General features: G+C 48.5%; 1 long non-coding RNA gene across 4 annotated transcripts; it reads right to left on the bottom strand.

Annotated features, from left to right (window-relative positions):
* Nucleotides 1–2,186: 2,186 nt before the first annotated feature.
* LOC142046541 (uncharacterized) lies at nucleotides 2,187–27,037 on the bottom strand. 4 transcript variants are annotated; one of them, XR_012655465.1, is made up of 4 exons: nucleotides 26,882–27,037; nucleotides 24,621–24,785; nucleotides 17,871–17,972; nucleotides 16,062–17,379 (listed from the first exon to the last, which is right to left on the bottom strand). It is a non-coding gene; the product is annotated as an uncharacterized LOC142046541 (long non-coding RNA). The 4 variants fall into 4 exon arrangements; XR_012655464.1 differs by lacking the exons at nucleotides 16,062–17,379; nucleotides 17,871–17,972 and adding an exon at nucleotides 2,187–3,763; XR_012655463.1 differs by having other exon boundaries at nucleotides 16,062–17,972.
* Between the last annotated feature and the right edge of the window lie 34,015 nt (nucleotides 27,038–61,052).

The following is a 61,052-nucleotide window of genomic DNA, read 5'->3' as shown; positions in this document are numbered from 1 at the left end:
CCCGCCCCCATTCCCAAGGGGAAGATGGCTCTCTCTCTCTCCCCCGCCCCCATTCCCAAGGGGAAAATGGCTCTCTCCCCTCCCATTCCCAAGGAGAAGATGCTCTCTCTCTCCCCCCCCCACCCCCATTCCCATGGGGAAGGTGGCTCTCTCGCTTCCCCTGCCCCCATTCCCAAGGGGAAGGTGGCTCTCTCTCCCCTCCCGCCCCCATTCCCAAGGGGAAGGTGGCTCTCTCTCTTCCCCTGCCCCCATTCCCACGGGGAAGGTGGCTCTCTCCCCCCCCCGCCCCCATTCCCACGGGGAAGGTGGCTCTCTCTTCCCCTGCCCCCATTCCCACGGGGAAGGTGGCTCTCTCTCCCCCACACCCCCATTCCCAAGAGGAAGGTGGCTCTATTTCTCTCCCCTCCCATTCCCAAGGGGCAGATGGCTCTGTCTCCCCCACACCCCCATTCCCACGGGGAAGGCGGCTCTACTTCTCTCCCCTCCCGTTCCAATGGGGAAGGCCGCTCCTGGCAGCTCCCACACCCCGAATGGCGCCACCCCCTAAACCCCGCCAGAGTCAGGCGCGGCTGAGCCCCGCGCTGGAGCTGCTCCCCCGAACGCCCCTCCCCCCGCTGGGCTGACTACGTGCAGAGCCCCACGTGGCTGGAAACCCGCTCGCTTCGCCCCCCGCCCCTTCCCGAGAACAGCCGCGCTGCACGTTCGCGCCCGGCACGGCGGGGAGGGGCGGGTGGCCAATCAGAGCCCGGAGCGGGAAGTGGGGCGTCAAGGGGGAACAGAAGTAGGCAATCGGAGCCCGGAAGGAGGAAAAGGAAAGCAGGGATCAGCCAATCAGAGCTCAGGATCGGTGCGGTACCGCCCCCCGCCCCTTTTTCGTAGCGGCGCGCGGCCGGCTGCAGACTCCGAGTTGCTGAGGGCTGGAGAGGGCGGAGCGGTGCCCCACCCCCACCCCGAGCGCAGCATGCGCCGGGCTCCGCCCCAAGGGGCGGGGCGTACCTGGCGGGGATTCTGCGGGGTGCGGCCGTTTATTGTCGCCCCCCCCATACTTCAGGGGGTGACCTCCTCCCCCACAGCACCCCCCCAAGGAGGTTGGACCCCAACACTGCAGGGCGTGAGCCCAGCACCCCCCCCTCCGATGGGCACCTCACATGGCAGGGCGTGGCCCCTCTCCCACAGCACCCCCCCCAAAGGGCTTGGACCCCTGACACTGCGGAGAGTGGCCCCCTCCCCCCACAGCACCCCCTGATGGGCTTGGACACCTGACACTGCAGGACGTGACCCCCCTCCCCCCACAGCACCCTCCAAAAAGGCTTGTACCCCCGACACTGCAGGGCGTGAGCCCCTCCCCCACAGCACCCCCCCAATGGGCATGGCACCCCTTACACTGCAGAGCATGGGCTCCCCGCCCCCACAGCAGGCCCCCCAGAGGCATGGATCACCCCAACACTGCAGAGCATGGGTGCCCTCCCCCCACAACATTCCCTTGAGGGGCATGAACACCCTAGCGACACCGCAGGACTTGGTCTCCCCCATATACAATGCTCTAAGATACCTCCCTAAAGTACATGAGCCCCTTCCCTCCCACACACAATGCCCCCCCGCAACATTGCAGGGCATGAGCCCCCTCGCCTCCACACATGCCATGAAGGATGTGACGCCCCCCAACCTCCCCAGACACTGCAAGGCACAAGGCCCCTGCTTCCTCTCACAGCAGCCCCAGTGTTAGGAGCACGACACCCACTCCCTAAGTGACACTGCAGAGTGAAACTTCCCTTCCTCAGTGCCCCTCGGGAAACTTCCCTTCCTCAGTGCCCCTCGGTGAGGGGCACAAACTCTGTCAGGGCAGAGTGTCAGGTTGCAACACTGCTTGAAAACGTGAAAAACACTGGCACAATGTGTGGCCAACTGTTGAAATCTGGACAATCCAGCAGAATTCAGGAAGGGCAGCAACCCTTCTAGTCCGGCCTCAAACTAGCCCTGGGGGACACTGTTTGTTGTTACGCTATTAAAAGGGGAAAAGTTCAGTTAAATTGTAGGAGTGTTGGTGCGTTTTTTTTTTTCCTTTTAAAGAAAGAAATGACATTTAGTTGCAAACAATTAGCACTCAGTGAACTCACAAACAGGGCATCCCAAGACCACAAAGCGCCACCGTGCTTACCATCCTGTAGCATGTGCAAACATTTTTTTATTTAGGAGGACATTTTCTTCAGTTTTTACTTCTTTGCTTTAAACATGGCTACAACCCTGTAATGAACATCATCAGCTCAAGATAATAAACGAGTAAGAATTGTGCTGATCATATATATACTCCAATCCACCAAAATTCCTCGCTGGTGGTAGAAAGCTCTTCGAACAGGACATTGTTTTCTGTATTTCTCCATTCTCTCCCTCCCCAAAATCCTAGCCTTACTGGACAGCAAACAGCAAAATCATTGCTGCTTCTGGTTTGATTCATGCTTGCTTTGTTGTCAGACTGATTTTCAGATGAAGTTAAATTGCACACTAAACAAGCTGAATAAGTGCTGAATCTGAGCACACACACACACACACACACACACAAAGAATACTCATGGCATCCCTATAAAGCATGGATCAAAGGAACCAAGATAGGTGTGGTTAAAATATTTACAGCATTTATGAATATAGTGAACGCAATGTGTGGATGTGCAAGTTCAGTGCTAACGAAAGCTCCCACCTTGATAGTCTGTGTGTGAACTCCTCTGTCCACAGATCAGATATGGTAGAGGCAGCGAAATTCTCTGCCAGTGCTATTGAACCATAAACTAGAAGGACTCTATCAGATGGGAGTTGATTCTCCCATCACACTATAGCATCTCTGCTAAGATTGCCAGCAAGGGTGACAATTAGCGCCAAATGTGTTTTGTTATATGTGGACTTTAATCTACTAGAACTTGCACTGTGAATCACCAATTTCACAGGCTAGAAAGCTGCCATGTGGTGGTAACTTACTTCTGACGTTTATGTAGTAGCATTAACTTATTTTACACTATTTCAGAGGCATTCAGAAGCATCTCTATTTTTGCTTCCTGAGTTGTTCCTGGTTATAGCTTTTCCAACGGTTCCAAAGAACTTGCGAAATTAATAAAGATTTGGGTAACACTTTAAAAGAGATATAGACCAAAAAGCAATGGAGCGAGAAGTGCCACACATACCGGTAATAAAACACACGTCAACAGAATGGTATTTAATCACAGCCTAAGGTGACTTAAATTAATATTACATGTTAGTGTGCATTTAACAGTGTTGTGTGCTTGAATACAGGTGGCTAAACACAATCTGCCTGTTGTTCCGCATGACATTTTACTTTGGCATCTGTCTATGAACCTCTACAGATGCTTTATTTCTAGACATACCAGCTCACAACAAATTGCTTAACTAACATTTTGAATCCATTCATATAAATTTATTTCCTTTTTAGTAGCAGTGAATTTCAACCAAACCACTAGACCCAAACACCCCCCAAAATACAGAGAAATGTGCAAGCAGACTTTTGCTTCAGGTCTCTATAATGGTTCAAACCAAATCCAGATCTGAACGCCATCAAACTGGGAAAGTTCGGAACAGTGTTGCCAACTCTTGTGATTCTTTATCACAAGTCTTGTGGTATTTGATGTTTTCTTGCAGCTCCAGCTCCTGAAGGCATGTGATTTGGGGAGAAGCTCAATGTTCGTTGTTTTTTTAAAGTAAGTTTCTAGGCCTCACAGTTGTAGGGAAAAGCTTGAAAGTGTGAATTGAGTGAGACCTAAGGGTTCAAACACCAAAAGGTAAATGAAAAAAGCCTACTTTTAAAAAAATCTCATGATTTTTAAGCCAATCTCACATTTTGGGGGAACTTGACTCATGATAATCTAACACTTGGGGATGGCAGTACTAGAATCTGAACTCTGTGGTGTGGGCTAGACTTCCACTAATTCTGGATGCTTCTATTTTTAGGTGCTCAACTTGAGACACAAATGCCTGATTTTTCAGAAGTGTTAGGCACTGCAGCTCTTACTGATGTGAGTTGGAAATTCAAAATCGTGATCAAGCCAGGCACCCAAAATTGGTTGACACACTTTAAAAAAAATTAGACTTAATTGATTACACCCATCACGCCAGAGGCAGATACACATCCAAACAACATGTGCAGCCAGACAAACTGGCTGCCAAAATCAAAGAGCTCCTCAGCATGAAATGTACTGTACAAATGTGGACAACCACAAAGTTTTTCACCATTAGCTACATGCAATAACCTCTGCTGAACACACACATAATATATTGGCAAACAGCAAAAGATGGACATTTTTGGCTAAAGGTATAGATTTTAATATCCCCCTTCTATGGAAAGTGCCAGTGTGCCTTCAATGCTCATGCAGAGCACCTAGGAGCTAGATATTTCAGCCCTGGAGCACCCACCATCAGCCAGCTCCCCTCTACCCCCTGCCAGAGCTTCCTGCCCACCAGCTGCCCCACTGAACAACTCCTCCATCTCCCTCCCAGTGCCTCTCACCCACCAGGATCAGCTGAAGCCGCTGGGGGAAGGGGGAGGAGCGGGGATAAGGCATGTTTTGGGGAGGAGGCAGAAGTGGGCAGGAAGAGGTAGGGTGGGGCATAGCCTTGGGGAAAGTGGTGGAGTGAGGGCAGGGCCGGGTTGAGCACCCCTGGGGAAAGGAGGAAGCCGATATCTGTGATGCATCATGAGGGCCTTGAAAGTGAAGAAAAGTAGCCTACGTTTGATATGATAGAGACATAGGAGCCAGAGGATAGATGTTAGGAAAGCCATCTTTGCAGCTGTTTTCCGAATGGATATCAGTGGGGCAAGATTTCATTTGTCAGGGCCGCAGAAAAAGACACTGTAGTAATTGGTATATGAGATAAGAGCCCGTGTGGATGGATAGGAAAGGCTGTATCTTAAGAGACATTATGGTGAAAGAATCTTCAAGCCTTAGACAGTGAAGGAAGTGAGGACCTAGAGAGAGGTTTGAGTCAAAGATGACACCAAAGTTATGGGCCTGAGTCACAGGCAGGATGGTGGTGGCGTCCACAGTGATCAAAAAGAGGTGTGTGGGGGTGGGGGGATTAAGAAGTATCTTTTAGCCAGGTTGAACTTGAGCTGATGGCTAGACCCCCAGGAGGAGACGTCAGAGAGACAGGCTGAGATTTTAGTTTGCACAGAAGGAGACAGGTCTGGAGTGGAGATATAGATCTGTGAGTCATCAGCATACAGATGGTAGCTGATAGTAGATGGTACAATGCCTTGGGGTTTGGCTACACTTACAGCTGTACAGCGCTGGGAGTTACAGCTGTCTTCGTACAGCTGTGTAGGGACAGCGCTGCAGTGTGGCCACATTTGCAGCGCTGTTGGGAGTGGTGCATTATGGGCAGCTATCCCAGCGTTCAAGTGGCTGCAACGTGCTTTTCAAAAGAGGGTGTGGGGGGGAATGGGTGACCAGGAGCGGTGGGGAGACAGAGGAGTGAATTTTGGACCCTGACACTGTGTGTCAGCTCCCTGCCTTGCATGTCTAAGAGACTGAAGATACACAGCACCACTACCTTCAATCATTTTAAAAGTTAGAGCCCTTCCCCACCCCTCTTCATTCCCTAAATGCAATTATGCACTCCTAAAATAGCCCTCAGACCACATAAGCACGTCTGCAACACACGGACTCCCCCCCCCTCCGCCGTGTAGCTTCTCTCCTCAAGCAAACAGCTGTGAACATTCCAAAGCAATTCCCCTGTCTGCCTCCGCTCACTCGAGCAAACAGGAACTGTGTTTGCTTTTTTAGACAAGCAGCTCCAGGGAGCCCGGAGTTCAGCCACTCTTCCGGTTTGTTGTGAACAGGCATTCTGGGATACCTCCTAATAACCTGGAGGCCAATTATAGCGTTTTTGGTGGCCACACTTGACAAGCAGTGCTGCATCACCAGCGCTGCAATCGTTATACCCCAAGCAGACCAGGTGTACAGCCAGCGCCGCAGCCAGGGAGTTGCAGTGCTGGATGTGCCTTGCAGGTGTGGACAGTTACTAAGTTGCAGCACTGTAAACCCACCACCAGCGCTGCAACTCTCCAGTGTAGCCAAGCCCTTGGTCTAAAATGTCACCCTAGATCTGCCTCTGTATAGAATATCTGCACGCCAGCTGTATTTGGGCAGAGGCAGAAATTGCTTCTTAAGTGAAATCCTGGCCCCACTGAAGTCCATGGATGTTTTGCCATTAACTTAAATGGGGCCAGAATGTCACCCCTTGTGTGATCCATGGAATCTAGGCTGTGTTGACACAAAACAGCTATACCATGACAGACCTAACATCCATACTCCACATATTAAAGATTTCCCAACTATGGCTTCAATTTAGCAAGGTTCTTAAGCACATACCTAACTTTAACTGAGTAATTCCATTGTGGAAGATTAGTCAGGTGTCAATGGGACTACTTCCTTAAGTACCTTGCTGAATTAAGGCCCCTGCGAAAGGACCCAAAATAGATTGTAACAACTCCTTATTTTCTGGGTAACAGTGCTTCCACCAGGCAATTGCCAGAGGGCAGGACGGTTTCTTTTAATACAGCAGGGAATGGGGAGAGTTATATGTAAGAATGATCTCCCAGTACACGCCCCTGGACTACCTGTATCTTAGTGAAGGATCACAGCATCTTGCTTGCTTCTTTCTGTTACACAGCGTGCATGTGACACACAGAGGTGTTTCAGTAAGGCCTCCAGGAAAAGATGGGTTTACTGTGTGCTGCTTCTGTGACAATGTGTGGTCAAGTTGTCTGAGCACACGACTAGGTGTCAAGAACAACTGAGTTCCCATCCAAGGTCTATGTGACTGTCTCAGGTTTCAGAGTAGCAGGCGTGTTAGTCTGTATCCGCAAAAAGAACAGGAGTACTTGTGGCACCTTGGAGACTGACAAATTTATTTGAGCATAAGCTTTCGTGGGCTACAGCCCACTTCATCGGACGCATGCAGTAGAAAATACAGTAGGAAGACGCATGCAGTATATATATCTTCCTACTGTATTTTCTACTGCATGCGTCCGATGAAGTGGGCTGTAGCCCACGAAAGCTTATGCTCAAATAAATTTGTCAGTCTCCAAGGTGCCACAAGTACTCTTGTTCTTTTTATGACTGTCTCACTGCTCTGAGCAAATAACACAGTCTTTCTTCCCATAACACTCAGTGGTCATGGGCAGCCACGCTCTAAGACACCAATGTGGACATCTCAGAATTCACGAGCAGCCTATAATAACAAATTGTCATGTCGTTTAATGCTGCTCTACAATAAACAAAGCATTGTGCAGTGAACGAGATGGGATTTTGGTAAAGAAGCATATGCCAGTTAAAAGCTTCCCAGGGTTTATTATAAAAAGAAAGTAATTAAACTATTTCTAATCTAAAAAAATCCCTTAAATATGTTCTTTTGACTCCTTTTTTATGCCTTTTTTTAATTTGTTTTTTAGTTAACATGGTTGTTTCAGTGGGACTTCTACAGTCATGTGTGTCAAATCTGGTGGCTTGAATCTGTAGCAAGGCAAAGACTCACCACCAGCACAACGCTTCCTGCTGGTCATCTTGGAATTAGCTCTTTCCAGCTTCAGAGCGCCTCCTCCTGGCTGGTGTCTCACCTGCCTCAGGCCCCATGTTCCTCTCAGACCCCGGTGCCCTTCTCCCCTGAGGTTCTGCCCAGCAGTATCCCCACACTCTGGGAACCCCCAACCTGCTATACCCACCTTCCCTCATTAGCTACTGCCAGTCATCATCCAGCCCCTTTCTCAAGGGGCAGACGGCAGTCTGTAATGGCCATTCATCACTGGCAAGGGGATTGGACCAGCTGCCTCTGCCTATCCTCAGGCTACGCTTCAGTAGCCCCAGTACCTGCTTTGGCCTTACCAAAGGTGACCAGATGTCCCGATTTTATAGTTTATGGTTCAGTAGCATTGGCAGAGAATTTCACTGCCTCTATCATATCTGATCTGTGGACAGAGGAATTCACACACAGACTGTCTGGTCACCCAAGTCTTACCAAGGCCTCAGCCTGGGGAATTGCCAGGCTGGAGTTCCCCAGCTCCTCTTGCCTTTTCCTAGTACTGCTCTGCTTCAGGTACCTTGCGCCTAGGCAGCCAAGGCAGCCAGGTCCTTCTCCCTCCACAGCTGGAGGGAGACTAACTGAGCTCCTGGCTCACAGCCCTTTATTGGAGCTAGCTGTGGCCTGATTGGGCGTGGCCTCAGCTGTGGCTGCTTCCCCAGTCACCCTAGCCTTTCTCCACTGGAGCGGGGTAACTGCCCCACTACAATCCTAATACAATTTTAATGTAATTCTGGCACTTCTCCCATGTGGGAGCATATCAGACACTGGGCCAGATGTGTGTAGTTGTATCAAAAGATTATCCTCGAAGTCCAGCATCATGAACTAAATGGTGCTGTTCGAAAACCTTTCTGCAACTCCATTATCTCCAGGGTCATAGACCCACAATAGGTCACAGAAATTGCCCTTGAGCCAGTACAGGTCTCTCGCAACTTATGCGCAGTTAACATGTGAGATTTCAACTATACGCGTATGGCTGGAGTGGGGGGTGTGGCCCCAAGGGGGGCGTGGCCTCAAGATTTAAAGTTCCTGGGGCACCAGCTGTGGCTGGGAGTCCCAGGACCTTTAAATCACCCAGGGGGTTCCCAGCTGCAGAGATGGCTGGTAGCCCCTGTGGCGAACTAAAGGGCCCGAGGCTCCAGCCACCGTGGCACTCCGGGCCATTTAAATGCCAGCCCCAGCCTGGCTGCTAAAATTGCAGACGGGATTTAAAGGGTTCCTCCAGGCTCCCCACCGCAGTGGGAAGCCCAGCAGAGCCCTTTAAATCCAGTCCGCAGCTCCGGCGGCGGGGCCGGGGGGGACATTTAAATATATATATAATTTTGGCTATACGCGGTTTTCGCTTTACGCAATAACCACGGAACCGAACCCCCACCTAAGATGAGACTTGCTTATATACCTGTAGTAACAGTGCATATTAAGAAGACACTAATTTACACATATCATACTACGAAGACAATAATTACATTTTTAGTTAGAAATCCAAAAGAAGATTACAATAGACTACATCTACAGCCGTGTTTCTAAGTTACAGAACTCTGCTGTTTGCAATTTTGTTTTCTTCAAAACAACCTCATGTCATTATCCTACAATATGGACAAGAAGCCTTCAAAATGCAATTCCAAGGGCAGGCAGTAACTGCACAATGTGGTATGTATTCTACAGGATGAAGTACATGTTGTGTCACTGTTTTCTACAAGTACTTTTCTTTTAGTGAACATCTGGAACAATGTGTAGTAACACTTTCCTACTAAGGTTTTTACAATATATATGAAAAGAGTAGATGTGCCGTAACATCTTGCAAATAATAAACAGATTTTTTTAAAAGAAAGTACAAATGTTTCCTTTTCCCCCCCAAAATTAAAGCAAGGCAAATTTTTTATTGTGTTTTAAAAGTATAGTGCAACAAATCCTTGGCCACCTAAGAACTTTATGGTTGTTAGAACTCAGAGCCACCTGCTGCAAAAGCACACAGTTCTAACACCCCTACCATAATGATCTCTGTTGTATCTTTTGCTCTTTATACAACCAACGTAACAGGAAGCACCTGGTTACAGTGATGTCCAAATTACTGATTACCACCTATAACATTCAAAGCCTAGTGACATAGGTTCACAGCTGCTTGGGCAGTGTTCTGGTGGATTCTGAAACATAGGAGACAGTCAGTCAGGACCATTAGAGGGCTCACAAACTATTTAAAGGACTACTACCCAATTCCTATACATGACAGTGTCAGTTATCTTGGGCTTCCTCCACCATCTGTTTGTTGTATCCACCTGTTGTCTCTCAGCTTCTACATAGATTTTAAGTGTTTTGGGACAGGAACTGTCTTTTTATTTTGTGTGCCTACAGTGTTACCACAATACAAATTAATAATAAGTACAATCAGGGCCGGAGGTCCAGGGATTTTGCTGCCCCAAGCAGCCAAAAAAAAAAGCCGCGATCGCGATCTGTGGCAATTCAGCGGGAGGTCCTTCGCTCCGAGCGGGAGTCAGGGACCCTCTGCCGAATGCCTGAAAGTGCTGCCCCGCTCTGGAGTTGCTGCCCCAAATACCTGCTTGATAAGCTGGTGCCTGGAGCTGGCTCTGAGTACAATAATAATGCAAAGTGACTGTTAGCAATATAGGGCCTCTGACAGCCCACCGAGTGGTAGTTCTGATCCCACTGGGTAGTGGACAGAGCACTAGCCTGTGCATTACAACAGATCTACAGCTTCAAAGTTTTAAATTGAATTAAATCTGGTTTGCTACCCCAGCAGACTGGTCGTATCCATTTATCCACAGAACAGATACAGCAGCACAGTGGCAGTACAAGGTTCCCTCACAGGGCCCTGTCCATTGTGACTCAGTGCAGATCTGGGGTGAGTCCCCCATAGCAGTGGGCACCAAACTTTTCACACCCAGGAGCCGTGGTTGGGAGCTGGACTATGGCTTGGGAGTGGGGGAGACTTCGACAAGGGTAAGGGGGCCACGGCTGGGACCACAGCTGGGGGGTAGGTCAGTTGCCAGGGCTATTTTGTGCCTACAGTGATGGTGTGTTTTTGTGATGTGATCACCTGGAAGGCTGTGCTGCCAACTCTTGCCAAGTAATTACAAGGCTCATGATATAGGTGTTTTCTTAAGGCCCCACCTCTGGATTCATGAGAATCTCAGCTTTTATTTAGAAACAGTTGCTAATCCTCATGGTTGGTGCAAAAAGTTTGAAAATGTGACCTGAAGATCCAAAAATCTGTAGTCAAAGAAAAAGAACCCTAAATATATTATTATTATTTGAAACCTTATGATTTAAGACAATCTCATGATTTTGGGGTGATCGATTTGTGATTTTTGAACACTCGAGGTTGGCGATTCTGGGATTGTAGCAACTTTTAGCTATTATTGTCCCTGGACTGAAATTGGACTCACAACTCAGAGGCAAAAGGCTCAGATGCAAATCTCTATTCCAACCAATAAGCACTTCTTGCACAATTGAGATGTAATGAAAATATCATTATGGGCAGAGATTTGCATAGCCGTAGAACATAAGAACCGCCGTACCGGGTCAGACCAAAAGTCCATCTAGCCCAGTATCCTGTCTACCAACAGTGGCCAGTGCCAGGTGCCCCAGACGGAGTGAACCTAACAGGCAATGATCAAGTGATCTCTCTCCTGCCATCCATCTCCATCCTCTGACAAACAGAGGCTAGGGACGCCATTCCTTACCCATCCTGGCTAATAGCCATTTATGGACTTAACCACCATGAATTTATCCAGTTCTCTTTTAAACGCTGTTATAGTCCTAGCCTTCACAACCTCCTCAGGTAAGGAGAGCGACATTGCCCTAAATCTACCAGAGAAAGCTAAGCTGCTTCCTTTGGGAGGTTTCATTGTCTTCTTTTAGTGGCTTCGTAGCTTATTAATCATGATTATTATTATTATATTTCAGGGTTTGTTTGTTTTTCTTTCCATTTTGGAGATTTATCATTGTGCCTGAGCATGTAGTGTTGTATCATACTTGTTAGTGTGACTTCCCAGTGACAAACAGACTCCGAAATGTGCCTCAAAGGCTCTATACTGCTAATGCTTAAAGGAGCTTCTCCTTTAGTTTGGTATGAGCCTAGTCTTCTGGATCAAGAGGATCTGAGTTCTAGCCACAATGTCATCATAAGGCTCCAAGAAGCTATAGTGCACAGTAGAATGATATCTCTAACTCAATAATCCTATGATTGCCCTTAGCTTTAAACTCACTGCCGAGAATCTGTCCCTTGGTTTATATATGCATAGGCTGCACGGAGTCACTAATTGCAACAAGTAGTAACAGCTACTGGTCTGCAGGGTTCTTCTCAACTGCAGCTTCCACTATAACAACAGAAGCCATATGAACCAATCCAAACATCTTAGCTTTTCACTCCCTGGCTGGGGCTGCCAAATACGTCTGAGCCAGAGAAATCTAGTCTCAGCAGGCTGGATATACAAACGTGAGAGGGGGAGGGGATCTGGGTTGTTTGGCTTGGCTCCCAACAGCACACCCACATGGAAGCAGAGATCTTTCTTGCCTTAAAGGGACAGTACCCTAAAACTCATTAGGGAAGCTTAGATGGAAACGGATATGTACACATAACTGACTTCAGGATGATGTAAGTGACGGAGCCATATTTAGGTTAAAGAATTCACATTTTTAAGCAGTAATCACCCGCTTCCCCCGCTACCTTCCAGCTTTGCTTTTAGCAGCTAAAGTTGGCCTAGATTCAGAATCGAGAACCTGGTGGTTATATTCTGCAAATAACAGCATCGTAAAGTCAATATTGTCTTTATTCCAAGGATTTATTGCCATGAGATTTTGTGAAGGCCAGAAGAAGAATGGGGTAAAAAAAGAACGAGATAAGTTCATGCAGGATAGCCTCATCAACGGCTATTAGCCAAGATGCTCAGGGACACCCTCCATGCTCAGGAAGACCCTAAACCTCTGACTGCCAGAAGTCAGGAGTGGAAGACAGGTGATGATCACTCATAATTGCCCTCTTCTGTACACTCCCCTGGAGCTCTGGTACTGGCCACTGTCCAAAACAGGATACTGGGCAAGATGTTTTGACCCAATATGGCAGCTCTTATGTTCTGATCAACAGCACAGCTTCTACTCCGCTATTATTACTATAAATTGTATTACAGTGGCACCTAATGGCCCCAGCCGAGATCAGGGATTCGCTATACTAGCTGCTGTACATATACATAGTAGTGGGACCTTACAATCTAAGTGAACAAGATAGACAAAGAGGCATGGAAAGAGGAAGTGTCTTTTGCATCTGCCTTTGATATTTACAAATCAATTTATACTTTGTCAAATCAGGAAAGGGAGTGAAATTAAAAAAAGGTTGAAAACAACAACAAAACCAGAGCAGGTAGTATTAACATTGTAGTGTAAGTATACTCTCGTGTTACCATAGAGTCAGAGAAGATTAGGGTTGGAAGAGACTTCAGGAGGTCATCTAGTCCAACCCCCTGCTCAAAGCAGGACCAATCCCCAGCTAAATCATCCCAGCCAGGGCTTTGTGAAGCTGGGCCTTAAAAATCTCTAAGGAAGGAGATTCCACTATCTCCCTAAATAACCCATTCCAGTGCTTCACCACCCTCCTAGTGAAATAGTATTTCCTAATATCCAACCTAGACCTCCCCCACTGCAACTTGAGATCATTACTCCTCGTTCTGTCATCTGCCACCACTGAGAACAGCCAAGCTCCATCCTCTTTGGAACCTCCCTTTAGGTAGTTGAAGGCTGCTATTGAATCCCCCCTCACTCTTCTCTTCTTCAGACTAAATAACCCCAGTTCTCTCAGCTCTCCTCATAAGTCATGTGCCCCAGCCCCCTAATCATTTTCGTTGCCCTCCGCTGGACTCTCTCCAATTTGTCCACATCCTTTCTGTAGTGGGGGCCCCAAAACTGGACGCAGTACTCCAGAAGTGGCCTCACCAGTGCCGAATAGAGGGGAATAATCACTTCCCTCAATCTGCTGGCAACGCTCCTACTAATGCAGCCCAATATGCCGTCAGCCTTCTTGGCAATGAGGGCACACTGCTGACTCATATTCAGCTTCTCATCCACTGTAATCCCCAGGTCCTTTTCTGCAGAACTGCTGCTTAGCCTGTCAGTCCCCAGCCTGTAGCAGTGCATGGGATTCTTCCATCCCAAGTTCGATATTCTGCACTTGTCCTTGTTGAACCTCATCGGATTTCTTTTGGCCCAGTCCTCCAATTTGTTTAGGTCACTCTGGACCTAGACAAATCTATGCTATATCCATGCTACATCCTGCTATCACATCATTCTGTTTCCTCCAGTACAAAATCTTTACTTTCCCTAGCAGAAATAAAAGAACCCAGCAATAACTAAGTCAATTTGTTTAATACTGTGAGTTTGCAGCATCCAAAAGTGCTTTAAAGGCACATAGGAAAGACAGGTCCTTGTGTTAAAGAACTCACAACCTAATGTCCTGATCCTACAAAGGAATCTGCCTGCACAGTGCCTAAACCCCACAAAGGATATAGGTCCTTTGCAGGATTAAACTGTCAGGGCCCAATCTTGCAACTAATTCAGCACCCTCCATCCCCATTTACACTTACAGAAAGAACAGAAAAAGAGTGAGGGGAGGGAAGCACCACAAGATTTTCTTTGTACCTATTTGTACCTATTTGTAATGTTTATCATCATAACCCATTTGCCTCTGTTTTTGTGGCTGTTGTTTAACTCTTTTTAATTTCACTCCCTTTCCTTTCCTGTTTTAACACAGTATGCACTGATTTGCAAATATCAAAGGCATATGTCAGTGTTTGAAGTATCCAAATTAAAATGTCGCCCCTACCAGGTCTATGACACAAAGTTGAGCAGTTCTGAGTCCATCCAGCAGAGGGCAGCAGCACAACAAAGGAAGGAATTCCTGCACCTGCATGTTTGCCTTACTTAGAGCACAGTGAAAACCATCATGAACGCGGTCATGAGATCAAGCCAACCTAGTCTTTTCTTTAGTTTCCACGGAGTGTGTTAAATGTACAAGAAGCCCTCCCTCAACCCTGGCACAGTTGGTATGGGCTGCAGAAAGAGCCCAACTCTGAGGCATCTCAGGGACAAAGTGCCTTTCTCAGTTGGACACCTGGGTTCTCTTCCCTGTTTTGCCACAGAATTCCTGTGGGACCATGGACAAGTCACTTAGTCTCTTTATGGCTTAGTTCCCCATCTGTAAAATGGGAATAAAAGCACTGCTCTGCCTCAAGAAGTGTTGGGAGGATAAATATGTTAAAGATTGAGCAGCGTCCAGATACTCTGATAATGGAGGTTAAATAAACACATAGACCATACATAAAGTGGGAGTGGGGGAGGAGACAGGAAAATTAAGGTTGCACAGGCAATCTTAATTCTAGCATTTCCTAACTTTACTTGACTTTGCAATCATAATGTTCTTTTCACATTTTTGTGCATAATTTCCTAGGTTAAAAAAGAAACGTGAATAAACAGAAACTCCACTACGTGGCATAATCTTGACAGCTATGGTTGAGCAGCAGGTTTGGAATCGTTAGCTCCATTGCCTAGACCTTGGGCACTTAAGCTAACAAAGTAACTCGTCACAATAGTAGGTTGTCATCCTCTAGGAAGGAGCAACGCTGGAGGGCGGCAGGGTGAGATACACAGGGGGTTCACAGATATTTAGTGAGACCAGAGGAATGTTGACACTCAGGAAGCTGGGGAGAATGTTTTCCCCAAGCTTGACCTCTCTGTCTCTGCCCCGTCCTTGGATTGTCATCCCCAACCCATTCTCCTTCTCTCCCCATTCCCAGCCTCCACTTCTTAGGCTTCTCACCCCAGTCCCAGTCTCCTTGCCCAGCTAGTCCCAGTCTCCCCCTCACAGGATTCCCCAGGGAGTTGTAGTCTGCCTCCCCACCCCAGACTCACTGCCCAACAACCAGACCTAGTTCCCCTCTTCCTACTCCAAAACAATTTTTCCCCCCTTCACAATTAACTGAATTGTCCTATAAGTTGCACATAAGAAAGGCTGCATTGCAGGCTGCAAAGAAATGCATACAGCACGTGCTCTTTGCAACTTAAAAACAGACCCATGATTTAGGCTGGAGTGTCTGTTTGCTTTTCTCACATGCAGCAAGATCCCTTCCTTGCTCTTCAGTGGGAGTGATGCAGAGCTGGCAGTGCAAGATGGACTAGCCAACCTAGCAGAGTTTCTCCTTCACTAACTCCCACAGAGGGATCAATCTCTGTGAAACCCCCTTCCAGCTGCCCTGGCCTTGTTCCTACATCTCCTCTTGTGGTTGTTGCTAAGGAACATTTGTTTGCCACATGCTAAATTAACATCTCTCCAGAGGCTACATTAACTCGCAGCCCCTGTCACATTTTTGCACGTGCGCACACGCGTGCACACACACACACACGACTCCCTGTACTAAGGAGACCTCATACATGCCCGACTTCAGAAGTCCAGTAAAAGGATAATGGTGTCAGAACAGAATAAAATAAAACAATGCTCAATTCTCTCTTTATTCTTTGGCAAACACCAATCTGGAGCCTCTAGTGCTAGATGACTGGTACTGATAATATGCCCCATGGCTATACTCTTGGGACCTTACTCTAGCAGTCTTGCTATAGGGTGACCAGACATCCTGATATAATCGGGACTGTCCTGATATTTAGGTGTTTGTCCCGTGTCATGACCAATCCCTGGTTGGGATGCAATTTGTCCCAATATTTTCTTCCTCTCATCTGATCACCCTATTTGCTGTCTCCCTCCATCCTCTCTCAAGTTCTGTTGTCTCTGTCTATCATCTTTATTCCTCTTTCAAGACAGCAGACATGGATTCCTTACTCCGTCCCATTGCTGCCTTCGAACCTGATTCCAAGATATCTGTCCCCTACACATTTCCTCCTCACCCCACTTTCCAGTTCTTAGTGCATAACTCCTGTGCCTACTCCTAATTTCCTTCCTGATCCCTGGTATCTCACCTCCTCACTCTCCTCCAAGCCCAGGTATGCATCTTCCCTGCTGTCTCTGGTGATGCCCCCTCTAACCCCAATTTCTTCCTCTCCGTGGCTGCCCCAATCACTGCAAGATTGGGTAAGCTGAACAAGCTAACATGACTCCAGCTGTTAGAGATGAAACATAAGGAAATTGTGCCTGCGGGGAACTAGTAAATCGTTGGGAGGAAAGATCTGTGATTTAACCCTAACCCTAACCCATTTCATTGACTAAAGACTGAAAAACTCCCATGCCACCTCTCTGGTCCTCCAAAGAGATCTCCAACAAAAACAGAGAAGAGAAATCCTGATAATCCCGCTATTTTTTTTTTAAACAGCAGAAAACATTCTTTTGAAAACTTTTTTTCAAGCCGTCCTTCTTTATACATAAAAAATCCATTGTTATGTCTCCTTTAAGTCAATCATTGTTCCACACATGTGGACTCATTCTCTGGTTTGGAAGGGTTAAATATGTCCTTTCAATAACAATTACCCTCTTTGAGGCAGAGATACATGGAGAGGGTTATTAGGTGGCACCCGTTTGGCACCTGTCTGGCTGCCAGTGGTAGGGTAAATAGAAGCGTTTTGCTCTTACCGTATCTCATTGTTATTTGCATGGGTGCCCTTCTCTTGAAGGCCCCACATCATCACAGCCTGTTCTTCTGGCAAAGGAGGGTGTATGCGCAGGTCCTTCTTGAATGGGGCAGTCAGCCGTGCAGGGACAATGGTTGTTTTGCTCAGATGCGTGATGTGAGATTTCCCTCTTTCTCCAGAGGCTGAGATGAGCGCTGCTGGGCCTTGCTAGTGTTACTTTAAAAATTGAATGTGGTTAAATTTCATTATAACGTCTCAGGCGCATCGGTAATTGCTGCTATCAGAGCCACAGGTGAGACTTGGTCCTGCCCGTCATTCTGACTGTGTGTATAATCAGAGCTGAATAGGGTTACTAGACTCTGGAGGTGACTTAGGAAGACAACGAAGGCTTTTGTGAAGAGATAAATTCAGCTATATGAGCAGGTGAAAGCAAACGTGTCTGCTTAGTCTCTACAACTCCCAAGACAGAAACATTGTATGATCAGCGTACCCTCACTGACTGGATGTGCCCTCGGGGTAGGACATTATGTCTACACTAGGATGTTATGGAGAGCGAATTAACCCTTTCATACTTGTCACGCACCAAGACAGCGCAAACGTCATATCTGGCCTTGTGGGCAGGGCACTGCAGTGTTTTCCTTTTCCGGCTGTGCAATCTTATCATGGCATCAAGCAGCACATGGTCACACATCAATTGAGTCACTCACTTGGGAAGAACTCACAAGTGACTGTTCAGCGACCTTGATTTAGAGCAAATCATCATGTGGTAACATGCCGTTCGATGTGAGGGAGTTACCAGCAGCAGCCATCTAGGAAGGCAGACAAATAAGGTGAATAATCTTGTGAGAAAGAATGCTATCTAATGGGTAGAACACAGAGCTGAAAAATCAGGCAGCGTTCTAGGCGTTATCAGATAGGGCTATCTCCGCGATGACAGGCATGGCCTGATTCACCATTCACTTACATGAGTACATCAGGAATAAAGTCTGAGTTAAATCAACCGTGCTACCTCAGTGTAAAGCCACTGGGAGATAAATCTTATTCCCAAGCTCTACTACTGACCTCTCATATGGCCTTGGGCAAGTCACTTGACTTCTGAGTCTCAGGGCTGGTCTATACTAAAGCTGTAAGTTGACCTAAGTTACACTACTTCAGTAGCATAAGTTACATCATTGGAGTCGACGTAACTTAAAAGCAGCAAAGAATCCTGTGGCACCTTATAGACTAGCAGATGTTTTGGAGCATGAGCTTTCGTGGGTGAATACCCACTTCGTAGCTCATGCTCCAAAACGTCTGTTAGTCTATAAGGTGCCACAGGATTCTTTGCTGCTTTTACAGATCCAGACTAACACGGCTACCCCTCTGATACTTGACGTAACATAAGTTGACTTACAATGGTGTCTACACCGCGCTGTGTTGATGGGGGATGCTCTTCCACCAAGTTACCTTACGGTACTTGGGGAGGTGGAGTACAGAAGTTGATGGGAGAACGCTCTGCCACTGACTCAGCTTGTCTTCACCAGACCTGCTAACTTGACGCCGCTGCACATGGGCAGTGGGTATAATAGATTGGGGAGGCTCTGCCTCCCCCAGCCCAGCTGCTGCTGTGGGACCCCAGTTGCAGGGGAAGTTTTTGCTTTTTATTACGCCCCATGCAGGTTCCAGGGCAGCTGAGGAGGTGGTATGTGCTATTCAGCTTCCTGGGTTCATTAGTAATCTCCCTGGACTCTAGGGAGGTTACTGATGAACCCGGGACGCTGAGTAACACATCCTGCCTCCTCAGCTGCCCAGGAACCAGCATGGGTTATAGAAAAAGCTGTTTTTTCTTCCAGAAGAGAGAAGAAGAGAAGAGCTTTTGAATTTTTGTGAGGTGGCTTAGGGTCTGCAGAGGGGAGGCGTGCCTGCGGTGGCTCCAGCCAGCCCGGGGCGCCTCCAGGCAGATTGGGGAGGCTCAGGGCTCCAACTGGTCCAGGGCTCCTCTGGCCACAGGCAGGGGGCAGGAGGTCTCAGGGCTCCAACAGCGGGGTGCCAGGGGGCCTCGGGTCATGGGGGAGAGGTCATCTCAGGGCTCAGGCCATGGGGGGAAGGGAGTCTCAGGGCTCAGGCCATTGGGGGAGGGAAGGAGGGCTGCGAGGAGGGCAGGGGATCTTGGGGCTCCAGCCACAGAAGGGGGTCAGGAGGTCTCAGGGATCCAGTCACAGGGGTGGGGGGCAGGGGCTCAGGCCATGGCAGAAAGGGGGGTCTCAGGGCTCAGGCTGTGGGGGACGACAGGGGTCTCAGGGCTCTAGTCACAGAGGAGGGCCAGGGGGACTAAGGGCTCCAGCCACAGAGCGGGGGTAGGAGGAAGGGGCGGAGCCAGAGGCTAGACATCCTAAAGTGGGACTCTACCCCATGCCGATGCTGCTGCATCTATCACAGAAGTGCCAATTTAGCCATAAGTATAGACAAGCCTTCAATGTCCCCATCTGTGAAATGGGCGTAATAATTCCCTACCTTTGCAGGGGGATCAATAATCCCGACCTACCTCAACAGGGTTAATGAATGTGCGTACGTGCTTTGAGAGCCTTTGATGGCAAGCACTAGAGACAAACAAAGGATTCTGATTTCCTCACTCGCTTTCCCAACCTGATTAAAACCTAGCGTCATTATCCATTTATACTGAGGCAGCGCCTGAAGGGCATCATGGGGTTGTGCTACAGGGTGTAGGAGCATAACATGACAGGGATATCTGGCCTCCTTGCACGCCGTTCTCCGAGCACCATTATAGCTACAAGTTAAAATGAAAACAGACTGTGCTCATGTGAGCAGGAAAATAATCTCCATGGAATTGGTGTTTGGAAAGTGCAATCTCCTTTTGTTTACTCCTCTCCTAGTCACTCCACATTAGCCAACTGTTCCTGGGGAGAACCTCCCCCTCTGCAGGCTGGAGTACCATGCACAGCCACACGTAAAACAGCCGTGTGAATGGTCAGCTAAGCCAATAGTCATCTCCTGCCAACAACATCTGACGTTCTGCTGACTAAGGCATTCACGTCCTTTCCTTTCTGTGACTAAGAGGAAGAAATGCAAGAAGGCTGTGATTACAGACAGTGAGGCAAACACAGGCTTGTAACCCATGTGGCTGTTGTGACTTATTTTTCTGGGTGGAATGTAAGAAATGCCACCTGATTTCACCAGGGTGAGATAGGCGGGCTGCTCACACTCGGATTGCTCATCTCCGAGTTCTGTCATACCCCGAGGCAACGCCACGTGCTTTACAGCACTGTGAAATAGCTTCTGCCAGACTTTAAGGGCCTGAGCCAACGAAATGGGACTCTTCCCCTCGATATCAATTGGATCAATTACTGTTATTTAACATTTATATTGTGGTAGCACCTAAAGGAGAATAAGGGCTGCTCTACACTAGAAAATTAGATCAACCCTCACAACGTCCCTCAAGGGTGTGAAAAATCCACACTCTTGAGAAATGTACTTAAGCCAACCTAAGCCCCTGCATAGCCAGTGTTAGATCAATAGCAGGATTCTTCTGTCGACCTAGCTACCACCTCTTGGGGAGGTGGATTAACAACAGCAACAGAAGAGCCCCTCCCGTGGGTGCAGGTGGTGTCTATACTGAAGTGCTAGAGCTGTGGAGGTGCCTTTCAGCCTTCAGTCTGAGGCCCCATTGTGCTAGGCCCTGTACAAAATGCTGAGCACTCTCAACACCCACTGAAGTGCACTGCAGAGCAGTGTGTGCGTGGTGGGGGGGAAGACCAGGACTGGACTAGTAGAGGGGGGTGTCACAAGTTGGGCATGGGATGGGCTGGCAGAGCTGTGAGAGAGGTTTGCCCAGCCGCTGCCTGCCCTTTAGCTGGGCCCAAGCCTGTTTTACGAGTCCTTTACTGTCATACAGCAAAGGCGCCGCTCAAAAAGGAAAGCTTGAAGGAAGATATTTACTTCATGTTGGTCCACTGAGCCCGTTTCCCCCTCTCTAACCAGCATGTAAGTTACTACATTAAAAATCCAACTGCGGCCTGTGGAGCAGAGCTCAGCACCTAGGGGGAAGCGTCTTCCTATGAATTAGACGCACAATAAAAATAAGTGCAACCCAGCGATCTTATTGTAAACAGGAACGTTCTATGGATCCCCCTGTCTTCCTGCCTCCAACGGCCAGTGTCAGCTGTCACACGCGCTCTGAGCAAAGCTCTGTGCATGCAGACCCATCTGCTGTAACATTTCAGCAGGGTGCACATTTCCCCAAGGGTCAGGGTAATGAAGCGGAAGGTTGACAAACTGAAACTGGAAGGAATCGATTATTAACCATTTCTTCCCAAAGGCACAATTCCTACAGCCCTGGCTATGCTGCAGCCGTTGTGCTATAACAACTGGAGAACACTTGCTGCTGCCTTAAGCTTGAGAATTTTTGGTGAGGTTAGTTTTATCCTCAAGTGGTGCATCCGCTGATTACCTGGAGCGCTGCAAGTGGTGCCCTTGAGGGCAGAATTTGACTGCTAGAGCCCCATGCTTCCTTCCACTTCCCAGAGAGGAGCCTGCTCCTGGGGGCTGGGGGACAATGCTCCTACCTTGGCATGCTTCCAACCTCCCTTAGACTCTGTGGGAGGGCTGCAGGGATCTGATCTGGTGGTGAGGTGGGCGCTGGACACTGTTGTTTCCTTGTTCAGCTCCACCTCCCCGCATTGTGGAACGTGTCCATCAGCTCCCAATGGGCAGCGGGGCCCTACTAGGGTGACTAGATAGCAAGTGTGAAAAATCAGGACAGGGAATCAGGGGTAATAGGTGACTATATAAGAAAAAGCGCCAAACATCGGGACTGTCCCTATAAAATCAGGACATCTGGTCACCCTAGGCCCTACCAACATTGCAGGCTGAACGAGCTAACTTGTTTTAATATCCTATACCAGTGCTCAAAGGTGTGGAGTTCCTGATGCTCCCACTGACTTCGTCTGCAAAGAGGTACTAACACAGAATCCTTTCATGGCCAAACAGCGGGAGGACACAGCTCTGCTGCAGGGGATGCTGTAGACATAGAGTTTGATACATTTACAAAGCCTGGGTTCCGACTGGTTTGTGACCCTGGAAACACATGAACAAAAAGTGAAGTTCAAAGCTGACACCGAAGCGGAGTCCCATGTAACCACAGCACAGAATGTTAACACTGAAAATTAAGCTTGCTTGGTGTAGCAGGCACAAAAATGAATTCACATGGGAAAACCACACTGTACTGTCTATATAAAGACAGATACCATGTAGCAGAGTTTGAAACAGTGGAAATGGAAGCCTCGTATGTGCTTAGGCTGAAAAGCAACTGCACATGCTGCAGATGATCAAACAGTGCATAACTTGTCCACTGAACAGGATGCAAAAGAATTTGATGAGGTGAGCAATGGCTTGGGATGCACCATGCTGACACAAACCCCAGCTACACATGCCATGCAAAGTCCCATCAGCGCTGAGAGCTGAACTGGACTGCATGGCAAAATTAGATGTTACTGAGAGAAAGCAGACACCAGCTGATGGGGTTCACATTATGGTCCCAAGGTAGGGATTTGTATAGATCCAAAAGGTATGAACAGGGGCATCAGATGTAGGCCTGAATTCAAAAGAACAGATGGGGAGGTGATGCCTTGACTTCAAAGCGCAGGAGTATTTTCAGATTTGGATGCATTCAAGGATTTTGGCAGGTCTGATTTGATATAGACAGTGCAGAACTTTGCCCCCTCAGCCTCCCCTTGGTAACTATATGTTTAGGCAACTTCCCTTTGGGATTGCCACAGCACCTCGAGTGTACCAAAGCATCCTGGCCCAGGTCTTCGAGGATCTAGATAGGGTGGGATTCATTGTGGATGATTTGCTGATTTCAGTGTGCCAAAGGAAAGAACCTTGATCAGAACAGGAACCAGTGCCAGGGTGGGCTAAATGAGTTTAGCTACCCAGGATGGCTAGTGACACAGGCGCTTGAATGGTGGAATTGGACAAATGGAAAGACTGTAAGCAGGGAAGCTTTACAGAGATTCACGGGCATGTTAACATAGCTAAGACAAGGCATCCCTAATTTGTGCTCAGACTGCTGCTTGAGGACACCTCGAATGCTGCTGCTAGGGCTCCCAAGCAGCAGAAGTAACACAAGCCCATGCAATCACTGACCATGAAATACACCAGGAGCAACAAGCAGAGGCTCCACTGGTCGTGCATCCACTTCCTAGCCTCCCATCAGGCCACTGCATTTTGGAAACAGGAAGTGGCCATGTGATCAGGATGCAAAATGGCAGTGTCATGTCTCTGTCCAGCCTGGAGCCAGTTTCCTGGGAGTGACCCATTAATGGGCTGGGCCCCAAGGACTCACACAGTTCCACAAGGGCAGACCCCTGGCCTCCAAGACTATGAGACCAGGCCTCCTGCACCAGCGAACCCATGTCACATGACAGGGATAGTCTATGTTAGGTGACCAGTTCCAGCAAATAAAGACCAGTCTGTTACCAGCACCCCCGTGTATCAGACCTTTATTGCAGCTCAGGGTTGTGCCATAACCACAAGTGCTTCCTTCCTCCATTTGTTGTAGGGCAAAGAGCCATATGTTTCAGAGCCAGATGACATAGGAAAGCACCATGGACTCAGAACCGTCCCAGGCATCGCGAATTGTTCCAGGTCACTAGAGGCTCCGGTATTTGTTTTTCGCAGTGTTCCTTCTGATCTTTCATGCATTTCTGCACTCGCTCTATGCCAGGAATGTGCCAGGCTCTCTGGCAATGGAAAAATCGAAGTGGGTCTAAATTCCATGCTACAAGTGGGCCTGCTTTGTTTGTTCAGGTGTAAATAAATCCAGCGCACGTGATAAATCCAGTCAATGAAGCCCGGCACTTGAGATGTTTCGAGCACGCCTGAGTTAAAGGAGCGACGGAGCCTCTACCAGTAAAAACGACGCCTTCCATATTCCCTGCTATTATTTGCATCTTAATTCAAAGGTGTTAAGTAATTATCAGCAAATTAAACTGATGGTGCATCTCAGCAACCCCTTTTGATCTTCCAGAAGATGCACAGGGAGCGCTGCTGCCAACTTTCCTTAGCCCAAAAGCCTGGTCAGCCTGACCGCAGGGCTGTTAAGGCCAGGGGCAAAATGGGATGGATCCCAGACAAACTCTCCCCTCCCCACCAGTAAAAACGAGAAATACAAATCTACAGGCAGACCAGAAGGGAAATGCAATTAAACCTGCCAAATGTGAAGTAAAGTACTGCTTCCCTGAGTCTGCAGGGACAAGACTGAGCCAATACACTCTGTGAAAGGTATGAATTGCCTCATCCATCTCGATGTGCCATTAACTCTGAAACCTAATGATGGTGATTTAAATGCCAACATTGAACAATGTTTCACTGCTGAATCTTCTAAAAGAACCATCTGATGTGGAACATCACTTCCTGAACATTTTAACTGGAAATCCTTATCTTGATCCCACACTTACCCACGTCTCTCAGACTGTTTTTCTTGGTGTCCTCCAAGTCCTCCAATTGTTCCAATGGTGTTGTGCAAGACTCTGATGCTCTGCATACTGTGATGGAAGAAGCTCATTCTTCTGGTAGCTTTCTGGTGGCTACAGGGAGAATCAGTTAAACGAAGAACCCAGAGTCTGAGGAAACAAACACCGCACATCAATAGACAGATACTGGGCTAGATGGACCTTAGGTCTGACCCGATACAGCCGTTCTTATGTTCTTATGTTCACAAGAGAGGAAGAATGACCCAGTAGTTAAGGCGGTTGCAGGAATGGCACCAGAGTTTCGGCACCCTAGGCAGAAATCCGGGGGGGGGGGGGGGCATTTTGTGCACTCCCCACGGAAGCTTCCGGTTCCACTCCCATTGCGCCGCTGAAGAAGGACCCTCCGTCAAAATGCCGCAGGCGGCAGCGGCAGTCATTGAGCTGCTCAATTGCCTGCCGCTGTTTTCCGCAGCACATCGGCAGAAGGTCTTTCTTCGGTGGCGTGACGGGAGCGGAACCAGAAGTTCCCGTGCGCCCTGTGGGGAGCGCACAAAATGCCGCCCCCCAAATCCTGGCACCCTAGGCGACTGCCTAGGGTGGCCTAATGGAAGCGCTGGCCCTGAGTGGTTGCCTAGGCCTTGGGAGACAGGTTCAATTCCCTGCACTTCCACAGACTCCCTGTGTGACCTGTGACAAGTCAACCACTCGGTACCTCCATGCCCAATCTGTGCAGTGGGGAGAACAGCACTGCTCTGCCCCACAGGGGTTGTGAGGATATTTACAGTACAGATTGTGAGGTGCTTGGGTAGTACGGTAATGGGGGCTGTGTAAGGTCTCCTTACAGCACAGGTACAGTCCTGGGTCTACAATGGCGCCAGTGGCACCATGGAGCTGAGCCCATGCTCACAAGGGGCTCTGGCCTGCTCCACTTGCACTGCGCCCCAAGACACCCGCTGGCTTCCCCCGCCATCCTGCCCATAACTTGCAGCCCTCAGCTCAATAGCTGGCCGAGGGCTCCTCTCCACCCCCTGGACCCACCCGCCGGCTTCTCTCTGCCTCCTGGCCAGACCCCAGTGCCCCTCTGACTCCAGGCAATCTCTGCTTCCCACCATCTGTGGAGCCCCGCCTGTCTCCCCGGAGCTGAGCCGCCTGGGACTAGTGCAGAAGCCTGGCCAGTCTCGGCCGGTTGGGGGGAGCAGACACAGTGTGAGGGGCTTGGCTGGGCCCCTCCAGGCAAGTGGGTCCTGAGGGAGCCTGGTCGGGGCAGGCCCTGGCCTGGCTGATCGCACCACTCCCGAGGGGCTGGAACGATTCCCCGCCCCGGGACCAGCCCTGGCTGTGCTGCCAGCTCCGCCCGGAAGACACAGTCACCTCCCAGAGGGCCAGTGAGTGCTGCCAGGAGGCAGGGCGTGGGGGAGGAGACTCTCTGGGGGCTTGAGGGGGTGCTGGGCTGTGAGGGGCAGGGAAGATCTCTCTGTTGGGGCACAAGGGAGTGGGGGTTCTGTGTGGGGCGCTGGGCAGTTGTGGCGGGGCTGTGGGCAGTGGGGTGCTGGGCAGTTGCAGTGTTGTGCAAGGCGCTGTGCATTTTTGGCAGGGTCTTAGGGGGGCACTGGGCATAGCAGGTCTGGGGGGGGCTTTGGCCATAGAGGGGTGTTCCAGTGTTGGGCATGGGGGCTGTGTGACGCAGCATGGACTCACCCGTGAGGGGAAGGGGCACGCTAGCAGCACAGGACCAGGTGGGCCACTGTGCGGCTGGCAACTGCCAGTTTGTAAACAGTGCCCTCGCACTGGGCTGGGCAGAGTGGGGCTGCCCCTGCCCTGCCCCTGGCTGGCCCCTCACTCCAGGGACCGACCCTCTCATGCCACGCTCCATTGCCCCCCTGGGGGCCAACAAATATGTTTGGCACTGGGCCCACAGAAAGTTAATCTGGCCCAACGCAGGTATAGCATGGGTTGTGCCTCACACCGCCAGCCTTCCTCTAGGTGCCCGAGCTTGGAGTTCGGCCTCTCTCTCAACTGAGGGCATGGCCTGCGCATGTCATGTGCCGTTGAAAGTGCCCAGCTAATGCAGACACTGGGGAGGGAGCAGAGTGTCTGCGCTGCCACCTTGAACATGGACCTTGCGGCAGCTGAGAGATAACCCCCAAACAACAGGGCGGGTTTAGAGTGCGCCCAAGCAACTCAGGTCTTCCGCCCTCTGGGAATCATTAACCCATGTATCTGCTATCACTGGCTTTGCTGTTTACCTGATTGCTGTGCCTGCTGGCTCTCTGTGCATCGTTGTGGGTGCAGCCTGAACATGCTACGACACACACACACAAGCCCCGGGAACATTCACAACAAAGTTATCTTCGTTGCTCAAAAAAACCCTGTTGTTTCTAATTGTATGCTGGCAAAGTCTCCCTGTGACTTCTAGAAGCCTGGCTGTTTGGAGATAAACAGTGAAAGTCCATGGTGGAGCCCCACCCCTCCACCAGGCTATGCCACACCCAGGGATTGCTGCCAGCGAAGGACAGGAGGAGTAAAGTTGAAAAGACATCTGCACTTAGGGAAAGACAGTGAGAGAGCTTCTCTTCACAGCTCTGCAAGCAACCCTCCATGAAACCTTGGCCAGATCCCTTAACTCTTCTGCATCTCAGTTTACACAACTGTAAAGTGGGGATAATAATCTAGCTAGCACTTCATTCTGGCCATTCCAAAGAACCTCACAATAGTGACTGGGATTGAGCCCAGATCTTTCTGCTCCAGAAGCACAGGCCCCAGCCACTGGAGCTAATGGATAATCTTCATTAGCTGTTGGCAGTATAGGGCCTATGACACACATTTGAACAGTTCTGATTCCATTCAATGGAGGGCAGTGGTGGCACATACACACTCCCCTTCTCTTACCAACTTCACAGGGCATCACAATGATTAACTCCTTAGTGGAATGAAGTGCCACGAGGCCTTCAAGTGAGAGGAGTTGCAGAAGGGGACAAGATTTTTATCTGGTTGTTAAGTGTCCAGAATGGTTGTTAGAGTCTATTTAACTAGCTTTCCTTCCATACTCTCTAGCCCCCACTACAGTTCATCTGATCTCTATATGGAGCAGCGGTAGGGCCTGAGAGAGACTTTTGCTTTTATAGCCTATTGAGTGACACCAAGACAAAAAGTTGTTGGTTGGCTGGTGCGTGTCATCTGGAAGGGGAGTACAAACTATTGACAGCGAGGACTGAGATGCGATTTGTTTGTGGAATCCTGGGCTGTATGCCTTAGGAGCCGGCTCTGACCCAGAACTCAGGGCAGTGAGACGACAGGAAACCAAGCTCCAAGAACCCAGTGGGCTCCTTTCTGGTGGACTTGCTGCCATGCAGGTGTCTGCACCTGGGATTACTGTAGCAGCTCTGCAATGACCCACTTTAGGGCCCTGACACTGAACTAGGTATAGGGCAACAAGCCCTCTGGTCTGGTGGTGCTTTGTAGGTTACACGGGACAGGCTTCTCCCTGCTTGTTGGCCTTCTCTGTGCGCAAATTTGGCAGCATGACAAGATTTTGGGACAAAATCTTGCTGATGATCAATGGGGCAAAATGTATCGACAACAGAGCTGGAGGGGAGTGGTGGAGAATGGGATCAGTTCCTCAATCAGAGCTCTCAGTCCGAGTCACTGCTGCCAGTGGGGTCTTATTCGTCTTTTACAAGTACTTGGACCACTCTTGGGAGTTGGGGGAAACACTTGCAAATTTCCACATTTGCAGGGATTTTAGCACAGATGATAGTTTGTCCAGAAATTCTAAAGGCGTTATCCCTCATTCACTCTGGTATGCTACTGCTTGAGGAGTTTCAGTCATCCAGGCAGGGAGAAGAAACTATTTTGGGTCATTCAGGGGACCCGGTCACACATCATGAATAGTGGGTCAAGAGGAACAGTTCACAAACAAACCAAAGAGTAGGGGAAAGTGCTTTTCCTTGTTCTGCAAGTGGGACTTAAGGTAGCATAAAACCATAATTAAAACACAGAGGAGTTTGTGGGTAGGGAGCTGAGGGTCATGAACACCTGGAAGAAGCTACCAGATACGTGGGGGAAGCATCAGTATTTAAAGGCATTTACACATGGGGTCAATGATATTTCTGATTAGATCTCCTGAAAAGCAGGAGTCAGAGGCCAGGCCATGTGTGTCTCTCTTCTAGCGCCTTCCAGTCAGTCTCCCTGTTTCTAGCTGACATGTCCCTGGTATTATACGCTGCAGCCCTTAGAACAGAATCTCTTGCTGTGACTCTAACGCACTAAAATCCTACAATGCCTTCAGACAGAAAACTGAAGGACAATTTGAGGAAGTGTTGATTATCATGAAATTATCATGCCCTCGGTATTCTGAGGCAATCAGCTGCATTCTGTCCTCAAAGCATCTCTGTGATTAGATGATTTGCTTGCAAGCACAGCACCGCACCATGCACCATTGCTTAATCATTCCCTTTGAGACACCCACCTTATAACTGACATTAATCTTTTCACAGTAGCCTGCTGATAACAATTCTAGTGCTTGCAGCCTGGCACCTCCCCATGTCGAGAGAGTTATTAAGCTGCTAGTTTTCATCCCCCCAACATTGGCCTGGCTTCTTTTTGTCCTTTGGCTCAGCCTCCTTAAAAGTATGGGGCCCTGGAGGCTCTAAGTTACAATTCTCCCTGAACCTGTGCCGACCATATGGGAATGAGCCAGTGGGCAGCTTCCCTCCACCTCAGGCTTTCAAGCCTCCACTCCGTGTGTGGCATTCGCAGGGAGACAGCGACAGGGATAAGAAGGGAGTGTATGTGAGCAGCCCAGGCTGAGAACAAAACAGGTATGACAAGTTTGGGACCTACCTGACAACCCAAACACGGGGTTGCACAAAAACCACATGGCTAGATAGAGGGTGCGTGTGCATCCGCACATGAGAAACAGCTGTGTGCACTTCCAAACCAACCCAGGCCAATCCAGTCCCCTTGGGTTGTCAGGGCAATGGCTGCAACACGGAGCCGGGGAAAGGAAGGGAAACCTCTTGCCTCCAGGGGGAGGAACCCCCACCACATGGCAGCCTTGTAATAGTGGTTCAGTTTTCAGTAGGGCCCACAGGCCCTATCCAAGCTTAGGTCCCTATGTCCTCAGCATCGTGAGCACACACAGACAGCGCCGGCCTGGCAGAATTTACCCTCTCTAACTAGACAGGACAAAGGATGGAAAAGAAAAGATGATTGTTCCCATTTTACAGATGGGAACCTGAGGCTTATGGAAATTGAATGACTTGCCCAAAGTTACACAGGGAACATATAGTAGTGCTGGGAAGTGAACCTAGCTATCCTGAGGTCCAGTCCAATGTCTCAGCCGTTAGACCATCTTCCCAAGCAGCACATCATTGGGCATTATTGTGAGTGTAAGGGGGAGCAGCAGCCTCGTGGTTAAAGTGCCAGACCCATGTGTAGTTCCTGCTCCGCCACAGATCAGGTCATGACTTTGGGGAAGTTCCTTCACTGCTCTGTGCCTCAGTTTCCCCATCTCTGGGACCATGATGGTTGCTACGTCACACAGGCTCCGTGAAGCATCATCCATTGGCGTCTGTAATAAAAGCACTTGGGTGGAGGGCGCTCGAGAAATGAAAAGCTCTGTTGTTATCCAACAACATTCAGGGTGAGCTGGGAAGTGAAGACAAGGGATTTTCACCTTGGATAACTCCCCTGCTTTTCCTGGAGGCCTCCTTGATGGGCCGGAGACAGGGGCGGCTCTAGGTATTTTGCCGCCCCAAGCACGGCAGGCAGGCTGCCTTTGGCGGCTTGCCTGCGGGAGGTCCCCGCTCCCGCGGATTCGGCGGCAGCCTGCAGGAGGTCCACCGAAGCTGCGGGACCAGTGGACCCTCCACAGGCATGCCGCCGAAGGCAACCTGCCTGCTGCCCTCGCAGCGACTGGCAGAGTGTACCCCCGTGGCTTGCCGCCCCAGGCACGTGCTTGGTGTGCTGGTGCCTGGAGCCGCCCCTGGCTGGAGACCTGGAGGGTGAGCTTTCCTTGCCCTTCATCAGTGTGTCCCAGGCTTTCCGGAGAAGATCTTTTTAGCTCATGTGTTTGAGTTAAACAAAGAATTTTAAATTGTCTGATTTAAAATTCCCTTCCCAAGAACTCAGCTTTGAGTCACCTCTCTCCTCCTCATCCTACAACCTCAGTAGTTCTCCCGTCTTCCACAGAGCCCTCCAGCAGAGACAGAGTGAGAGAAAAAACAGGTATTTTAATATGAAAGCAACTAACCCCTGCTCCCCCACCAAAAAAAAACACCATATCCCTTTTCTGGAAGAGGGGGAAAAAAGTCTTTCAGGACTTCTCTCCATTATAAAGCAACAAAAAAGGAATTTTGTTGGCCTTTACGAAGAACCTGTGAGGCAAACAGCTATGTTTCCTCATGAAAATGTCAAGCGACTTGAAGGCCAAGTCACTAAAATAAAGAAATCCCAGGTTGTTAAAACCTTTAAAAACTATTGTACTGAAAAAGAAAGGGAAAGGCTGGATTCCAGATACAGCCCAGCTCCCGGCTTTGCTGTGCACGCTGGTGGCAGTTTGCGTAGATACGGCCGATTTGCAGCCACGGGAAGCAGCATAAATAACAACCCCAGACGACAGCAGCTAAAGATATTACAGACAGAGGACGCCAAGGCAGGGGAGGAAAATAAAGATTGTGATTTATTGCCATCCAAATATACTAGCCCCAGCAAGATAGTTAGGTTTAAAACTAGAGCTGCTAGGAGCACAGAGGTTTCTAAAGCTTTGTGTAGTATGTGCATACAGGAAAAACACTGCTACACAGACCCATCAGTGAAGTGCAGCCACCTCTGGGTTGAAAGGTAGAAGCTGTTCAGCCATGCACAGCACCACAGCCCAGCCATTTCACACAGGAATGACATGCACCCCAACTGAAATGGTATTTAGGCAGAATACTGGAATTTGACCCAGCCACATCTATCCATCATCAGCTTTTTTATCATCATCATATCTAGGTGCTGTTACATTCCCTGCTCATGCAAAAAGAGCCATTGGGACTTCACTGACTTCAAGGGTCCATTTTACATTACATCTGAGACGGCATCAGCCAGTGCCCCCTGTTCCCATTGCTGGGGTATTGGCTTCAGTACCTTTCTCTGCAGCCTACCCCGGATAACAGGAAAGAAGCTGGAGCACAGGGGAGAAGGAAAAAATCTAAGTAAGGGAAGGGCCTGATCCTTAGGATGGCCAGAGTCTAGTGTGCACTCCCCAGCCACTACCGAGGTGGGTGAGCGGTAAATACAATGACAGAGACAGAGCCTGGGGCTGGGAGTCAGGACATACCTGAGCGCCAGCTCTGCCACCAAGGTGTTAGGTGACCTTGGGCCAATCACATCACTTCATTAATGAAGCCTGTACCTCAGCTTCCTCATGTGCACAGCAGGGCTGACTCCCTCCCTGCAGGCTCCATTGTTTGCAAAGGACTTTGGCCTTCCCCTGTGAATGGAGCTATTGAAATGCAAAGCCTCATTACACATCCCTGCCACCCCGACTGCCACACACCCTGTCTGCAGCAGCATCCCCCATCCCAGCTGGCTTGCCTGCAGCCTGCGCAGAGTGCTGCCACCTGCCGTCCCCTCATGGAGCACAGCCACAGCACGCAGGCACCTCCCTTCTCAGAGCCAGCTCCAATCTGCCCTCCTGGGTTTTCAGACCCACCCTGCAGATCTGTTCCTGCAGGCCAGGCTGGGCCCTCCCTCATTCCACTCACCTGCCTGCTCCTTCCACTAATTAGCTCTGCTCCAGCCACATGCCCTCATCTCTGCTAAGCAGAGAGCATTCTCCTCTGCAGCTCAGTGCCTGCCGGCTGCACGGCCTCCCTGCCTCAGTGATACTCAATCCATTTTCACCTCCACCTTGTCCCCCTTCCCAAGCCCTCAGGATCCCTCTCTCCTTCTGAGGTGGTTTATTTATTTAACCATATCGCACATCTCCAGAGACAGCTAGCATGTTGGGATACGCCACCCAAAACACAGTTAGCTTGAGCTGTGTGTCCAGGGCACTGCTGCACTTAATGGGGACTTCAGCCCTAGTTCTGTCACAGCCTCCCGGTGGGCAAGTCACTTGAAAGCAATGGGAGTTAGGTGCCTAAATATCTCTGTGAATCCCACCCTTAAGCCCTCTCTGCCTCAGGTCCCCATTTGTAAAGCAGGGACAATCATCCTCCTTTCTCCCCTGGCTGGTGAGATTGTAAGTGCTTTAGGGACGCTATGTGTTTGTACAGCCTCTATCACAGTGCAGCGCTGTAGTACGTAGCCAACAACAATAGCACGTCATTGTTACCAAAAGGCTTAAATCCTGAATGCCTGATGCAGGCAGCTTTTATTCTGGCCAGACTCTCACTGTGGCCAACGGGAGCTGCAGATGCCATCAGTGAATTAATCCCTGCAGCTGCCCAAGGAGGTAGGGCCTTACTTTTAATCCCTCTTTTACAGATGGGCAAACTGAGGCACAGCGTGGGGCAGTGATTTGCCCAAGGTCACCCAGGGAGTCTGTGGCAGAGCTAGAGGCAAGCCCAGGACAACCTCCCTCAGAGAGGAATACACTCATGGGGAACGGGGCCTGCCTTCCTTTCCTGGAGCCAAAGACTGGCCACACTCCGGCAGGAGCAGCGCTGTTTCAGTTTTTATGCCAAAACTCCTGCCAGCCTCCTTGCCCACGGCAAGTACTCGGGACAAGCCTGCTCTGCGCCCCTTCTGTCTGGCTGGTCAGCCCAGCTAGCAACACCAACCACTGGGCTGCCAGAAGGCATCTTATCTGTACTGCAGTGTAAACATGCCCACCCAGTCACACCAGGCCTCTGGCAAACTCCTCTTCTGGGGCCAGGAAGGACAAGGGCTCAGGATCTTTACCGGGAATTTCCATGTGACAACAGCGAGGGCCAGAAAAGGTGAAACGATAACCATGGAGTGCTGGCCCACCGGCCTCTCCTTCCCCCAATCTGGCCTCTATGCCACAGAGATCTGACTCCCTTCCTCCTACCTGCAGCTCCCTGCACTGCCCCAAACACCAAGCCTGTCCTGCCCTCTAAACAGAGACAGTCTAACCCTGCGCCCCACAGCCTCTCATCCTGCCCCCTCAATGGCGCAGTCTTCCAGACACCTCACATTTCCCAAACACGTCAGCCTAACATCTCCACCCCACCAGTTCCCTCCATTCTGCCCTCTGCTGCCTCTCACTCGCTGAGATTCCTCGTGGATCTCCCAGACTAACTTGCCTCCCTCCCTACTTCAGAAAGGCTGGAATAGGGCTAACCAAGACATGACCTCCTCCACCTATATATAGATTAGGGCTGTCAAGCGATCACAAAAATTAATCGCAATTAATCGCACCGTTAAGCAATAATACCATTTATCTAAACATTTTGGATGGTTTCCCACATTTTCAAATATATTGATTTCAATTACAACACACTGTACATTTTGTATCTATTTTTTATTACAAATATTTGCACTGTAAAAAATGAGACAGTAATTTTCAATTCACCTCATACGAGCACTGTAGTGCAATCTCTTTATCATGGAAGTTGAACTTACAAATATAGAATTATTTAGAAAAAAATAACTGCATTCAAAAATAAAACAATGTAAAACTTTAGCGCCTACAAGTCCACTCAGACTTACTTCTTCTTCAGCCAATTGCTCGGACAAACAAGTTTATTTACATTTGCAGGAGATAACACTCTCCGCTTCTTGTTTACAATGTCACCTGGAAGTAAGAACAGGCATTTGCATGGCACTGTTGTAGCCAGCATTGCAAGATATTTATGTGCCAGATGCACTAAAGATTCATATATCCCTTCATCTTCAACTACCATTCCAGAGGACATGCTGATGACGGATTCTACTGATAACGATCCAAAGAAGAGCTGGCCAACACATGTTCATTTTCATCATCTGAGTCAGATGCCACCAGGAGAAGGTTAATTTTCTGTTTTGGTAGTTTGGGTTCTGTAGTTTTCGCATCGATTGTTGCTCTTTTAAGACTTCTGAAAGCATGCTCCACACCTCATCCCTCTCAGATTTTGGAAGGCACTTCAGATTCTTAAATCTTGGGGCAAGTGCTGTAGCTATCTGTAGAAATCTCACATTGGTACCTTCTTTGTGTTTTGTCAAATCTGCTGTGAAAAAGTGTTCTTTAAAAACGAACAACATGCTGGGTCATCATCTGAAACTGCTATAACATGAAATATATGGCAGAATGCATAAAACACAAAACAGGAGACATACAATTCTCCCCCAATGACTTTAGTCACAAGTTTTATTAATGCATTATTTTTTTAAACGAGCATCATGACTATGGACGCATGTCCTCTGGAATGGTGGCCAAAGCATGAAGGGGCATACGAATGTTTATCATATCTGTCACATAAATACCCTGCAATGCCGGCTACAAAAGTGCCATGTGAATATCTGTTTTCACTTTCAGGTGGCATTGTAAATAAGAAGTCAGCAGCATTATCTCCCATAAATGTAAACAAACTTGTTTCTCTTAGCAATTGGCTGAACAAGAAGTAGGACTGGATGGACTTGTATGTTCTTAAGTTTTACATTGTTTTGTTTTTGAGCGCAGTTATGTAACAAAAATTAATTACATTTGGAAAGTTGCACTTTCACAATAAAGAGATTGCACTTCAGTACTTGTATGAGGTGAACTGAAAAATACTATTTCTTTTATCATTTTTACCATGCAGATATTTGTAATAAAAATATAAAGAGAGCACTGTACACTTTGTGTTCTGTGTTGTAACTGAAATCAATATATTTTAAAATGTAGAAAAACATCCAAAATATTTAAAACATTTCAATTCTATTGTTTAACTGTGCGATTTAAACTGCAATTAATCACAATTCATTGTTTTAAGTTAATCACATGAGTTAACTGCAATTAATTGACAGCCCTAATACAGATCTTGCTCTCTCACTATATATCCCTCTCTGGCCTCGCCTTGCAGATGGCTCTGGAGTGGATTCCAAGCTGCAGTTCATGCAGTGGGCTCCAAGATGCAGTTTCTTCTTCCACTCAGTTAATCAGGGCCTGTGTTTTCGGAGCAGGGAGACCCACTGGAGACTTGCCCAGGACTAGCTCCGATTCTCTTGCTCCACCATCCTTTCTGCACCCTCCACATCCGCAAAAACGATGGCCCAAAACATTCTAGTGGTTCCTGTGGTACCGACTGCTTTCATCCCGACCTGAAATGCCTAGTAGCTCCAGACCCCTCTGCTACCTACTCTCCCCTCAGAAAGCCTGACGACAGGTGCCTTGAAACAGCTGAGTGTGGGTGAGGGGTTCTCAGTTGTTCTCTGATGGATCCTGGCAGCCTCACACACAACCCACTTCTGTTCAGAATGGCTGCACTCCATCCCCAGAAGCTGCAGGAGCCTGGAAATGACCAAGCTAACAATAGCCTTTGCGGGTCTTGTAATCAGCACTTTGCTTTGGTCTTGAACAGACACCCCAAAGCTGTTTTCATCATCGGTATCTGCAGGACAGAGAGGCGCAGACCGTGGGCACTGCTCTCTGTAGAAGCAACAGGGCATGGGCAGTGTGCTTCCAGGCACGGCTCCCTCGGAAGATGCTAAGTAGCAATGGACCTTCAATTGAACAGAACTCTCATCTGTGAGACCCACTCAACTCCGGGGACATCTGCATCTGCCATGGAACTTTACAGCTCCTTCAGCCGACATGGGGCCAAACCTCATCCGGATCTGGGCACAATTCCACGTTGAAAAGGTGTAAAATGAAAGTACTAGTTGCAATGCAAGGGAGTACTGGATCTCTCGTATGTAAACGTGCATTACACACAAAGCAGACTCAGGCATTGTTCCTCCCCACCCCCACCAATTCCTCCCTCCAGTTAACCCAAAAGCTCAAATCCAAGAGTCCAGCAGGCTAAGTCTCACCTCATTTTGACATCACAGATGGTCTCTCCCTGAAATCAGAGACACACTGGGCTCATTCTGAACTGGGTCTGGCCTCACTCAATAACATGATGGACTTCGTAGGGTTGCCAGGTGTTTTTCAACTGGAACACCCGATAGAAAAGGGACCCTGGTGGCTCCGGTCAGCACCGCTGACCGGACCATAAAAAGTCCAGTCAGCAGTGCTAAGGCAGGCTAGTCCCTACTTGACCTGGCACCGTGCGGTGCTCCAGAAGTGGCCAGCAGGTCCGGCTCCTAGGTGGGAGGCCATGCAGCTCCATGCGCTGTCCCTACTCTGAGCACCGGCTCCACACACCTATTGGCCAGGAACCTCGGCCAATGGGAGCTGGGGGCGTGGTGCCTGTGTGCAAGAGCAGCGTACGGAGCCTCCTGGCCCCCACACCTAGGAGCTGGACCTGCTGGCCGCTAGGTGCCAGGACTGGCAGGGAACCTGCTTTAGACCTGGTGTGCTGCTGACCAAGAGCTGCCCAAGGTAAGCTTGGACCCCAACCCCTTGCCCCAACCCCCTGTCCCAGCCCTGAGCCCCCCCTGCACCTCAAACCCCTCATCCCCAGCCCCACCCCACAGCCTGCATACCAAGCCGGAGACCTTACCACCCTGCACCCCAACCCTCTGCCTAGCCCAGAGCCCCCTCCAACACTGTGAACCCCTGGACTCACCCCAGAACCCATACCCCCTCCTGAACCCCAACCCTCTGCTTCAATCTGCAGTCTCCTCCTGCATTTCAAATCCCTCAGCCCCATCCCCCAACCTGGAGCCCCTTTCTGCACCCCCTGTCCCAGCCCAGTGAAAGTGAGTGAGGGTGGGGGAGGGGGAATGTAGTGGGTGGGGACAGGGCTTCAGGGAGGGGCAGAGCAGGGAGATGGGCCACAGGAAGGTGGCAGGGCTAGGTTTGGTTGTGTGTGATTAGAGAATTGGCAACCCTATGGACATGTAGCACAGATAGTGTGAGCTTGGAGGTAGGGAGGAAGAAAGGATGGTTGTACGGACAATATACCGGCCTGGGACTCAGAAACACTGCCATGGACTCACTGCATAGCCTTGAGCAAACCATTTAATCTCTGTGCCTCAGTTCCCAGTCTGTAAAATGGACATAACATACGTTTTGTCTGTCATGTTGACTTAGATTGTAAAGTTTGGGGTAAGGACTGTCTCTTACTCTGCATTTGTACAGCACCTAGTCCTGATCTTGGTTGGGGCCTCTAAGTGCTATTGAAAAACCAGTAAATATGATGAATAATTAGCTTATAATGAAACAGAGCCACCTCATGAAAGGAATGTAACCACCAGCATCATACTGAAACACACAAATACAGAACACCGAGCTAAGGCCTCTTCTCGAGGTGTCTCACTCTCTCTCCTTCTCTCTGCCCCATTGTGTCACTCAGTTGTCTATCAGGCCAGGCAGCAGCCATACAGCCAGGTAGGGTGATGATATCTAGGCTGTCGGGGCCTTAACTCTAAACACCCCTGCTTTGTTTCCAGTTTAGGCAGGGCCGTCGCTGTGTTAACATAGTCCCTCTTTGTTAGTTTACTACAGAGATAGTAGCCAGAGTTCAGCAAAGGGGAAAAAATTAGGTCACAAACAATGTTCTCATTGATGTTCCAGTGTGGGAGAACGGCCGAGGGAGAGGACTGCAATTGGGTGAAAACTGCTCCCCAACGGCCACCATCTCACAGCCTGCAGATCTGAGGGGACCTTTTACAATGTCTCCCACACAGAATTCAATTCCCCCAGCACAGCTCATGGCTGAGTGTGAGGCTTCTGCTGTTTTTTCTTTACCTAGTGTTCCTGCGGGATGGACTGAGACACAAAGACTATTCACCAGGACTCCTAGACTGAGGATCATTCACAGTCCCTTGGAGCACAAGGTCATCCCAGATCCCATTTCTGAGACTAATCTACTGGGGATGCTCTGGTGAACATATGGAGCGTGCTTACCCGTGGCAGAGCTCTCTGTCCTGACAGACATTTGTCATTGGGCGGGACTCACCGGTGTGGCGCCTCCTGTTGGTCATCCAGGGAATTAGTGTTTCCAGCTCTGGAGCTCCCTCTGCAGGCCAGTGTCCCACTTGCTGCTGGGCCTGAGTCCCTCCTGGACACCTGGTGCCCCTTTCAGGTGGGGGTGCTGCCCCCTGGCAGTATTCCCCCCCCCCAGAGAGCCCCAACCCTCTATCCCCACCTCACCTCAGTCTGTGGCCACTGCCAGTCACCTCTAGCCCCCACTCCCTGGGGCAGACTGCAGTGTAAGTGCCACTCATCACGGGCAAGTGGGGGTTGGACCTGCTGCCTCTGCCTACCCTTGGCTGCCCTCTGTAACCCCTGTAACAAGGCCTGCAGCCTGGGGGGTTTCTAGGCCAGAGCTCCCCAGCTCTTCTGGCCTTCCCCCAGCCCTGCTCCAGTCTCGGTACCCTTCTTAGCTCCTAGCAGCCAGGCCCATCCCTCTCCACATCTAGAGAGAGAGTGTCTCTGTGTGCTCCTAGCCCACTGCCCTCTTAGAAGGGCCAGCTGGGCCCTAATTGGAGTATGGCTGCATCTGTGGCTGGTTCCCTAATCAGCTGAGGCTTGCTGCTTTTCCTAGCAGCAGCCCTGTTGCAACAGCAGCCCTCTCTCAGGGCTGATTTCAAGCCCTTCAGGGCAGGAGCAGGTGACCACCCTTCTACAGCATGCTGATGATATTATTGCACAGCCTCCCAGAGTGTGCTAGGATCCCGATGATCAAGATGACAAAAGGCGAAGTTTACAGACTAGCTTCCAGAGAACTTGCTGCAGGGCCATCTGGAGACAGACACCTGTCAGATGCTGGAGAAGGGCTGAACCCACAGAGCCACAGTTAGAGCACCAACCACAGAGTGAACGCTACAAAAGGATGCCAAAAAATAGGGGTGTTTGGACAATGGGTCCTGTGGGAGGGCGGGGGGCACTGCAGTGTGGAAGAAGGGGAGAGATGGAGGGGAAGAGGCGAGAAGAGAGCTCTCCTCTTTCCACTCTCTCTTTTCTGCCTGTTTTTCTGTCCCAGTTTCCTCTCCCCTTCCCATTCCAGGCCACAGAATCAGCATTTAGTCACCAGATCTGCACTCCCAGGGTTTGATGCTATTGCTCCCATCCAGTTTGGAAGGTAGGTCTGGTCTCATCTTTTGCTCCTACTCTAAGGGGCTCACGTTCCATGCAGCCCTAGCAAATCCTGCACCACAGCTGGATCACAGGCCCCCAAAGCCACCAGGACTTGAGGCAAGGGGACCAACCAGGACCAGCGGTGTGATATACGCAGGCCCATCCACTTTGAAAGAGACTGAGACTAGTGGGTCATTGCACACAGGACACCTAGCACCAGCAAAATGTTCAGTCATCATCAAGGCTGGCTGGATTTGAATCACCTGGAGATGAAAGGCTCTGTGTTCCCTAAGCAATCCCTGAGCTAGCCACTCCCTGAGGCTCAAAATATACAGACTCCTGACACAACAGTTGAAGTTTGACATTAATAAGAGCAAGGGAACAGGACCCTGGGTCTCCTCCCACCCAGGTGATTGCTCCAACCACTGGCCTACAGCGTCTTTCTCACTTTTGCTCGTTCTCTCTGGCCTACTGCCTTTTTAATTAGGTATACCCAGAGGAACAGCTTCAGCAGGAGAGACTGAAGGCACAGGTGCCGACTTTCCAATGTGCTGGGGGGGGCTTGACCCCTTCCCCCAAGGCCCTACTCATCTTTTCCCACACTGTTCCACTCCTCCCCTGAGCATGCCATGTCCCAGCTCCTCCCCCTCTGCCTCAGTGCCTCCTGCACACCATGAAACAGCTGATTGCGGTGGGTGGGAGGCGTGGGGAGGGAGGGGGAGGTGCTGATCAGCGTGGCCCACCGACGGATAGGAGGCGCTGGGGGAAGGGGAAGTTCTGATGGGGGCTGCCGGCGGGTGCTTAGCAAGCACTATTGTTTCCCCATGGGTGCTCCAGGCCCAGAGCACCCACAGAGGTTCCATTTATAACAACGCAGGTTAATATCACAGCTTAATAAATGAGGGGATAAATATGTTAGAGACAGTTACAAGGTAACAACAGGTGTTATAGATAGTTATAAGCCATTGGTTCTAAGCAACCTCTCACTGTGCTGGATTCTGTAACAATCTATGAACCATTTATTAATCACCGATTAACCATTTAAAAACTACTTACAAACAGAACCTTAATACAAATGAAAAAATATACACATTTCACAGTGAGAATGGTTTCTTACCCTGTGGATGTTCATAGCCCCAGCCAGAGCACAATGATGGAAATTTTTGTTTAAGAGGTGGTTGTGTGAGCTCTCTGCTGGGTAGTCAAGCTTTAAGATTCCCTGTAAAATGTTATTTGGCAGTTCTTGTGGGTGGGAGACAGACTTCAGATGGGTCTTGATCTTGATTCCTCCTTACAATATGAACACACTCACCTCTGTTGGGTTTATTTTCAGGACAGCTAATGGGGAGAGGGCAGAATTCCCTGGCACAACCCCCAGCCATTTCCTGCGAAATGCTTTTCGGAGGCTTGGCTCAGATATTTGTTTGTCTTAACTCTGAATAACTGGGTTGATAACGAGAAGGGATGGCCCTTTCACTTGCACCAAACACTATCAGATACAGCTCTGAACAACATCCCCACTGGCACTTTGACAAAGTTACTGTGATCATACTAACAGTCACAAGGCATCAGCTTCTGTAGTCATGACCTACTCAAAATAGGTAAGCCAGGCTGGGACATGCTGACAGTAGATTTTAGCTCAAGTAGAATACTGGCCCCAATTCTCCTCTGCTAGTGTAATTCAGCAGTAACACTACTGAAGCCAATGGATTTATGCCAGTATCAGAGAGCAGATTCAGGGGGAAACTGAGATAAGGCTACAGATTACTATCAGATCACAGCAGGGCTATTAATTCCCAGACCAAGTGCTGGAGAAAGAGAAATTTGGTAAGTTACTATTTGGTCTGATAAACATCTGGGCTCCTACAGAATTAGACCTGAGTTTCCAAAAGCCACCTCTTAGTAGCCCTGTGGGACATGGTGGCCTAGACTGATTTGCTCCTGCCTGCATAATGCACTGAAATCACCCTCCTTGTTCTGGTTCCCCTGGGGACTTCCAAGACATGCTCTTCATTTCTGAAACCCTGCTGCACCCAATCAGGGAATGCCTCCTCAAGGGCATTCAGTTAACAGCCAAGACTTCATCACAGCTGAGTGCACAGCTATTGTACCACACTGTTGTACAGCGCTGGCTTTCAAATCCTGGAGTAACAGTTGGGTGGGAGGGAGGGAGGGTTCTGGCAGTTTCTGTACAACTGTGTCTCCAAAAGTGCAGACATCCCTTCTCAGTGTGTAGGTCTCAGAAGGATACTGGTGGAGATCTATCACTCCCTTAGTCTCCCTGTAACTCTCAGAGCCTGTCATGTTGTGCTCCATGCTCAAACACGATTGGGATCAGTTTCTTCAACAGCTGCTGCCGGTAAGACATGCTGTTCCAGCACCTTTGATGGAGCTGTCAACACTGCGACATCGGTGGCAGCAGAACGTTCCTAACTGAGATCTCTAAGGAAGTCCTTGGTGTATCTGGGTAATACCATTAACAGGATAGGGGCGGGAGCTAGGGATGCTTTAGTGTCAGGCGTGGCTTCATGGTGTCCCTCCACGAAAGGTCAGGAAACATCTGCCTCTCCTGGCAGGGTCAGTAAGGGTTGGAGTTCTCTCTGCACTCGATGCAGCCTTCCCCAGAAGCTGGGGCTCCTCATTCTTCTGGCTGGGCTATGATGGTTGGCATCTCACTGTCCTGTGTGACGACAGAGAGGAAAGCAGAAGCCTGTTAGCATGAGCAATAATTAGAGATGGATCCAAAGCGGCTCCAGGTCCAAACTTCTCCACAGTTTGGCAGCAGCCAGATCTGGGAGTCTGGTCCAGACTTCTCTAGGATAATAATAATGTTATAGTGCCTCTCTAGTGCCCACTAAACCCAGCTCATCTGTTTCGTTACAAGAGAAGGTTTTGTTTTTTCCCTCTTGGAAGAAGCTTTAGGCCTGATCATGACGGATGACTTTGTGGACCAGCCAAGCCAAGGGGAGACTGGGATACTATTCCCTGCTGTGTTGCTGATTTCCTGTACAACGCTCAGCATGTTAATGTTGCCCTCCTCTGTCTCTGTTCTCTCATCTGTCAAAGGGGGATGATGGCAAGGGATGACACCTGCTCAGGCCAGGCCAGATCTTTGGGGAGGTAGAGTCATAGGATTTAAGGCCAGAAGGGACAATTGGGATTATCTAGTCTCTTGTATAACACAGGCTGGAGAACCTCACTAAGTCCTGCATCAAGCCTATATCTTGTGATTTAGCTTTGTGGATGTGACGCTTACTGTACGTGCCAGCAAGTTGGATAGGTCACAGTTAGAAATGCTTGTGGATCAAATGCCTATCTCAGCTTGGTCAAGAGAAAAAAGAACCCAAATTTTCTCCCACACATCATGGGAAAGATGTGAACCCCCCCGGGGATTTCTGAGCACAGATTCAGGGCTGATGTCCATGCAGCCTCACCTGTTCACACCAGCACCCAGTCTGCCCCAGTGACTTCAGATAGGATTTCTGCCATGTTTTATTTGAAGTGAGTTCTCTGGATTCCCCTCTTCTCCTGCTACATGTCATTTCCTAGCGTCAGAGCTGGGCTGATGTGCAGGCTTTTATTGGAGAGGTCCCAAGCTCACCCACCAGCCGGTGCTGCAAAGTCTGCGCTAGCTACCGACTCAGTAATACTGAGATCAGCTGTTAGCTCCTCCCACATGTCGCTGTCCCTCCTACCCCCTCAGTGTGCCATTGCCCCTCTCCCAAATTGTTCAGCCTTCCCTATCCCCTCCACCTCCAATACCTCTCTCCAGCCCCTGCTCTGCCCCCTCCCCTCCTCCTCTCATCCTGGTCTACCCCTCCTCCTCCCAAATAGCTCTAAACCTCCCGAGAAGATGGGATCAAGATGCTGAATAGGGGGACACATGAACCAGAAGCATTAAGGGGTGTCTGTAAATTACATAACACACTGGGAGGTAGCTGGGCCCTTAATGTTGCATGAGAGCTTGTTTCCGTGTTACAAAGTGGGGGGTGGGTCTTGAAACATCACCACAAAACATGTTATGCAATTGATGGACGGCCCCTAAACCACATGGGCTTCACTCATCTAGTAGCGTGTTTCCTCTACGGCCACTTTCCCAGATCAGCATTTCTGGTGCAAAGAATGTACTGGGCAGCTGCGAAATAACCCCAAGTCTGCGGGGCATGGGTGGAGATTGGCTTCAGAATAAGGAACGTGCCTCGGAGAGGGAGAGAGGAGAGCCACAGGCTGGGCTACATAGTTACAAGAAGAAGAAGAAAAAAACCCAAACCAAACAGGGGCCTTGATAATAGTGGTGCTGACTCGGAAAGAAAGGAGTCTTTAAAGGTCATTCACTGCAGGGACATTTAAGCTCAGTGCAGCAAAAGCCTGAACCAAAGCCCACTGGGGTCAGTGAGGAGCTTTCTGTTTACTTCACTGGGCTGTGGATCTGGCCCCAAGAGCAGAATGAGTGTCTGACTGGAGGGAGACAGGAGACTTCAAACAGGTCAGGATCCAATTCCCCAGGACGGAATTCAGCCAGGAGACTGGGGTTAACACTCCATCTATACTGAAACGACCATGCCATGGGATCTTTAACTCCACAACATCCATGATCCCGCTCACATCCCATCCGTCAGACAGCACCTCCAGTCGCAGAGTGCGCCTGGCACCATGGTGGGGCATCCAATTAGCACAGACTTGGGGAGGAGCTGTACATACCGAGTGCCAAACAACACTCCCTTCAGCATCTGGCAGGTCCCCCAGTCAAGAACTGGCCAGGCCCAGCCCTGGGGAGTTTAGGAGAGCTGATAAGATCACAGCTGAGTAGTAGCTCAAATATTCCTTTGGAGGCTCCTAGCTGATAGAGAAGGAGACAGCCAGAAGCCTCCCCTTCGAAACGTCTGGAGAAGGGGGAGCAGGGAGAAATCCAAGCCTAGATCAAACAGAAGCTCACAGGCGAGAGGGCAGGAGATGTTCAGGGAACTCAGGGCCTGTTGAACATCAGGCCAGGCAGAGGGCACCCCGCATTACCTGCATCTCAGACCCCAGGCTCCACAGGGTTTCATAGATCACATCCAAGTGCTTTTCTGGTAGGGGCGGAGGCTCCTCCTCTTCCGGCTCTGTGGCTGCATCTGGGCTTGCAGGTGGTGTGTGCCCGGGGGACCTGGATTTCTTACACACTCGCGCATACATCGCCCTTAGCTGCTTCTCTCTTTCAGTCAAGGACTCGTTCATGGCATCTTCCTCCAAGACAAGTTCCTGCCACTCCTGAGGTGACTCCCTGGGCTCCCCACTGAAATCATCAACCACAAGCTGCTCCTGTTTGCTAGTGCGTCGTGGCAGTGTTTCCCCTGGCTCACTCTCCTCACCCCCTGCAGCAGCATGGCCTGAGTTCATATTAGGGCCTTCTGCGGTGCCAGCACTTAGTTCGTACAAACTCCCTCGGTAGGAAGTGATTCCCTTATCCCGGATGCTTTCGTAGATTGGACCATATGCGTCCTGACTGGAACTAAGTTGCTCTGCCGCCATTACATTCACATTCCTTGGAGCCACTGGGAGCTCCCGGAGCTCCAAAGAGTCTGGGGCAGTTGAGTTTTTCTGAGAAGCAGCTGAGGAGCGGCTTCCCAAGTCACCTAGGGCTGATGCTCTGGATTCTCTCTCCCCTCGATGGTTTGCTGGAGAGGAGTCCAAATCCTTTGTGCGGCTGGAGCCTCCTGGCTGAGGATGGGAGTTTCCAGTGAAGCCATTTATCTGCCTTTGGGCTGGTGCTCCCGGTTCGCTGGGCAAAGAGCTGCCTGCAGAAAGAAACGCAGAATGAAAGACTGACCCAAATGCATGCTCCTCGTTTTAATTAAACTAAAGTAGGACATACAAGGCAACCGCAACAAGAGGAAAACCAGCTGGGTGAGCAAACTCTGCTGGGTAGGTGAGGAGTGCATTGCAGCACGTTTTCAAGCAACATACTTGGGATGGGGGCAGAGCCGTATCTAGGGATTTTTGTGCCCAAGGCAAGAGACGGGCGACACGTTTGGCTCTTCAGCGGCGGGTTCCTCTCGGAGGGAAGGACCTGCTGTTGAATTGCTGCCATTCTTCGGCGGCAATTCAACATCAGGTCCTTCCTTCCGAGAGGGACTGGGGGACCCGCCGCTGAATTTCTGCTGAAGAGCCGGACATGCCACCCCTCTTCCCTGCCAACTAGCAGTGGTAATTCAGCGGCGGGTCCCTCAGTCTCTCTCAGAGGGAAGGACTTGCCGCCAAATTGCCATCAAAAGAGAGACTATCTGTGCCTCTCACCTTCTGCGCCTGAGGCAAGTGCCTTACTCGCCTTGCCCCCGTTATGGCACTGGATGGGGGGTTCTGCACCCTGATGCCCCCAAGCATCATCACAAACTCTTAAGACTTTCAAGGATTAGTTTCTTTCTCCCTAACCCCTTAGCAATCCTGTGACTCCCTGGGTATGTCCTAGAGCTAATCTCCTGGGTGCCAACTCATCCTCAGCATATTTAAGACAATGGGTATCTAGGATGGGACTCACTCCAACTGCCAGGGTGCGACGTGGGAAGAGGGATCACACTCTCTCTCTCAAGACAGCTGTCATGGATGACAAGATGTTTATTCACAGCTCTGCACAGAAAATCAGCTCTACCTGGTTTGGGTTTTAAAATCCCTGGCCATAGTGCTCCAGCAGAACAAGATTTTTGCACTGAACTTCCTTAATTTAAAAAGGACTGAGCGAACATACACAAATAAATGCCCTGTGGCAGTGGTTCTCCACCTTTTCCATGCCAGGACCCTTCCACAACCTCAACCCATCTAACTGGAATCCCTGTCTGTGACACCAAGTGCCACTGATGACCCACTACTCTGAGTCAGCAACTCTTCAGGCCTGACAGTCTCACTACACCTAACACTGTTGTCAGGCTATATATGCAACAGGTGGCGTGTAATGTAGCACTGGAAGACTCATAACTCACTGCTCATTAATATTATTGTGTGGTATTCAAACGGGTAGCGTATGCAAAATTACAAACATGCTGAAAATATGTTCTTAGAAGTACCCCACAAGGTACACCTCAACCGTGATATAACATGACCCGATATAACATGAATTCAGATATAACGCGGTAAAGCAGCTCTCTGGGGGGGTGGGGCTGCGCGCTTTGGTAGATCAAAGCAAGTTTGATCTAACACAGTTTCACCTATAAAGCGGTAAGATTTTTTGTCTCCTGAGGACAGCATTATATCGGGGTAGAGCTGCACCTCGTCCTACACAAAGCAATGTGGTTCCACCTTCTTGAATGCGTCTCCACTGTAAGTTAGGCAAGGTGTGACCAAAGACAAAGAAAAGCATGTTTATATGCAAGGTAAACAAAGCCTTAAAGACAGCAAGTGGGGAAAGATGAATACTTAGCAATCTCCATAGGGGATGGCAACTGCATGCCACGGAGACCTTCTGCCACTTGAAGCAGGGTCAATGAACTTTGGGAAGGCAGCTCAGCATCTCCATTCCAGAAGGGAAGAGAAGCTTGGTCTACACTTGCTTTTCAAGAATTATTGGGCTATGAAGACAGGTGGTCTGAATCTCAAATGATAAGCAACTGAATCAATTGATTGTACACACTATTACTGTACGATAAAAGTGTATAGAATAAGGTCTTTTATGAAAGCCTATGACACTCTGGTGATTAACGTCATTGTGAAAAGTCTGTTTTACCACTACATAAGGAATTATGGATACTCACTGATATCATGCTTTAATCAGAGTTTTTCTCCCTGGGAAGGCAGCAATCTAACTGTCTGCAAAGTAAGTTAAGCATTGTGGAAGAAAAACAATGGAGGCTGTATTTACATACGAATCAGCAGGGAGATGGGAAGTCCACAGGAAAGGAAGGACAGCAGGAAGCTTTTCTGCCTCTTGTAACAGAGTCAATGAACTTTGGGAGAGGGGCTGTTAACAGGGAGTTTCGCAAGGGAGTTTGGAAGGGGAGTGACAAGGGGGCAAGGTTCACTTGCTGTTCTTTAAAACCTGTAAACTAAACTACATTCAAAACTTCTTGATTTAAACAAAACCCTTCATTAACTAGGTAGCTGCAGGAAATAACACAGGCAGAAGCCCAGCAGCAGAGTGGGGGCTATCCAGTTTATTGCGCTGAGTGCAGCATGTATGATTACCTGCCCTGTGGGTAGGTGGCACATGTGTGCATTCAGCGCAAGGAGCTCCTGGCCCTCAGAGACCGCATACGGGCTTTGGAGGCCAGGCTGGTGGAACTGGAGGAGCTAAGGGAGGCAGAGAGGTAGGTTGATGAGGCTTTCCAGGACACTGTAGAATTGTCCCACCTCTGGTCAGACAGCCCCTGCACTGTTGAGGAGGCTGAAAGGCCCAGGGAAGCAGAACAGTCAATGAGAGCAGAGGGAAACCTTCCCATAGTTGGGACCCTCCTTCCAGATGGTGTTAGGGTATTGTCTCACACTGAGGTTACCTCTCCGGGGGAGGGAACTCCAGTCAATAGGAAAAGGCAGGTGTTAGTAATGGGAGATTCAATCATTAGCAGGGCCGGCTCTAGCCATTTCGCCGCCCCAAGCACAGCGGCACGCTGCGGGGGGGCCCTCTGCTGCTCGCCGATCCCGCGGCTCCAGTGGATCTCCCGCAGACGTCCCTCCCGGCGACCAGCAAAGTGCTCCCCGGCGGCATGCCACCGCAAGCACGCGTTTGGCGTGCTGGGGCCTGGAGCCAGCCCTGATAATTAGAAACGTAGATAGCTGGGTTTGTGATGATTGGGAGAACTGTACGGTGACGTGCCTGCTTGGTGCGAAGGTTGCGGATCTCTCGAGGCATCTGGATAGACTTATGTGTAGTGCTGGGGAGGAGTCGGTGGTTGTGATACATGTAGGTACCAATGACATAGGGAAGGGTAGGAGAGATATCCTGGAGGCCAAATTTAGGCTGCTAGGGAAGAGACTGAAATCCAGGACCTCTATGGTGGCGTTCTCAGAAATGCTCCCAGTTCCACGCACAGGGCCAGGTAGGCAGGCAGAGCTTCAGAGTCTCAATGCCTGGATGAGACGAGGGGTTTAGATTCATTAGGAACTGGGGAAACTTTTGGGATGGGGAGAGCCTGTGCAGGAGAGATGGGCTCCACCTAAACCAAAGTGGAGCCAGACTGCCTGGACTTAACGTTAAAAGATTGCAGAGCCAGGTTTTAAACTAGGATTGATCGGGGAAAAGCCGACTGCTGGGCAGAGGAGCACGTGGATCGACAGAGACTTCTCTTAAGGAGAGACATATGAGAGAACTTAGCTTATAGTCAGGACGCAGGATGGAACGAGGATAATGAGGGCCCAGATCAGCAGAACATTCACATAAAAGGGATCGGACAATCAGAAAGGGCGACAAATAAGAGTGACAGTTTTAAAGTGCTTGTACACAATGCTAGAGTCTAAAATAATAAATGGGTGAAACTAGAGTGCCTTTGATAGGAGATATGGATATAATAGGACATCACAGAACCTGGGAGACTGAGGACAATCAATGGACACTAAGCATTTGGGTACAAATATATCGGAGCGAACAGAACAGGTCAGGTGGGGGGGGGTGGGCACTATATGTGAAAGAAAGCAGTAGAATCAAATGAAGTTTAAAATTAATGGATCCCATGTCCAATAGAATCTCCTATAAGAATATAACATAATGGATCTATTATCGACCACCTGACCAGGACAATGATAATGACAATGAAAATGCTAAGGGAAATTAGACGAGGCTATCAAATTAAACTCATAATAGTGGGGGATTTCAATTATCCCCATATTGACTGGGAACATGTCACCTAAGATTAAATGCAAGACAAAGTTTTCTCGGATTTTAAGATGACTGCTTCTGGCAGCAGCTGGGACGGAAACCCACAAGGGGAGAGGCAACTCTTGATTTAATCCTGACGTCGAGCACAGAAGCTGGTCCACAGAGGCTATAGAGACCGCTTGAAATAATGACCTAATAGTATAACATTAACTCCCCTGTGGGTGGAAGAAACTGCTCAACAGCCACCCTTGTGGCATTTAATTTAAAAAAGGGGGGAACTATGCAAAAATGAGGGTTAGTTGAACAGAAATTAAAAGGTACAGTGGACTAAAGTGAAATCCCTGCAAGCGCAATGGACACTTTTTAAAGGACACCTGTCATAAGACAGATTAGTAGAGTAAATATGAACAGACAGTACTTATAAGTCTCTTTTAACTGTAAAGGTGTTAACAATTCATAAGCCTGGCTGTCCCAATGACCAGAGACCAATCAGAGACAGGATACTTTCAAATCTTGAGGGGGATTTCTGGTGCGTGCTGTTAGTTTGGTTGCTGTTCTCTCTGGTTCAGAGAGTGACAGACGTGCAACCAGGTTGCTTCTCCAATCTCCCGATCAGGCTCTTATAAGTTCAAGAATAGTGAGTACTAGGTAATAAGGCAAGTTAGACTTTTTGCTCTTCTTTATTTGCAAATGTGCATTGGCTGGAAGGAGTTTAATTGTGTATTTGGCTGGAAGGAGTTCAAGTTTGTATTTTGCTAACAGATTTTTAATTGTACTTGTATACAGGCGGAGGGTATTCCCAGTGTCCATAGCTGAAAAACCCTGTACCTAATCCATCTTAAATTTACAAGATAATTTTTACTTGTTTTCTCTCTTTAATAAAAGTTTCTTGTTTAAGAACCTGATTGTTTTTTTATCCTGGTGTGAGACCCCAGGGGACAGGGTCTGGATTCACCAGGGACTTGGGTGGGAGAAAGGAGGGAAGGGAAGAGAAAGGTTAATTTCTCTCTGTGTTAGAATTACTTTCTCTCTCAGGGAGAGTTTGGGAGGGGAGAGAGAAGGAGGGGGAAGGTGCATTTTCCTCTCTGTTTAAGATTCAAGGAGTTTGAAATCAACAGTGGATCTTCCAGGGTAATCAGGGAGGGGAAGCCTGGGAGAGGCAACAGTGGGGGAAAGGGTTTTCTTTCCTTGTGTTAAGATCCAGAGGGTCTGGGTCTTGGGGTTCCCCGGGCAAGGTTTTGGGGGAACCAGAGTGTACCAGGCACTGGAATTCCTGGTTGGTGGCAGCGCTATAGGTCCGAAGCTGGTAATCAAGCTTAGAGGAATTCATGCTGGTACCCCATCTTTTGGACGCTAAGGTTCAGAGTGGGGAATTATACCATGACAATACCATAATAGAGGTCCAACTTCAATGTATACTCCAAATTAAGAAACACAGTAAAATAACTAAAAAAGAGCCACCGTGGCTTAACAATCATGTAAAAAAAGCAGTGATAGATAAAAAGACTTCCTTTAAAAAGTGGAAGTCAAATCCTAGTGAGGCAAATAGAAAGAAGCATAAACACTGCCAAATTAAGTGTAAAAATATAATAAGAAAACCCAAAGACGAGTTTGAAGAACAGCTAGCCAAAAACTCAAAAGATAATAACAAAATGTTTTTTAAGTACATCAGAAGCAGGAAGCCTGCTAAACAACCAGTGGGCCCCTTGATAATCGAGATACAAAAAGAGCACTTAAAGATGATAAAGTCACTGTGGAGAAACTAAATGGATTCTTTGCTTCAGTCTTCACGGATGAGGATATTAGGGAGATTCCCAAACCTGAGCTGGCTTTTGTAGGTGACAAATCTGAGGAATTGTCACAGATGGAGGTGTCACTAGAGGAGGTTTTGGAATTCATTGATAACCTTAACATTAACAAGTCTCCGGGACCAGATGGCATTCACCCAAGAGTTCTGAAAGAACTCAAAAGTGAAGTTGCAGAACTATTAACTATGGTTTGTAACCTGTCCTTTAAATCGGCTTCTGTACCCAGTGACTGGAAGATAGCTAATGTAACGCCAATATTTATAAAGGGCTCTAGAGGTGATTATGGCAATTATAGACTGGTAAGTCTAACATCAGTACCAGGCAAATTAGTTGAAACAATAGTTAAGAATAAAATTGTCACACACATAGAAGAACATAAATTGTTGGGCAATAGGCAACATGGTTTCTGTAAAGGGAAATCATGTCTTACTAATCTATCAGAGTTCTTTGAAGGGGTCAACAAACATGTGGACAAGGGTGATTCAGTGGACATAATGTACTTAGATTTCTAGAAAGCCTTTGACAAGGTCCCTCGCCAAAGGCTCTTATGTAAATTAAGTTGTCATGGGATAAAAGGGAAGGTCCTTTCATGGACTGAGAACTGGTTAAAAGATAGGGAACAAAGGGTAGGAATAAATGGTAAATTCTCAGAATGGAGAGGGGTAACTAGTGGTATTCCCCCAGGGTCAGTCCTAGGACCAACCCTATTCAACTTATTCATAAATGATCTGGAGAAAGGGGTAAACAGTGAGGTGGCAAAGTTTGCAGATGATACTAAACTGCTCAAAATAGTTAAGACCAAAGGAGACTGGGAAGAACTTCAAAAAGATCTCACAAAAGGAAGCGATTGGTCAACAAAATGGCAAACGAAATTTAATGTGGATAAATGTAAAGTAATGCACATTGAGAAAGACAACCCCAACTACACATAAATATAATGGGGGCTAATTTAGCTACAACGAATCAGGGAAAAGATCTTGGAGTTATTGCGGATAGTTCTCTGAAGATGTCCACCCACTGTGCAGCGGCAGTCAAAAAAGCAAACAGGATGTTAGGAATCATTAAAAAAGGGATAGAGAAAAAGATGGAGAATATCTTATTGCCCTTATATAAATCCATGGTACGCTCACATCTTGCATACTGTGTACAGATGTTGTCTCCTCATCTAAAAAGATATACTGGCATTAGAAAAGGTTCAGAGAAGGGCAATTAAAATGATTAGGGGTTTGGAACAGGTCCCATATGAGGAGAGATTAAAGAGGCTAGGACTCTTCAGCTTGGAAAAGAGGAGACTAAAGGGGGATATGATAGAGGTATATAAAATCATGAGTGATGTGGAGAAAGTAGTTAAGGAAAAGTTATTTAATTATTCCTATAATACAAGAACTAGAGGCCACCAAATGAAATTAATGGACAGCAGGTTTAAAACAAATAAAAGAAAGTTCTTCTTCACAGAGCGCACAGTCAACTTGTGGAACTCCTTGCCTGAGGAGGTTGTGGAGGCTAGGACTCTAACAGCATTTAAAAGAGAACTTGATAAATTCATGGAGGTTAAGTCCATTAATGGCTATTAGCCAGGATGGGTAAGGAATGGTGTCCCTAGCCTCTGTTTGTCAGAGGGTGGAGATGGATGGCAGGAGAGAGATCACTTGATCATTACCTGTTAGGTTCACTCCCTCTGGGGCACCTGGTATTGGCCACTGTTGGTAGACAGGATACTGGACTAGATGGACCTTTGGGCTGACCCAGTATGGCCGTTCTTATGTTCTTATATAAGCAGCGACAGAAACGCACTTTGGTAGCCATCACTTGGGAGATTAAAGGGGCCAGAGTTCTTGGAATCACAGAACATTGGATCCTTCAGCCAAGAGGCTGAAGTTTCTGGGAACTGAATACAGGTGAGAAACCTGCTTATGCAAAGATTGTAACCTGCTGAAATTAAGTTTTAGCCTTAGAAATATAGTTTTTACTTCTGTTTGTTTGTAACTATTTCTGTCTTTACTCTTTATACCTGGGATCAGTTAAACCCATGACTTTTACTATAAACCAATTCAGGCCTGTGATTAAATAAAAGTCTTTGTCAAACTCCAGTTAAATTTATGAGGTGTAGCATATTGTCTCTTTAAAGGAGTAACTAACTGAATATCTTCTGGGAGTGTTCCAGGAGAGGGCTGGACACCACAGAGAGATGTCTCTGGGGAACTCAGGAATTGGGGTTCATTGTTTGTTACCTACAAGGCAAGATCTGGGCTGGCAGAGCCCTGAAGAGTTTGCTAGCAAGGCAGACAAGCCGGTGTATCAGGGAGTTGTCACACAGTAAAACTCTGACTTGTCGAGAGGGGTAGCACAGTAAGTCTCAATTCTGGGAAACCCAGCAGAGTGTAACAGGGCAGATGCTGATGTTGGGAAAACTCAGGATTGGGAGGGTGTTGGGGTCACTCTGCAAACAGGAACTGGGTGGTGGAAGCCAGAGTTAGACCCGCATGCTGATAGGCTGGTTGTAGGGGTGAGGACTGTGAACAGAGGCAGCATAGCATTCAAGACACCCAGAGTTGTAGAGTCAGAAGTGACACGACCCCTTATTGGTCTGAGTTGAACCCCATAGCATCACACCCTCCCAGCTGGCAGTACCTGAAGGGCAGGGGGGGTCATGCCCTGACACCCATTTGTGAGCCCTGACTGGGAACCTATGGTCTGCAGAGGGCCAGCATAGGACCATCCATGCTGAAGGATCCAGTGGGATTATGTGGTGCACAGGAGTTGGCCCTGTACACGAGGGTGTATTGCACCCCATTTGCATTTATTTCAACTGAAGGTTCGAATCTGAAGAGATCCCAGTTCAGCAAAAACTGAGATACAGTAAATCTCCTCCAATAGGTGATCCCACATCCTAACTGATCACTTTAAAGTAACCCCACAAATCAATGGACATTAAACAGCCACCCTTCAAGAAGGCTAAAGGTCTAGTCAAATGAGATCAGAACTTTATAGAATCCCATTACCAGTACCTAGCTGCCCTTCCAAGAAGCAATGGAATATAGCGACTATGTGCCATTCCCAACCTGCTCTGAAATACAGCCCACACTCCGTGTAAAGCCAAAACTCACACCCTTCCTGGGTTTGGTTAACAATAATACAACAAAGTTCTGATCAGTCGTCCCCAGGCTTGGCTGTTCCTAGGATTCCTCCCTGAGGAGTGCTCAACCCACGCCCTAGATCCTCTTTTTCTGGAGAGTCATTACCAGCAGTCAAAAAGGCAAACAGAATGTTGGGAATCATTAGGAAAGGAATAGATAAGAAGACAGAAAATATCATATCGCCTCTATATAAATCCATGGTACACCCACAGCTTGAATACTGCATGCAGATGTGGTTGCCCCATCTCAAAAAAGATCTATTGGAATTGGAAAAGGTTCAGAAATGGGCAAGAAAAATGATTAGGGGTATGGAACGGCTTCTGTCTGAGGAGAGATTAATAAGACTCGGACTTTTCAGCTTGGAAAAGAGATGACTTAGGGAGGATATGATTGAGACTATAAAATCGTGACCGGTGTGGAGAAAGTCAATAAGGAAGTGTTATTTACTCCTTCTCATAACACAAGAACTAAGGATCACCAAATGAAATGAATAGGCAGCAGATTTAAAATTAAAAGGAAGTATTTCTTCACACAACACAGTCAACCTGTGGAACTCTTTGCCAGCGGATGTTGTGAAGGCCAAGACTATAACAGGGTTCAAAAAAGAACTAGGTAAGTTCATGGAGGATAGGTCCATCAATGGCTATTAGCCAGGATGGGCAGAGATGGTGTCCCTAGCCTCTGTTTGCCAGTTAGCTGGGAATGAGCGATAGGGGATGAATCACTTGATGATTAACTGTTCTGTTCATTCTCTCTGGGGCACCTGGCATTGGCCACTGTCAGAAGACAGGATACTAGGCTAGATGGACCTTTGATCTGATCCAGTATGGCCATTCTTACATTCTTATATCCAGGTGACAAGCTACCTGCCTCGGTAAGTCAGCAGAACCCACTTCACCCTTTCCTGGCAGGATCAAACACCCAATAGCAGGAAAGGGATGTTTCAGGCAAATTGCCAGCCAGTTATAGACTTTGCAATTTACCAGAAAAGTTCCCTGTACACCAACAGAAAGTGGGAATGTTAGAATCAATTAGAGATTTCAGTGAAACCTGTTCAACAAAATCCACCTAGAATCTCTATTTTAACAAAATATAAGCCAGGACAAACTCTCAAACAAATCTGGGCCCAATAAATACAGCACAAATGGAAGGCTGGTCTAGTGGTTACATCACGGAGCCCTGGAAGAGCTGGGTTCCATTCCCAACTATCCCACAGTCTTCCTACATGACCCTGAAGTAAGTCACTTAATCCATCTGCGCCTCAGGTCCAAAGCTGTAAAATGGGCATGATGAAAACACTTTCTTTCTCCTTCCATTTAGGCTGCAAGATCTTTAGGCAGGGATGGTGCCCTTAGAGTCTGTATGCCAGAAGCTGTGAATGGCAACAGGGGATGGATCACTCAATGATTACATGTTATGGTCATTCACTCTCAAGCACCTGACATTGCCCACTATCGGAAGACAGGATATTGGGCAATTGGACCCTTGGTCTGACCCAGTATGGCCATTCTTCTGAAGCATCTGTGTCTTATTATGCCTTTATACAGTGCCTGGTACAATGGGGCTTTATCTCAGATGGGGTCTTCAATCACTACCATCATAAAAGCATTAATAGTGATAGAAACCCATATTCTGTTTTTTCCTTCTTTAAATGTAATTTTAGAATGTTACACTTATGAAAATTGGGTACATTTGTGAATCTCACTTACAAAAAACTAATCGTAACAGCTGGAATGAATCTGTTATTTGAACATCAGTAAATTTTTATTGGTCTTTTGGCTAAGAAAGTGGAGTAATAATTCTAAATGTCTATGTAGGCACAGCCTTCAGGTTTTATAGAAACAGGCAACTATAAATCCTATGACCACTAGAAATGTTTCCATATTTTTTTTAAGCAAATTTTTGAGGGGTTCAGATTTAAAATATGCCTCTGCAGCAACTGCAACCCAGACATCGCAGTGCTATGCTAATGCAGGAGTACTAAAAAGTGAAAATGTCTAGAAAACAAAAGTTATATGGGCCAGTCCAGAACTAAGGGGACAGTAAATAAAATGGAAGGGCAGCAAATTCAAAACTAATGAAGGGAAACACTTGTTCACAAAACACATAATTAGACTGTGGAACTCATTGCCACAAAGTATTATTGAGGCCAAGGGTTTAGGAGGGTTCAAAAAGAAGGAATGAGACATGTATATGAATAACTATAGAAGTTCTGGCGTTCACAATTCAAGCAGGATTTTGATGGTGGGCGGTTCAAAGCAGAGCCACGAGAATGATCAAAGGACTGGAAAACACACCTTATAGTGAGAGGCTCTAGGCACTCAGCCTGTTAAGTTGATCAAAGAAAAGGTTAAGGGGTGACTTGATCACAGTCTATAAGTATTTACACGGGAAACAAAAATTTAGTGATTGGTCCATCCATCTAGCAGAAATAGGTCTAACAATATTCAATGGCTGGAAGTTGAAGCTAGACAAATTCACACTGGAAATAAGGCACAATTTTTTAACGGGGAGATAATTAACCATTGGAACAACCTGTCGAGGGTCATGGTGGATTCTCCATCACTGGCAACTTTCAAATCAAGATTGGATGCTGTTCTAAAAGATCCATCTAGTTCAAACAGGATTAATTCAGGGCAGTCCTATGGCCTGTGTTATACAGGAGGTCAGACCTGATCACAATGAATAATATCCAGAGTTATAATAATTCATGATAAAATAGTTAACAGGGGCTTGGGAAGGGATCTAAACTCTCTGGCTCCAGGGCACAAGGAACATCCCTGGGGACAGGTTATCTTATCACTGCCTACATTGAGGTGTCTTGTATTTGTCCCTGAAGCAGCTAGTACTGGCCACTGTCAGAGAGGGTATTGGGACACATGGGCGAGTGGTCTGAGCTGCTCCAGCAATTCCTGAATTCCTGTTTTTGTTGTCTAAAGTTAACAGGACAAGAGAAGAAATAAACAGCAAAAAGGGTAAAAACTGCACTGGAACATCCAGTGCTAATCATCTGTGGTGTCACCACCTCCCCAGGCAAGGGCACTCGTAACCAGACAATGCACTGTGCTGTGCTGACTGTAACCTACACTTATAGGGCTCTGGACTTGAACAGTCCCTGTGCTTGATGGCCATTGCCAGCTCCCTCTGCCTTCCAGTGCCCTGGCTGAGCAGAGTAGGAGACACAAAGATGTTGCCTGTCCCCCCATGCACCAGCAGTGTGGGCGGTGGGGGAAGAGAATGGCTTCCTGGGCCCCTGTAGATACAACAGGCTGAGAAGCCACTGCTGGTTCTCCCCTGGCTCCGATGGGGACGAAAGAGAAGCCTGGCTAGCATCTACCGCAGTGACACAAAGTGATGAGCAAACATCCCTCGATCCCCTTCTTAACATGAAGGTTCTCGACAAAACAAACAAACAGGCTGTGTGGTATGTGCAACACCTGACTCCAGAGGATTTGGGCCAGCCAGTCTATTTCTGGGACCTGTTTCTTTCGCTGCCAGGTCTTCATCTCGTACCACTGCACACTCTGTAGCACAGAGAGGGATCAGGCAGAGGCAGGTTCTAACATTTGCTTAGCAGGTCTATTCTTCCTAACCATGGAGGACCACAGTATTCAAGTCCACGGGCCGCAGAATGTTGATTCTTGCAGCGAGTTTATTTCTAAAGTCAAATATTTATTTAAGAAGGAGCTCTCTACTCCCCATATGGGATTTGTCAACAGCCGTGCTCAGCAAAACTCTACGCTAAGCAGGTTTGTTCACCTAAAGACGAAAAAGCCTTTGAAAGAGACTTACTTGAATTCTGAGGCACTGGCACAGTATTTAACATACCCCAAAAGTCCTCGCCCTTTTACCTAAGTGCCCTGTTGTTGCTGAAAAATAGAATCTACCTGCTCATCTGATCTACGGCTGCTCAAAGCCTAGCTCCTCATTTGGTGACCCACAGGCTTATGCACCCAGAAAGCTGAACACAGTGTGATGTCAGACATACAAGCTGTGGTTAAAAGTAGTGTTAGGGCAGGAGTCACTGGATGGTGGTGTTTCATGTAATCCCATAAGTTCTATTTCTTAATGTAAAGCAATGTCCAGTCTTTGAAGAAATGCTTCATTGTCATTTGTTTCATGATATAGTTGCTTTGGGGAAAGCAGCAAGGGAGTTTCCTCTGTGCCATGCTCTCTCTAACCAGAGTCAGGTTTTGGGGCAGAGCAGCTCCCTGGGAACCAGGCATTGGTGTTTGGGCTGAGATTCCTTATGGAGGAGTTTGCCTGCATGCTGTCTGTGACCACCTCTGTTCCAGCACTGGTGTATGCGCGTAAAAAAATAAGTTATGCTAACAACATACTCTGACTCCACATTCCAGATTCTTTCCCAACAAGAATGGGAGATGAAAGGCTCTGACCTTCGGTACTGTGTGCAGAGGGGAGGTCACTGTGGACTGAAATAGGCAGGGGGAACTCTCCCCACACCAGCCACAGAGGAGTGGGAGTTCACCCACACCTAGCAGTGATGGAGAGCTCCTGCTGCTTTTAGCAGAAGAGAGGGAGCTGAACTCCCTGCCTCACTTTAACCCCTGCGGTGAAAGATCATATCACCTTTCTACCCTTGTGAGTAGGCGGAGCATTTGCCTATCAGAGGTGCACGTCAGGTCAATGTCGGGAGCTTTGCGTTGGTTAGAGGGGTGGTGGGGAACGTCTCAGTCACTCACCCGCACATTTGCAGTGTCTCTTTGTAACTAACATGCAATTATGTAATAGGGATCTTGAATTCATACAAAAGCGGGCACAGGTCTATTTATAAACTAATCCCTCACAGGTTAATAGGATATAATTGGCTGTTGCGTATTACGGTCTGGTAATCCAGCCCAGACTACATGTGCATGAAACTGAGTGCTGGAATATAAGAGACATACACACCACCACCATCCTCGTGTCAAACCACTACCATTGTCTGGCCTGGATCTCGCTGCCTGCTCTTCCCCGGAGCAGCAGCGATCACCACATATCACAGCGTGAGCAGTGCCAGCAGCCACAGCCTTTTGAAGCCTTGTTAGTAGAGAGAGAGGAAGCAAGCAGGGGCCTGTCGCAGCCAAGGCTCTGCTTGTCTCCAAAACTGCACCCACTCTGTACTATGGGGCATGACCCGATGAGCAACGAACGCACACGCTCTCCGCCGCACCCTTCCAAACCCACAGATGCTGAAAGGTTTCTTCCAGAAAAGCAAACTCCATGTGGTTGAGACAGGGCTGTGGCTCTCCCAGGCCCAGCCAGGTTTACACTGCCTCTGTATTAAGTGCTCCTTGCGCAATCTGTTGCGTGAGACTCATACCAAGGAGCCAATCCCAGAGGTGGAATAAGGGTGCGGCACAGAGCAGTGCTACTAGGAGTCCGCTCTTTATTGCCTGGCATAGGGCAGGGTTACTAGAGATTAACACCCCCTGTCACATGGCAGGGGTCAGGCTCCACTGGCTCCAATTCAATGCAAATATAGGCTGCAGCTAAAAATAACCACCACACGCCTAATCCAGCCAACAACATGCATGAACACGCATACAGATGCTAGCCCGGCGGTCAGGACCGACAACCTGAGCCCCCCAACAGACCAGAGGGTTACTCTGCCTCTCGTTCAACATCTGGCCCTCGCTGCTCTCTCTGAACCTCAAAGGCTTTTCTGATCCCAGGGTAAGAGCAGGCTGTCATGCTGCTGATGGGAGAGCTGCCAACCACCCTGGCTGTTTTCTGTGGTCACTGCCTGGGTGGGCATATGTTAATTCTGTTAGCAGCGCGCATGCTGTCTCCGATCCCCCCCACACCCCTTCCCAGTCACACTGGCACCAAAAGAGAGAGAGGCACCAAATAGCTCCACCGCCAGGGAACCAAAATTCCACCCTCCAGGCTTAAAGGGGCCAACACCACCCTAAAAAGGTTTCTCCTCCTTTTAAAGGTTTCTTCAGCCACCTAAAGGGGCCACTGAGACCAAGATAAGGGGGGAAGAGCAGGGGCTTGTCAAGTGTTCTCCCCTCCAGGGAAAGAGGCAAGTGTAATGAGGCAGAGGACCCTACTGCAACCCCTTAGCATGGCAGAATGCACAAGCAGCAAGGAGCCTGAGCCAGAGCTGAGTCACGGCTATGCAAGAAGGCACTCCTGATCCTCTCCATGACGGGGAATTTGACTACAGGAAGTGCCCAGGTAGTTCAAGAAGCTGTAGCAATACAGGGAGCAGCATTTGTCCCTTCCGATCACGGGTCCGGGGCTGTGACTGGAAAAAGTCTGCTGGGCCCATGGCAGGTCACGGGATATTTGACTTTAGAGATCCATCTCCTACTTACTTCCCAACCCCCTTCCCACTTCCACCCCACACAGAGTAAGTGGCCAGTAGCTCATGGAAGTCAGAGATTAATGTCTGAGGCCATTTCTAAAATGGAACTCCAAGCTTCAGAGGCAACAGCGGCTAAAATCATACACTGAACTTTCTGAGGAGCAAAAAGCTCTTCACAAATATTAATGAGCTAAACGTTAAAGCTCCTTTGTGAGAGCAGAGAGATGTCATCTCCCTTTTCTGGATGGGGAAGTTGAGGCATAAGGCAGGGAAGTAACGCA

The sequence above is a fragment of the Chelonoidis abingdonii genome, chromosome 3 (genome assembly GCF_003597395.2).
Source record: "Chelonoidis abingdonii isolate Lonesome George chromosome 3, CheloAbing_2.0, whole genome shotgun sequence".
NCBI lineage: Eukaryota > Metazoa > Chordata > Testudines > Testudinidae > Chelonoidis > Chelonoidis abingdonii.
This window is presented reverse-complemented; position numbering and strand designations above follow the sequence as displayed.